We start from the raw sequence: 60,948 nt of genomic DNA on the forward strand, positions 1-60,948 counted from the left end.
TGCACCATGATTGGTGTGAAGACTTGGTTACATTTCTCAATTTGAAATGAAAATTCCAAGAAAACCTCATCAATTATCCTCAGAGAAATTGACGTCCCATTGTAAATGAAATAACAACCACACATTGTAATTTGTGATTAAAAAGTCAAACCCAAAATCTAAATACGAGGAAACAAAGTCAACATGCTCAATCAATCGTCTCTGGATAATTATATGAGCTCTCCAAAATAATTTTATGACATATTTTATTTCAAATTTTTTTTATAACATATTCAACTATCAACAAAATCTATGGCTTTTAAATTTTTTTTTTATGCGTGTGAGTAATATTATAATGATAATAAATCAGAAATATATACAAAATAATAATTCAATATCAAGAAAATATCCAATGTAATACAAAGGAATTTGAATACCTCGACGAACATACAAAAATTTAGTTTAATATAACAAAGTTAATTTTCAATAATTTTACAGAGTGAAATCCAGTGAACTTATGGATTCAAAAATCATGCCCACAATACTATGCAAACATTTTATAATGAAAATATTTAAAATTATATTTCTCGCTTATTTTGAATTATTTTACACAATTCCCTACTATTTTTAAAAATTTATAAATATGTTCCAACCGATGCCTTAGGATCGTGTTACAACACCTATCATTTTTTTTCTTTTTTTATATAAAAAATAGATTTGATCTCCTTTGAGACGAGTCGACCTGGTTCACACCTAGAGTAGTGAAAATAATACTTACGATATAAAAATTCTTAAATTTTCATAGATTGATTCAATAGAATATTTGTTTCACAAAATTAATCGTTTTCACGAAAATTATTATGAAAAAAAATTAATATTTGAATATTCCAATAAAGTATGTGGTACAACATTGAGTGCTTAGAAATAGTTGTCTCCTAAAAATTTGCGGTCTATCGAGGGGCCTCAACATATATTTGTTTCCTAACAAGTAAATAAATATTTTTATGAATTTAAAAAAATTTAAAATCTTTGACAAACGCAAAAAAATTACAATTTACTTTTTCTATAAAAGGCCCGCAATATAAAAATTAAAAATAAAAAAAAAATTAAAAAGAAGAAGTGCAGCCATTTGAGTTGGCTGGCTTTTTTTAAAAAAAAAAAAATTCAATCCACGATCCACCTTTATTGACGTCATTATCGGTTAAATTTTAATCGATTACTCTTCAAATGTAATAATAAATGATTGTTATTTTAATTTTTATATTAATTCATAGAATTAAATAAATCATCAGATTAACAGAAAGAAGTCATTTGTATATGACAAAAACTTGTGTGAGACGGTCTCACGGGTCGTATTTGTGAGACGGATCTCTTATTTGAATCATTCATGAAAAAGTATTATTTTTTATGCTAAGAGTATTACTTTTTATTGTGAATATGAGTAAGGTTGACTCGTCTCACAGATTAAGATCCGTGAGACGGTCTCACATGTGAGACTCACTCTTTGTATATATAGTTTGGGGTATTTTATATATACCATACAGCTGGTCTGAAGTAATTAATTAAACGGCCTGTAAACAAAACTGGGACATGAAATTCACCAGACAAATTTTTATCTTTTGTCAAATATATAGGCATCAACACAAAAAATTCACAGGCACACACATTTTACATTTATTTATAAATTTTTGGGGCGAGTGTAGTTTGTATGGATTCATTGAGCTGTTGGAGAAACAGCCGCTAACTATCCTTGGAAAAGAGACAATTTACCCTGTACTGTGTATTATACTGTACATATTATTGAGACACGATTACAACCGGCAAATCCAAATATCATCACGTCGAAAAATGATTAAAATTGAAAAGAAAAAAAAAACCATTTTTTTTCTTTCCAAATATATGTATTATACTCTCATTTTCCTAACAAACCTATAAAATTTTGTGTCATAAATGTGGAAGATTTAAATTTGATAGAGTAGAGGAATCAGCAACGTATCCCAAAGCCCATGTTGATGTCATTTTCTTTTATTAAGAACCTTTTCATTGCTCGGCAAGAAATGTCACTTTACTTGCACAGAATCAGTATGTGTCAACGTTTTCTTGGAAGAAGATAATATCTATAATGGGTGATGGAAGGATGATAATGCCATTGCTTTGGTCAGATAGATATCTGCAATCGACACTTCTGTGAAATTAAAGATTTATTGCATTTAATAATATGAATCTCGCTGGTTTTTATTTTAGTTGTGTGTGCTACTCAGGATTTAACTAAATTGGTGAAACATGGTATTTCAAAATTTTGATAAAGCTATTTACCATCAAAGAAAGAAAACTATATCATACATAAATCTATACATATATATATACACACACACACACACACACACATCGACATAGATTATCTGTATGTATAATCTATATTTTTTTTAAAATATTACAGTATGCATGTGTTTTGAGGGGTATTTTATATTAATATCAACATTGTAATAAAAATAAGTAAATCCAAATAAATAAAATATATGTATATGTATGTATGTATGTATAGGGAAGTAGCTAAGGCATAGCTAGGTAGGCTGCAATGGAAGTTGACATGTATCTAATCTAATCTGACGATCTGTCTCATGTAGTGTGCAAGACTGCACCAATGAATCAGTTGAAAACAATAGTTCACTGATGAAAACATTAAATCAGTGTTTCATTTTTTTCATGATAAATGTCGCAGATCGATGAGCACATTTCCATCTTTAATCATGTACCAATTATATATAATATAATCCAACCTAATTAAAAGATCATTTAAATTTTTTATCAAAAAAGGATTGTCAAAAATCATGTATTAGAAATGTTTTTTTTTAAAAAAAAAAATAACATAATGAACATGCATAGAAATTTTGGAATTTACGATTATTTAACTATATGTCTTTGTATTTTTCAAGTTTACTAATTCTAACAATCAATTGTAAAGTTTCTAGAATATATATGAAATTGTAATTTTGTAAGTAATATATAATTATTAACTAAAAAAATTATGACGATCTAGTACACAAATTTTGATTTGTTCATGTTTGTGCGTGTATGGGGACAAGCAGAAGCCAAAACATTACTCACTCCAAAGAAGATAACAAAAGTGGTAAAAAAAACAATACAAAACAATCCATCTTTAAACATATGATAATCATATATCTCTACTAAATGAAGAAATTCCAAAGAACAATCTTCAAAATAGTGTGCACTGTCACTTGTGTGTGTGTGTGTGTCTCATGTAATGAAAATAAATTTGCAAAATAATAAAAACTTCAACAAATATCTTAAGGTGAAAACTAACTGAAAAGTAATTTCCATAAAAATAATGAAGGAAGAAACGACCCGTAAGAGGGAAGAAACATATGGAGGCTCAGATATTTAAAACAAAGCACGCAGTTCAGATAAACACCGACAAAAGTGTGAATCTGTGTGTGTGAGGATGGAAGAGGAAACATTACTAGCTTGCTGGGTAGAGATGATCTTGTGAGAAACAATAATAGCAAGTGATGGTTGGGGGGAATGAAGCCTGGTCCGAGAATCATTTAGGGTTTGATTCCAAGAATGCATGTATAAATCACCTCCATGACCTCGAGCCAGACAACGTTCCACTCAACCTTAAAACTCACGAAGAGTCGAATCGAAGCCGAAAATTTTCCCTGAATCAAATAACCGCCTGATTTACGTATGCTATAAGGACTGTATGTATACATAATTAACAGAAAGAAACTCATATTTTGAGGGGAATGAAGCCTGGTCCGAAGCATTTCAGAGAATGAATGGATATCACTCTGAAGCAGCCTCGAGCCAGCCAACACTCCCCCCAACACCTTCTACTCTTTCACATAAAATCCTACAACCAACCCATCTCTTTATATGTAGAATCAAAGGGTAGGAATTAATTTGGCTTTATTTTTATTTTTATTTTTTTTGGGGGGGATAAAAAGAGAGCATAAATAAAATTCTAATATAGAAGACAAGTTTGACATTTTGTCATTGTATCATATTTACTTTACTGGTTCAATAAAGAAAAAATTGCTATATTTATGTTTTATATTTTTGTTTCGGTAGGTGACGTCTGTCACGATCCATTAAACATCATGTAGAAAGAAATGCTAACTTAATTTAAGCAAAAGTGACCCAATTATAATTAATCTTTCGTGTGTGTCTAGCCTTTTTCATGTAAGCATGCATGCAAACTATTGTTTTGTGAATCACAAATCTTGCTGATCATATGTCTAAATATGATTTTATTTGAAAAATAAAATTATCTCTCTCTTTGAAAATCTATATATAAATAGTATAAGGGTTTTTCGTTGTGTATCGAGCGTATACCTTGCGTAAATACTTCGCCTACATTTATTATGCCTGTTCTTTCATATCATGTGACATCTTGTGGTTAAACAACGCGTAGCTCATTGATATTTTGATTTGAATAACCTCCATTTTTCATCTATATATACTTATAAAACTCGAAAATCATATTAATTATATTTATCCGATTTTTGTATTTGAAAATAGCTAATATGTATAAAATAAAGACCTGTACACAAAGAATGTTTGGCTTGAATACATACATACATACTCCAAAGTTACTGTGTCGAAAGGAGGGGGGCAGTGCCATAATATGTCTTCACAAACAGTCTCAGAGACACACATGCCAACAGGAACTGACTCATCAATCTAATTGCAGTTATGATTCAAATGTTGATCCTTAAATTAATCTCTGCAAATGGGATTCCTTCTCTTTATTATTACTATTGATTTTACCCACCTAAATCCACGAAATCTTAGCCCAAGAAAAGGTTAAAAGAATTCCCGTAAAAACATCGAAGTTATTACCTAACTAACTGATTAAACTTTATTGCTTTCATTTCCGATGCAAGCTGGCTATATATATGACTTCTAAAAGACTCATCAGCATGACCTGCTCTTGTTTCCAGTCAACATAGCAAGCCTGTTTATTGCTCTATTTTACAATTTTGATCTGTAAATGAACACTACAGTCAAACACACAGAACAAGACAAAGAGATGGCAATATAAAAATGCGCTTTACACGAGAAAACAGAGGGGGGGGACTGATGTGTTATCAGAGAGACAGAAGCCTCTAATCTCATAAATGCGATTCTTTCATCATTACCTTATTATTTTTAGCTTCCTTTCTACACCTACTTTACAACTCCTTGTGTACTGTCAAATGCCCTACACTATTCAATGTGTTTACCCTTTCTATATTATTTTTATTTGTTGTTCAGCATTTTTGGTTTCTTGAAATGAAGAAGAGTGATTTCTATTATGCGTCAATCGGATAAAAAGAAGAAGATGTTGTCATGCTGCTTATCTTTCATCTAACTTGAGACCATGGAGCAAGCATAAAACGATATAATTAATATACTACTAACCTATTTTGACGTGACCTGAGGGATATATATAGCAAAACTATCTGTCAATTTTATTGTAAAAAAGTTAACGTAAAAACTTGTTTGATATCGTATTTTGTAAGATAGATATCTTATTTGGGTTATCGTATTATTTTTTATTGTAAATATCGATAGAGTTGACCCGTCTCATAGATAAAGATTCGTGAACCCGTATACCTACTCAAAAATTAAACCCTTTCAGGTGTGTTTGAAATACATTTGAAAAAGGTTATTTTTTCAAAATTTATTTTGATCAAAATTATTTTTCACAATTTTCCGGAATAAATTTTTATCATACATATTATTGCTGATATATAATAAAAAAAAAAGACAAAGAAATAAGATGAATGGGTTATTTGTGGGCAGCTGTGAGAGCAACAGTAGGCTTCCACGAAACACGTTTCGCAAAAAGACGGCGATTATGGAAGTCCTGATCTGGACCGTGTAAATCGCTTGATCCAACGGCTGATGCTTTCACTGTCAGCGGGAGCGGAGGATGGGGAACCGGTGAGAGAGTGCCCACCCAACGAGGAGAAGAAATGAAAACCAAAAAAAGAATTAAATTAAAATGATGACGTGGAATTAAATTTAATTTTCCATTGATGTCGTGACAGGTCTTTACCACTGCACCCGAGTCAAACTACAGAGCCTCGAAAAGGCATGCTCCTTTACTCATTGGGTAATATTTCGATTTCTTTCGACAAACAAAAACAAATCATTTTGTTTGAATGATTTCGAAAATATAAGCTAAAACAATAGTTTTTCAAAACAAAATATACGTATTTGTATTTGATGAATACATGTCAATTTACGATCTTAATTCGAATTAAACTTCTAAGTTCAAGCCACCGTATGATTACTACTCTCGTGTTTAGTTATATTAATACTATCAACATTAATATTTTCGTGTATTGAGACATGAACAATTGAACAGACGATTTAGGATAACGAGCATAGGTTTCAGGGTGGGGTCTTTGTTATTGTTTAAATTTAACAAATTATAATGATAATTATTAAACTTTATATGGCCTTTTTTTTTCAACCTACAAAATGTTGCAATAATGTATCAGTGTTATCCCAAAGATACACATAACGAAAAAAAGACAAGATAATAATAAATTATTGTCCAAATAAATTTCATTTTGCAAAAGTCATGCGTGCGACAACGAAATAGTAATAATAGTATAATATTAGAAGTGAAGGGAGATGGACGGGTGAGATCATCTCTTGATATCGTACGGTTGCAGGGTGCAGAGTACACGAGCACGTGATGACAATGAATGCAAATCTGACGACTGGTGAAGCGAGAGGGACAAGACTACAGGCATATGCTGGGTTACGTGTCATATTTTTATTGGGCGTTGACTCTGGAACAAATCATGTCACAATAATATAATAATAATAATAATCATCATCATCATATTATCATCATCACAGACAACAAATATTAGAATCCAATCTGTGTTTCTGCACAAATAGAAATACAATAAATTTCTTAGGTGGTCCAATCCCCCACTCTTTTACACACACACACACACACACAGATAGATATATATATATATATATATATATATATATATATTTGTTTTATCTAATGTTTGATTCACATTTAACAAAATAATTATATTGATTTATCATAAGTACTACGTCATACATCTTTATTTCACGAATCGAACATTGCCTAATAGTACATGCGGTATTGGTCAATTATTGCTTTTCTTGACGAGAAGACAAATTCAAAAGAATAAATTAGTGAGGCGATTATTATGATAATCGATGGCTTATTAAAAGTGCAAAAGTAATAATGAAAATGAAAGTTCACCTTAATTACTTATTCACTAAATTATATATGTAATATCAAATTGCTACCATTTATCTCATTTTATTCTGATCCACTCATAAGATTATTTGGAGAAGCATTCGATACTTCTGCAGATTTCCTTCAACGTCATAAAGAGCCAACCGATAGATTGGCAAACGTCTATTGATGTATTTATCGTTGATACGAAAACCATTCGCATACCAGTTAATTTCTGCATTGATCTATACTCAGATTTGTGTTCAAAATAAGGCAGTCATATGATTAAATCCACAAGAAACTTGTATTGCTTTTACATTTATTGTAAAAGTCGAGCAGAGTAGGCTCGATGTAGTAAACGTTGTCACTATGGCCCTATACACAAATGCCAATTGATTCAGTTGCAAACAGAGAATGCAGAAATGAACTTATAAACAAATACTCAACAAACGAAGATTTACTAGAGAAAGAAGGAAAAAACCACCCGATAGGCTCCATAGTCGATTGAAGCATGGAGAAGCCATGGCAGAAGCCAGTTTCAAGCGAAAATCAATGGACAATCCACAGGTCATCAATATAAAAAGTGATCTCCTAATCAGTTATGTCATGCCCAGGGTCAACGGATTCGTCAATGCAAAGCTATACATGATGGATTACACTAGCAGCTATATCTGCTTCCCTTAAATGATCGAGTCAAACTGATAGGGAATTCCATTATGTGGTGTTATAAATCTGATCATGCCTTTCTTACAAATCAATAAGAGACGAGTATTACAGGTTAACTCACCCTTTACTGGCCAAATGGTAAGGGGTGACAACATTGCAAAATTAGCGCCACACTTGGGATGACCCCGCTGTGCTTCAAGAATTTTGATCAAGTTACCTGGTTGACGGTGATTCAACACAGGAATAAGGTTGAATGTTAAGATGGCTCAACATACTCAATATCACACATATGAATATAAACAAAAACTATGCAGAACATAAGATAAGTTTAAGCTACCCAATTGTACGCTTGGCGAAGGTTCATCTTCTTTAAATGTTCATTTGAACCTCCCCGGCCCCATGTGTAAATATTGCCTACGGTATGTCATGTCACCCACAGTTAAATTGGAATAGAGACATGCAACGAAAAATGGGACATGTGGTGGTTAGGTAACAACGGAAATCTTCTATAAGATACACATGATACTATAATAGAATTATATAAATTGTTGATCAGAATCTTCAGCTTAGAAGATTACCAGAAATTGCTGCTGTGTGCTTCCAAGTTCTCCAACCACAGGATACCTGTTACAACTAACAGAAAAAGAGGGCATGAGATCAACGAGTCCTATAAGTAACATCTGGTTGTGTTATTGAGTTCAAGTTCCCCATAGTCACCATTATACATCCAAGCCCAACTTCACAGGTACTGTGTAAATTTATTGATTCAAGTGGGATTTGCTATTTAATTTCTAGGGAACAAGTTTAAAAGCAACTGAGCAAGAAACATTTTTTGCTACAAATCTAGTAATTAACTCTGAAATCATATTGTTATAAATATCTTTAATATGAATGATATTGATTTTCATCACCTAATCATGCAAATATTGTATTATAGTTGAAATCTCACACCCACTGCATTTCTACTATTTGAAAATTCAACAGTAGCCAAACAAATCTCCAAGAGAGTCAACAGGACAAACCTGAGCAGCAGGTTGCTTAAAAAATGGACCTTGGACTCTTTCAGGTGAATAAATTACATCTGTGCAGCAGATACATAATGTATGACCCAAATTACTGACATAATGTTTTCAACAATGAAACCGAGCAACTTTTTATTTACTCGGTTCAATACTAAATAACATGGATCGTACCCGATGCCGAGACAGCCATCTTCATATCTATTCAGGAAATTTGAAGCATCTAAGTTAGCTTAAATTCTCAGAGCTGTATTCCTGAACTCCGAAGCATCTAAGTTAAGAGTCCTACGCAAGTTTTAGTAATCCACCATATACATGAAACAAATTCAGAAGCTGAAAATTTTACAACACAAAAAGGCTCAATTTTCAGTGCCGTAAGTGAATGCAAAATCAACATCTAAGTTAATATGTGCAAGAACACAATAATTTCTTGGTCTAACCTCATCATTCCCTACGTAGAAAAAATAAATTAAAAAAATCAAATGATTTGCAGATAACCTGTGAGAAAAAGACTGTGAGCACCATCGCAAGCTACCTCTCTCAGACTCTGATCATCGAAAGCTGATGCAACAAGAGGCTTAGGCCTCCACTCAGACCGCAAATTCCCAAACCCCAGTCTGCCATAATCCCCGTTTCCCCACAGAGCAGCAAAACTTTCCCCTTTGCTCAACTCTTTAGCAATCTCATCAAGTTGGCGACTTTCAGCGGAACCCACCTTCTAAAACATTATGAGAAGGCTAATTTTGCTTTACTGTTCTTCAAATTCGAACAAGCTGCGAATTTTTTCACGCAAAAATAAGTTCTCGATATCGTCATTTGTTGGATTTGCGGGAGAATCCAGATGAGGTTCATGAGTTCGAAGTTCGTTGTTTCAATTGTCGACTATGGTTCTTCGAAAATCGTATAAACGAGAAACTCCAACTCGAAGGAGTTGAACTTGAGAAAATTTGATTTTTAGGTAACTATGGCTATATGAAATTAATTAACTTTTTTCCCCCCAAAACCCAATTAATCTAATTTTTTTAGGCCAAATAAGATATGGGCCTTAAACCCGACTCACAAATAATATTTGAAAGGAATTGGGCCTTTGACAACGTATTTTGCCCAACAAAAATGACCCAGTAAACCACTGTTCATAATTCATCATGTGAAAATGGGTCGAGAGAAATGGGCCATTAGAAGGTTGGATTGGGCTTTAGATGAAGGAATCACTCCACATCATGGAGAATCAAATCGACCATCTTTATTTTATTCAACAAAAATGCTTAATTTCGTCTTAGTTTCGGTCCTTCAATCATATTTATGGCTCACTTTTGTGAGAAAGAAATTTCAATTAATTTTTAGTGTCATATTTTAATATTCATTTGAGTTTTAAAATTTTATAGCATCCAATTATCAAAAAGGTTACAACAGCAGTTGAATCGAGAATTCACGTTGTTTGATATTTATAGAAATTAAATTTCCAGTAGTGTTGCGCAACACCTTGTGCAAAAAGTCGTATCACTAATCATTTGTCTTATTTGTTAATCATGATGATAAATACACACTTTCAAATTTTCCATCAAATGTCATTACATCATGATTAATTGGAGGATTTTAGATTCGACTTTGCTCGATCCATTAATTGGGTTAGTCTGTCTCACATATATAAAAATATGATATCATCTCACTGAATACCTTAAATTTATATGGTGGCTCCAACATGTTTTTCCACTTTCCAGCACGTAAGCTAAACACAATTTCAACTAAAATTTCAGCCACACACTACTTTAATGATTTGGATCGTGCAAAATAAAGGTGTGTGGATATTTTATCTGTCATTTTATTGAAATCTATGTCGTAAAGAAAACTCGGGATAGTGAAATGACTTTGTGAAATTAAAATTTTTAGTCTACTTTCTCCTATATTTTATTTAATTTAATCAAAATGAATTAACCTTTTGATTCTAAAACAACTTCTTCATCAAACAACCGAAAGTTTTGCCACACAAATTTATTCTGAAGAATCTAAGTTTAAGACGACTCGATTATAATAAACTGAGAGACACTAATGTCTTAAGTTTAAGACGACTCGATTATAATAAACTCCACCTCGTGGCCAAAAAATAAAAAAAAATACTCATCATATAATAACCATGCATGATAAATTATATGTGCCTGATAAATTAAGACAAATGTAAATATCATTAATTTGATGATTACTTGAAATATACAAGTGATTAATACAATTTATTTTTGACAATTGACATATTTTAATACTAGGGTTTACAAATTAAACTAACATACATATACATATCCAAACCGAAACAAAAGAGAAAAAGAAAAAAAAAATCTAAAAGGGAAACATATTTCATGCCACCACAGAAAAGAGAAAAAAAAAATAAAATAAAACCCTAAAGTTCTTTACAGCAATCATGCCTAACAAGAATGAAACGATAAAGCACCGTGGAAATAGCCGCCATGGTGATGGTGGTGGTGGAAATCTCTGTGGTGGTTACCGCTTTCCTTCTCAATACGCCACCGGAGATGGTGAAATTCATCGACCGAGCACGGGAGCTTGAGTGGCCCAGAGGCATCGTATCCGTAGGTATCATGAGCTTTTTCGAGGAGTCTTGTGAGCAATGGGTGATAAAGATAAGAAATAGGAATTGTCACTCTTTGGAACTCGTCGTCTTCTAACCCTACCCGAACCGCAAGCCACCCTTTCTTCACCTTCATCTTCTTGTTATCATGCACGATGTTCTCCATTTTTTTTATTTTTGGACTCAAAATTATGGGGAGAGATGGAAGAAGAACGAAAGGGAACAATTCCGATCCACTTGTTTAATTTGTGAACTGTGCGTCGAATCTTGTATACTTCAATACATGGTGAGTTAGGTGTATATATATATATATATAGACATATTGGTGGCTACTTTTGGCACTTTACAAGGTTGTGGGGACTTGTAGTACCATACGTACACTGTTAATTGTTATGGAATTAAAATTTGAAGAAAAAACGAAAGTGGTTGACCAAGAATTTGCTGGACAACATTTACATTAATAGTAATTTAAAAATTACTATTAAGATAGGAAATCTGGTCATCTTAATTTTTTTCTTTCAATCCCTTTTGAGATTCGCCTAAATGGCTAGGCCAAGAAATTAATATAGCAAGGAAAAATTAAAATTTTATTTCATATGTCTGTAAATAAAAAGTAGATCTTACTTAACTTTACAAGATTTTAAGGAGAAATTAGTCGAAAAATTTATTTTTGTCATTCCTCCCTTTCCACAATAACAAAAAATAGACAGATCAACATCTAACTTTGGTGAAAAAATATTCTGTTAGGCCCAATTGATTCTACTTTGGGAAAATTTTGATTAACTTAAAACAAAGTACGTACGATTAGCGGAAATCGTGGAAGTTTTATTGGTAATTAACTTTATCGACCTGTTGGGTTAAGCATGTATGAGTAGTAATTGAGATGAGTAACTTCTTGAGAAGTTCTCGTGCGTCGAGCTGCTGACGTTGCGTCGCTTGATCTTGTTGGCTACGTGGATCGTAAAATAGTGACGTCAGATTTTAATGGGTAATATTGTCCCTGCTAGTACATGGTCGACTGTAGGGAAAAAATAAGATTGATCTATAAGATATTTAATACAACACCAGCAGAGAGATACACCTCCCCAGGATCATGTGCCTAATACTCCGACCCAATGGCACTCAAGTAAGTACACTTTTTGCTACCACAAGTATAAGAAAATAAAGTTGCCTCTTAACTAATAGCTATAATTTTTGGCACAGTAGTAAGAGTTTGATCCTAATTTGGGATATGATGATTAGTGATATTTATTATTTCGATTATGCATAAGTTCTTAACTATATATTCTTAAATATTTTACGTGATATTTTTGACTAAAATAGTCTCACTTCAATCTAACGTTTGCAGGAGTACATCTTTCTGAAACAAGTTGAACTGGTTGACTATAAGTACTCGTTCTGCTTCAATTTGGGAAGGTCAATTTTCAAGGTAACTAATGGAAATCGATACTTTATTATGATGCGACTCGTGGGAAATCGTAAAAACACTAGCTATACTATTCATAAATAATATTCGATCAATAAACGAAGGAAATAAGAATAAGTAACTCGAAATAAAAAAAAAGAATAACGAGAGTGGGCATGATTTGAAACCTTTGATTCCCCACGTTAATTAAAGGGTTGGCACGTGTAAACAATAATGTTTGAGGATGTGGTCCGACTTTTCCATCCATGTTTTTGCCCTTTATTTTATATTTTATTATTTTATTTTTTTTGCTTCACTTTCACTTCTTTTATTGGGTCCAAATCGACTACTTTAAATATCTTCCGAATCTCTCTCAATCGATACACTACATTTACCACTACAAACGCAACATTATCAAAATCATTAAATTTGCGTCTTAAAAAATAATTCAACGAATTAAAATTATACATATATAAGAACAAATAAATAAAACCCCGACAAGTTAAATAACCGACCAAAATGAGAGTGATTAAACTGATGGAATTCCACTTAATCATTATTAAACTTTAATTTTTGTATATACGTACGAGGTGACGACGATGTAAAATTAAAGTTATTCAGATATTTAAACAGGAATTTTACGTTTGCTTTGTATAAATACAACATATAATTGATTTGATCATGTAGGGCGTTGTGTGTTTTCCCCCGTAACGAGGCTATCCAAACCACAAATTTGAAAATGATGCGTAGATTAAGAGCATATATATATATGCTTCACTAATTGTGGTTCTCCTTCTTTGTGCATTTGACTTAATTTTTTCCATATGTTGGGGTAGAGAGGCCAATCTGGCAAGTGATCAGTGTTAATTGAGGTGAATTAAGTGGCCAATGATTCGAGACAAAATAATGATTCCACCACTATAATTTTGATACGATATTTTCAAATAGTCTTTCGGTGTTCGTGAGACGGGTCAATCATGCTCATATCTACAATAATAAGTACTATTTTTTGCATAAAAAAAAAGTTTTTCATGAATGACCCAAAATTATTTTGCGAAACCATCTTACAAAAGGTTAAGTCAAAAACTTGTGTGAGACGCTCTCACGGGTCATATTTGTGAGACGGATCTTTTGTTTGGATCATCCATGAAAAAGTATTATTTTTCATGCTAAGAGTATTACTTTTTATTGTGAATATGGGTAGGGTTGACCCGTCTCACATATTAAGATCCGTGAGACGGTATCACATAAAACTCATTCAAAGGTTTTATGTTCCAAATAAGGATAAACACATCAGAATCAAATCAAAAACTATTTTCCGCTCTATCACCTTTCCTCGAAATCAAATATCTGATCTTATCTTATATTATTATTAATTATTATATATATACATATACCAATGCAAGTGTCGCATTCTAATCCAAAAATTTGAGTGCTTGGCCTTGGTGGGCAGTATTGATTTTGCATATTTCTTTCTGTTTCACCTATGCTTCAAGCTACTAGCTAAGTATATACTTAATATTTGAGCTAGTGATTTATCATTTACATAATATTAATTAATATTCAATATCAATTCATGTTAACTAAATCTGTCAAATATTTTTTCATATTAATTCCCACAGTATATATTAAGCTATCACATTTCTCCAAAAACATATACGGTTGAGCCATAATTCAAAGAATATGAAATGATAACGTTTGATTGTGATAAACATTAGCAGCATGAAAATGGTGGGAATTTAGAGATATATAGATAGACAAAGAATCTTGATTTCTTTATCTACTTTTAAGTTCTACCACGTGAAGCATATTAAACATTAGTCTTTGTTCAAACTCGTACTGGGATAGCATTTTTAGATTCTTCTGTTCATTTCTGCAACTGTGGTTGATTCGAGATTCAGAGGAATATATAAATACGTCGATATCTCTTTTTAAATAACAATTTATTTATATTTTATGCGTGTTTTTTGAGAAGAAAGATACAGAATAATTTTTCCCTCAGTTTGTAGAAGTTTATGTGAGATATCTTCGAATTAGCTTAGTCTAAGAAAAAGTAATAATAATTGCGCTTATAATGATAATTAGATGGTATGATTGTATACAGAATAGAGCCAGAAAATAGAGGTCGAGGGGCTAAAAAATTTAGGGTGACAAAGAGCAAATATTATGAGAGAAATTAAGTCAAAAAATATAATTATTTTTAGGTTATTTAGTCAATAAAATTTAAAAATTGACCACCGGAGTTCGGGTCATGCACCCAAAAAAACATCTCCCCCACATAATGTATTCTATTTATTTATTTATAAACATAAAAATATGGGTGCGTATATATATAATATTTAGTGTTTTCACAGACGAATGGACTAGTAAAATTAAGTATGTTAGGGTTGAGAAATTAAAATTTAAAATATATAATTTTCTTAAAAAATCAATAGTTTTTTTTTTTGTTTTTTTGTTGGGATTGATTTATCCAAATACGGAAGTGCTTATAGGAAAGGGCTTATAATTTTCTTAAAAAATCAATACTACCTGGACTGGGCTGGGCTGAAAGTTCATTGAGAAACTGATACTCAATCAACAAATGCAGCCAAGAACTGGTTGGGCATAGGAAGTTTTTTTTTGGAATTGTATTATGGATAATGCTAGATGTATAATGAGATATGCGTTCGGTTACAAATGTATTTGAAATTACAAAGCTATTATAAATGAATTTTCAAATAAAGTGCAAAAATAATTTTTAATTTCAAATGGACTTTGTAAACCCAATTTGTAACCTTCATTCTACATATATCATTTTCCATGTTTTATATTCCAAATCTGAAAATAAAAACAAAGGGGAAAAAAAGAAGAAAAAGCAAAAGAACCATGTTCCAATTCGGCTAAATTTTATTTTCATGTCTTGATGATGATGAAAGTCATGGCAACTGCAGCAGAAGCGTAGTGGTGGCAATAGTAGTAATATCTTAAAACAACGGAATTTAATTAAACGCAACTAGTAGAATTTTTTGTTTTTACTTCACTATTGGTTACTTCGGCGATTATTAACTATGAAGTAGTATAATTGGCTAAAGACTTCGCTAATTTCTTGGATACGGACTCTGGTTATAATACGAAATAAAATTGTATCCTATTACTTAGCTTCATTGAATATGAGAAGTAAATCAAGAAAATTCTATTAGTGCACTCACATCTTTTTGCCTTTTATGTGTCGAACAAACATTACATGCACAAGAGAATCCCAAACTTTTACAATGTTTCATAGCTGATCACAGTGCTTCGGCACAAACGACATTGTTTCTTTGACTAGGTCATGCACCACCAACAAATTCTGCTGCTGATAATTTCCAAATATGGACAAGCCATGGGAAGCCCCTATAGCCAAGCACATGATGCCACTCGAATCCGCAATGAAGTAATTCTCCCCTGGGAGCACCAAATCCGCCCCCTCGAAATGAAATACGAGTGTAGGCACCTCGATTTCTTGCGTGTTCGATGGAATAGTGAAGCATAGATTGAGTTGAGTTTCGCCTGATGCGTCCGCAACGGGGAACTTAATTTGAGAGACAAACTCTTTTTTCACTAGTTCGAATGCTTGTTTTTCAAGATATGTTATGGTAGTCCCGGAGTCGATGATCACACCCCCCGTCCCGTCTTTTTTTATTGCAAATGTAGAGCTCTTGATAGGTAGACGTGTGTCACCGACGGTGATCCCTTTAAGTGAAAGATAATAAAAAGAAGGTGATGATGGGTTCTTGATTAAAGGGGTAGTTTTTGTGTCGCGTGAAAGGTCAATATCGCTTGCCAGAGTCCCCATCAAAAGTTTGCTTATTTTGGTGGACTCTATTGAGGTTAAACAGTAAGAGAACTTGGGTTCGTCGAGTTGCGAAACGAGCGAGAGCGGCCCACGCCCTAGCCCCACGAGCCCTGCTCCTTGATCAAACCCTCCACCCTCATTGTCAAGGCCACAGCCGAATCCAATATTTGGGACCGAAACATTGTCAAAAGTGAACGTTTCAGCGGCCATAAAACCCTGAGTCGAAGAAGTGTCACCGTAGGTGTACAGATACTCGCAGTTTCCGTCGCTGCAAGATGACATAGGAAGTGCGGTACAAAGGTCGCTAGAGCATGGTAACTTAGAGAAAGACGACGATTTTTTCGGGTCAAATAGGGGGCTCGGCTGATTAAAACACTGTGTACAAGGTTTACACTGAGTCCATATCAGGTCACTACCGGTATCGAGAATGGCAGAATACGACACTGGTGGGGTGCCGATGGATACATCCATTAAAAACTCACCATTTCCTGCATGGATTGGTGCTTCTACTCTGACGTCCACCGTAGCAAGGACCATTGCATGGATCCTGTCGACTCTCTTCCTCCCACGTCCCATCGCACGTTTCAACAGCTCGAATTTCGTGAAGTTTCCACCTGAATCCACACGCTTCAAGGTCACCTGGAACCCGGTTTTCAAATCGGAGCGACCCATTAACCTCGATGTCGAAACAGTAGGCGGAACAAATGAAGATGTCAGAGCCGCAAGAACCAGAATCAATGCCATTGAATACAAAGAAAAATGAAACGACGCCATTCTTTAATATATTCTTGGGAACGATTAATTAATTGGTTACATGCACATCTGAATAAGCGTGAAAGGAAATGAATAGAGAAGGAAATTCATGAATCAAAGATCCAAAAACGGAGGGATCATAGAGAACTAATAATTAGAAGGGGAAAATTGTTGAATATGTAGAAAAAATGGCCGTGATAATATTGAATGGATAATATATGCTCTGAAAATTTTCTACATCAAAGTAATTAAGGTTGCGTTTTGCGTCAGTGGTGGTTGAAACAATCGGTAGTGAATTTGAGCTAAAAATTCAATAGTAGTAAAAGATATATATTATTTAAGTCTCACGTATCATGCACATATATATGATAGACATACAGAACATGGCATGCATTTTGAATCAAAATTTCATGAAAATCAGTGAAGTTGAGACATAATAAATTGTTCAAATTAAGATTAATCTCAAATATTTCCTCATCATATATATAAATATAAAACCTAAAAATTATATTAAATTTGAGAAACTGAGAAATGAATTAAACTTCAGGTTTTTTAGTGCACGCGTTTCAAATATAATGATACAAAAACAATCTATATGGTTTGGTGGGCTACTCGCTCCTTTTGTACTAATTATGAATCACAAAGACTACGTTATTCTGTTGATTAGGTTTGAAGCGATAGAGCGATATAATTATGCTTAATATTAATTATTATTTTTTTTCAAGTGGTTGGAAAAGGTTCTAAGTCGTGAGGTTGCTCCTCTACAATCAAATTAGATTCCTTCACGGCAATAGTCCGAGGTTTACCCGTCCATATCAAAAGATAGCGATTACGGATCCTCGCGTCTAAAAAAAAATAGATTACTTCAGTTAAGAGTGAATCCATCGCCATATCAATGAGAAGGTAAATTAACATTGCCTCGTTTTTTCTCGGTTACAACGAGAATATGGTTTTTGCATTAACGTGCAAGTGAACTCACACCTCTCTTTGGGGAGATGTTTGTGCCACACTAGCTAGGATGTTGACACCTCAATTTTTTAATTACAACATTGGTGTCGGGCAGATATTTTTCACTTTCACGTGGGTTCGAACCAATGTCTCTTTTTGAAAATAGTTAATTTTATGTCATTTCATCCAAGTACAATTAAGTAATGACATTTTGCCTCATTTTATGTAAAATAAATTGTTTTGATTAATTTGTTCAAAAATAAATCCCCGTTATATAAATTATTTCTATGGGATTAATGTTTCATTCCCTTTCACTCGGTCAAATTGTCGATTCAGACATGGTATATGTATTGATATTGGACAGTACGGAGCTTTTAAAATATATGAAATGTTTCATTTTCATTGTTAATAAACAACTTTTTCTTGTTGACTTGATTATTAGTCCTATGTTCATGAATATCGTGGTAATATAAGTTGTAGCTAGATCGGGATAGGCGAGTAGTCAGAAGAAAAAGGTTGCAATCATATCCCGACTAAGAAACCTATAATTGAGTGGATTCATAAATAGCTACCATATATTATGGTGAACAGTTTAACGTGAACAATATGGTTTTACAGTCCTATTTTAGTAGTTAAATTGTTCACTGAAAGAATATTGATGAAAACACGACGAGAGCTAGATTTGATCTACATTAAGCTCGAGTAAGCTTAAATCTTCATCAAAATTTTCGAGTTTGAGACTTCTTTACATTGTTTTCATATTATGTTGGCGTTCACAGATTAGTGGAATTATTAGATTAATATAACTATTTTTTCATGACCTTTTTACCATTAATTCTATATAAATTTTAGGGTTTGACCTTCATTAACTCTAGAGACTAAAAAGTGTATATACCTACTTCTCTTGTGCATTTATTGATTGGTTTTCTTGTGTATTCTTGTGCCTGCATATTCTCATTCTGAACTTGTTCAAAATAGTGGACCTTGAAATGATAATGTCCTGAACGTTCTATGAATGCAATAAAATTCATTCATATATATATATATATATATATATATATATATATATATATATATATATATATATATATCAATGGTCCATGCTTATCAATCCATGGCCTGGACATTCTCTGTTCTTGATCGAAGACCCATGCCCTAACAAGTGGCACCGTCTGTGGGAAACAACCGCGACAATAGGGTCTAGAAGATTCGGTATGAAAAATTTTACAAAGGGTGATGATTTCAGTATTTGGATGATAAAAAATGAAGGATCTCGTTCAGCATGGATTGCAAGATGTAATTAATCAAGAAATTATGTCTGCCATGATAGATTCAAAGAAGGCTTCGAGTAAAGTGCAATTTTTTTGAGTTTGGGTGATGAAGTATTAACGTTGAGTTGCAGAAAAAGAAATAGCAGTGGCTTTGTGGCGTAAACTTGAGAATCTATATCTCAAGAAATCATTTTCCAATAGGTTGTATCTTAAGAAATCATTGTATACAATTTATTTGGAGGGAAAAATGGCCATTTGAAGAAAGATTGCCCAAAAAGGAAGAAGAAGTATCTAAATCATGAAAAGACCGAAAAAATAGAGATGCAATAGTAACGAGCGACGAGTATAATTCTTTCGATGTTCTTCTGGCTTCTGCATCATATATAAATGGAGGTTGGTTCTTGGATTCAGGGCTGTTTTGTCCATATGTGCCCTAATAAGGGTGACAAAATACAACACGATCCGTCAATCTGACACGATCCAACACGAAAAAAATAGGTTCGGGTTGGATGGATTCGGGTTAGTGTCAGGTTAGGCGGGTTTCGGGTTGGGTCGCGGGTTGACCTGAAAACCTTTTTTTTTTTTTTTTGAAAATATTACTTATATTTTTATATATTGTATGTTTGAACAAAATTTATTGTATATTTATATGATAAATTTTCATCATTTAATATTTATTTTACATATTTTTTATTTTTTAATAATTGTTTATTTAATTTAGTAAATATATTTTTAATTTTCGACAATTAAACTTTTAAATTTAAATCGAAAATTTTGTTATTATTTGTTTAAATTAAAACATTATTATTTTTTATTTTTTTGCGAATGTTTTTCATTAATTTTTTTTAAAATAAATAAAATTCGGGTTAGACGGGTTGAATCGGGTTAGACGGATTCGTGTTCAGGTTGGGGATTTTCGGATTGTTTCGGGTTCGGGTTGAAAAAATTCACGGGTTAACCCGAAACCCGACCCAACCGACTTGATTGACACCCCCAATGCCCCAATAGAGAATGATTTCCTGGTCAAATTGAAAATGAAGCTAGTTTGGGAACAACAAAACATGCAAAGTCATGGGAATGTGCAATATTAAATTGAATATAGCCAATAGACGTGAAAGAGTGATTACTTCAGTATGATATACATATTCCAGATTTGAAGCGAAGCCTATTATCTGTAGGAACTGATCTCGATGCAAATGGATTTAAAGTGAAGATTGTGGATGTAGTACAAATGAAAATATTAAAGGAATCCTTGACAATAATGAAAGGTGTTAATTAAGAAAAATGGATCGTACATCCTCGAGGGAAAGAAGATTTCTGGTTTTCCAAACTTATCTACAATAGGACAGACGACGGACAGTACTCGAAAATGGCACCAAAGACTTGGCCGTGTGAGTGAATAAAATTGGGCAAGAGAAACTCTCAAAGAAAGAAGTCGAATTTATATTATGTGGTGATAAAATAAATGGATTTGATATCTGTGAAAATTGTGTCAAGGGTTACAAAGTATGAAATTTAGAAACAACAAGTCCAAGGTGTTTTGTAACAAGGGGTGTAATCTTTGATGAAACAAAGATGACAGACACACAGAGAATTGATAACATGAATGATCATGAGTCTCCTAAGTCTAACTCGCAAATTGAGATGGAACAATCTGCAGATAATGACTCTTAGGAAGTTATAGGTCAAAACCAACCGCATGAAGCAAATTGTAAGGATCAAACTCGAGCAGATCATGGTACTAGATCATACAAACTTGCTAGAGATTGGGAAAGAAGGATTATAAAAGCTCCAGATAGGTTTGGACAAGATGGTATGATCTATAATGCATTGACTGTCAGTAATATTTAGTGGATATCATGTTTGGGTGGTTCCCTCGATGTGATTCACACTCGAGGAATCGGAACCAAATGCCACTATGACATGGCTACACAACCAAAATACACCTTTTGAGTACTTAATTATTTTTTCTGCCATATCTTTGAACCCACGCACATCCACCTTCAAGTGCTGCCATTTGACTCCATATACTTCAATTTATATTTACAATATTGTGATTTTACAAAATACATATTACAAAATTCTGCCATGACCTTCCATTGCCATGCAATATCATACGTAATCACCATATCATACAATCGATGTCCCAAGCTACTTGATCAGCTCTCTCTGTCTATATATATATATATATATATATAAAGTAAGAAACGTGAGATGATCATTATCTGATGAAGAAAAACATTTAATTTAAGTGCTGTAAATATGGAATATAATCAAGCAAAAAGAACCTACTTTATTCACTGATTGCTCCTAAGCATCTTTCTTATCTTGAATATGGATGTCCATATCAAGATAAAAATGTTCTTGTTTAAATGCAGAATAACTTTGTTTATTAACGATATTTTATCCACCATAATCTTTTAAATAATTGTTTATATAGAACTAGAGGATGTTTTACTTTTACATATATATATATATATATATATATATATATATATATATATATATATTTTAAATTAAAGTTGACGTCGAAGAACAAAAAATAAAATTTTGTGCGTGTGTTTTTAAAAGAAAAGCTACTAAATTTTACGTAATAATACGAAGATTATTAAAAACCTTCCCAACTTTCAAAACATTATGTAAAAGTAGGTTTTTTTCCTTCAAAAAATTAATGTTTAAAAAATAGTACACTTGTAATAATAGTGGGATTCTCATTCACTCATATTTCACGTAAACCCCACATACCAATTCTTTTCAATTCCCACATACCAATTCTTTTCAATTCCAATTCAAATTCATATCCCTTTTCTTTTCTTTTCTTGTTTTTGGAAAAAAAGCTCCTTTTTCCACACTACTACAAGGTGTTTTACGTTATATGTGATAGTGTTGTGTGTGTGTGTGTGTGTGTGTGTGTGTATATATATATATATATTCATTATTTTAACAATTTATAAATTTGACTTAGAAGAATCGAAAAGCCAATTTTTTTTTTCCTTTTTTAGAAGAGTTGATTGATAATTTCTACGTAATAAGTCTCCTAAAAGCTCACCAAGCTTCAAAACATTATGTAAAAGTGTTTTTTTTTTAAAATAAAAAAATCATATATATATGTAAACAAGTTTTAAAAAAAGACTAGACTTGCAATAATACTGGGATTCTCATAACCCCACTCGTATTTCATGTAAACCCCACCAACCAAATGGCAAGCCCAGAATTTTCATTTTCAATATCAATTCCTCTCCTTTTCTTTTTCTTGTTTTTGGAAAAAAGCTCCTTTTACCACTCTCCCTACTTTATGAATGCTCTATGGGTCCTAACGCTTGGGCATCGGCTATTTTATAGGCTACAACAATTTCAACCAGTTGACGATTGTCGTACGCTTCTTTGTATTTCTTGATGGAACTTTCTGTGATTTTGCTCAATTGGGTCAGCTCATTTCCTTATATATGTTGTGTTTATGAAAACAATCGTGTTTAATTCTGGATTTGATTGTAATTTTCTTCTGGGCACCTGTAATTAGTGGCCTTATTTTGATATGCCTAACAGTACTTGCATAAACTAGTTGTATGTGCTATGATATTAAAGCTATGGACTTCATGATTGTGTGTTACGCACTTTCTTGATTTGCAGAACATTATTTGGAAGTTAATTAACATATGATCATAGTGATCGAATTTTTTTTTAAAAACAAATCTTTCCATCACTAAGCAGCTAGCTAAGTCCCGGGTTCTTGATCACTTGACAGTGCTTGTGTCATTGCTAGATTATGTAGTGTGCGTATTGTTATACTAAATTATTACTTTACCAAGTAATTGCTAAGTTTAGTAACTGGTACAAAGCTAAAAAATGAACAGGAGGTTGGATCATGATTTTGTAAAATTTAGCACTTTTGAGTGAAGTGCTTGAGCACTTGATCATTTAGCCTTTACTTTTTAGACTACCTGTAGTACGGCGTGCTCATAGCTCTTTAAAAGGCAATTCAAGGTCCTAATAAGTCGTCAAGTTCTTAAGTTCAAATAGAAACCTTACTTTATGATAGATTATGAAACTATATTTGTATCTAGCGTGTTTGTTAACTTGAAGTTGCTGCTAATTACATGACAAATCATGTATGTATATATATATATATACATATGTTGTCGTCTCTTCGGTATTGTTTGTGCTTCATGCTATCATTCTTTTCTTGCCTTAGGTCCATCTTCCTGGAATCACCTAAAACACGCAAGAAGTGTGAACAATTGGACTCTCTTGCTACGCAATATAGTGAAAGCACATGGCTGAAGCCTTTTTCATCATGCATCTTTCTTTGACGCCATATATTTATTTCGTTCTGCTCTTTTTCATGTTTATCAGCTGTTTTGCCACCAATAAGCCTGATGTTGAAGGTACATCATACGCTGTGGTCTTTTCAAAAGGCTATGTAACATGCTAATCATGTTTATTGACTACTCAATATATGTTTCATGCTTTTATTTATTTATTTTCTCTTTTTTCGAATTTACAAAACTTATGTTCGGGAAAACCAACAGCTCTACCCCTGGGCTGTTTGGTTGGCCATGCGTTAGGTCATCGCTTCCACTCATAAAGATTCTCACGTTGCACTGCAACTCAAAGCTATATCAGATGGAAATCGCAAATTCTAGTTAATTAACGTGATTCAAATTTTTGGTTGGCATAATCTGACGTATATCTTGTATTTTTGGTGATATTTCAGGCTGAAGCTTTAGTGGAGTTTCTAACAGCTCTGAATGACTCCAACAATAGAATTATAGATTGGAACAATTTCTTTGTCAGCCCTTGTTTCAGTTGGTCTCATGTTACATGTACAAATGGAAACGTCGTGTCACTGTAAGCACAGTGTTTACTTTGTGAAGTTCTTTTGAATTGGATACAATATAGTTTCTGACATATTAATGTACGAATGGCTCAACTTGCAGGAGCTTGGCTTCTAATGGTTTTTCTGGAACTCTTTCACCTTCAATTACCAAATTAAAGTTTTTGGTTAGCTTGTAAGTGCTAGATTCTGTCATACTCATGCTGCATAACATTTTGAAAGCTTTCTTTTTCGAGGCGTAACATGTAGTTTTTTTGTTTGAGATATGATGATTTTCGTTTATTTTTGCAGGGATTTACAAAACAACAATCTATCTGGTCTCATACCCGATTTTCTTAGCGGCATGTCACGACTGCAGAATTTGAATCTAGCGCATAATAGCTTCAGTGGCTCTATCCCAGAGTCTTGGGGTGAACTTTCCAACCTGAAACATCTGTAAGTCAGTCAATGCGTGGAACCTCAGTCACAGTAGCCCATCTCTTATATTATCTGACATCCAACATATTACATTCTCTAGGCTCATTCTTGATTCAAAGTTTTGGTTTCTCTCTGAATTTCCACTGTCAGGGTATTGAGAGAAAACAACTTAAGTGGATCTATTCCCGAATCACTAGTAAAAATTACTGGCTTAAAGGAAGTGTAAGAAGTCTTTGTTCAGCCTTAATGTTATTTCATCTACGCTCTTTCACCATTGTTCTAACAGACGGATCCATAAGAAATTATTTGATTGCAGGGATGTTTCATGGAACAATTTGACAGGAAGGATTCCTAAAGAGTTGTTTTCAATTCCAATCTTCAAGTACGACTGATTTCCTCTTGGAAAGTTATTTTCTTGAATCACTGTATGGTTATATTAATCAATTCCATTTACATGACAAAATGCCATATTGCCATTCTCCTGCTCCATGTGTCAATGAAAAGAAATCTTTGTTCTCTATTAATGTTGTCAAATATGAGACACCGATTAATAGGATTTTGCATGTTTTATCTGTATCTAATTTGCGTCCACTGGTGCATGATTAAGTAACTTCCACCATTATTATCTTTCGTTCTGTTGTCTTATGCATCAGTTTCACGTCCACTCATCTAACGTGTGGAAATAACTTCCATCAACCTTGTGTGTCAAGTTCATCAGTCCCAGGTTTGTTTTGTTTTCCCTAAGTTTTTTTCGGAGACATACCTTGCTATTGTTTAAAAAATGATTCTTGTACTGGAATAAAATAAAAGATGAAACTGAGCTTCTCGAAAATATCAATGCAGCATCTAACAAAAGATCAAAAGTTCAGATTGTCATCACAGTTGTAAGCATTGGCGCATTTGCCCTCTTTATACTCGGGACTGTAGTTATATGTCGATTGCAACAAGCACATAAACTCGAGGATGATATATTTGTTGATGTGGCTGGTACATTTTTCTTCTCCTTCCTCTTTTCTGCCTTTTTCTTGGTCTTTGATGGTTCAATCTTTGATTTCATGATTATCACATTTCATATAATTTGATATTTATGGAAAAAATTTCACTTGTAATCTTATAATCACAGTGATGCAGTATTTCTCGTCATTTAATCCTGTAAGTTCCACGACTATTTGTGGTTTTTACACAAATATTTCCCAATTCAGGGCATCTCAGCAAGAATATTCATTGAAATTGATGTGTCGTGTGAATAATTAAAATTCTGATCGATTTTAATTATTTATGACGAAATGGCTGAAATAAAAAGACTTGGTGATAAATCAGAACATTTTTACTAGAATGGTCAAAATTGATGACTAGACAATAGTCACATCATGAAAATTAATAATCATATAAATGAAATTCTAAATTTGACGATCCTCACATTTCTAAAAAAATACCGAATTCAGTTGAACTCTGTAATAACATGTAACCACCTGCTCTTACATATGGTTATTGCGCAGGTGAAGATGAGCGTAAAATCTCCTTTGGGCAGCTCAAAAGGTTTTCCTTACGTGAAATGCAGCTTGCTACTGATAATTTCAGCGAAAGTCATATAATCGGACAAGGGGGCTTTGGGAGAGTGTACAGAGGAATCCTTGTGGATAATACCAGAGTCGCTGTAAAACGTCTCATGAATCATCATAGTCCGGGTGGAGAGGCTGCATTTCTGAGGGAGGTTCATCTGATAAGCGTTGCAGTACACAAGAACTTGCTTCGCTTGATTGGATTTTGTACAACTTACACGGAGAGAATTCTTGTTTATCCATTTATGCAAAACCTGAGTGTGGCTTATCGCTTGAGAGGTAATAGGAGAAAAACCAGAATTTGATTTAGGGGAGACCGTGAATTATTTAATGTATAATACCTAAGGAAAATAAAAATATGGCACATTTTTTGATGACTCAACACCTTTTTTCCTTGAATTTGCTAGATCTAAAGCCCGGAGAGAAAGGTCTGGACTGGCCAACAAGAAAACAAATAGCTTTTGGTACTGCTCATGGCCTTGAGTACCTTCACGAGCATTGCAATCCAAGGATTATTCATCGTGACGTAAAGGCTGCAAATATTCTGCTTGATGATGACTTTGAAGCTGTCCTTGGAGATTTTGGGTTGGCTAAATTAGTGGACGCGAAACTCACACACATGACTACTCGAGTACGCGGGACAATGGGACATATTGCCCCTGAGTATTTGTCCACTGGAAAGTCTTCCGGAAAGACCGATGTTTTTGGCTATGGTATTACTCTTCTTGAGCTTGTAACTGGCCAGCGTGCTATAGATTTTTCTCGACTCGAAGAAGATGAGGATGTTCTCCTGCTGGATCATGTAAGCTTATTCTCTCCTCTATTTCTTGGCACTTCGCCCGCTTATATAGGCTTTGATGTGTTGTCTTGTCCATCTCTCCTAATTCTCTAATCTGACGTAATCAAGATAAAAAAACTACTACGAGAAAAACGGCTGGAGGACATTGTGGACGAGAACTTGAACAGCTTCGAGCCCAAAGAAGTCGAGACTGTCCTTCAAGTGGCAATGCTCTGCACGCAAGGTTCACCAGAAGATCGCCCGACGATGGCACAAGTTGTATGTATGTTGCAAGGAGTAGGCTTGGCTGAGAGATGGGCAGAGTGGGAGCAACTCGAGGAATCGAGAAATCAAGACTTTTCACTCATGTCTCACAAACTCATTTGGGCTGAGGATTCTACTCAAGACCAAGAAGCTATACAATTGTCACAAGCAAGATAGAAAGCGTGTCTGAAAGAGACCTTTTTCTGTAAAAGCCAGGCTTGAAATTAAGAGAGTGGTGATACTTCATATTATAGAAAGCACATCATATGTACATGCATAATTTTTGTTTTAGATTTTGCTAATGTTGATGATATTGTTAGGGATTTTTATGTGTTTACTGAGATGAGAGAATGACGTTCATACACGCCTTTTGCTATATTGTTGATATTGCTAGAAATGATCAACTGATCACTTTTGAAATTTGGATTCATATAATTATAACAAAAAATTCTATATTCATTCATCAAATATATTTATTTGGTACAATTCAATATATTCAAGTTTGTTTTTCATTCAAGGAGTTGGTGGTGGCACTAGTTTTAAGATAATTTAAGTGTCTTCTTGCATTTATGTTCCATCTACATTTTTCCTTCATGTTTTTTTCTTTCGAAATCAAATATAACTTGTGATCATGGGTAATAACTACAGTACAACTCAAATGTCCTTGCACTTACACCTTACCTGAAACTCAAATGTCCTTGCACTTACACCTTACCTGACCAAACCTAGTGCACATCTGACATACTATTAACATTGCTGGGAATGAACCTCTGGTACCATTTCATCATGTGCAATGCAAATGGGTTAAGGATCAGAAAAGTAAGTATCTCCACTACGTATTCTGTCCAAATCTATTTTGCATCATAATCACTAATTAATCTTACTATTTCAAGCTTCTCAACTCTGCGGATAAGCTTTCTCCTCAATTGATGTGAGATACTTGTGCTAAATAAATCCATAACGTTTTGAGATTTTATAGAAACAACTTTCATGTTTAACTATTGTAACTAGTCTAACTGTCTTCATCACACATGTGGAACGAAGGAAGAAATTCATCAGGTAGATCCAAAATAATTTTCATGAAAGAAATCAGGTGAGTACATTGACATTCATTTTGAGATCATCTGCAACTTTTCTCTCTCTTACATTGTTGATTTGTTCCATGAAATATATTTGATAAATGATCTGCACAACATGTTATCGTGTTTTTTCACAGAAAGTAAAAAAAAAAAAAAAAACTATCGCCCCCCGCCAAAAAATAAAGTGTCTGAAGCTTGTAGGGCGCAAAATTTGAAGACAGCTTTGCTAGACAATAAGATGTGACTGCTGGAAATTATTTGAAGTTTCTCAAAGGTGCAACTTTTGTAGTCGACGCATTTGATATTCCTGCTCTGCATGCATAGCCCTTCATCACATTCTTTCATAATCTAGCTTATCTGACTGCAGGTAGCCACAATCATTCATCACAAAGAGCAACAAGAAGATTTATGTTATGAACTTTTCTAGGTCGTGATCATTCAACACTAAAGAAATGAAGGTTGTAAATGGAAGGCCAGAACAAATTGAAAAACCAGGGACCTTAATAAGCATGTCTGTTGGGAGCCAAGCAGGTGCAGTTGTTATTCCGACCCATGCAATCTGTAGACACAAGGAAGATTTAGAAAGGAGCAGGTGTTCAGCGTAACAGATTTGGATCCAGAATAAATACGGATCACTTTCTGTTACAGACATTGTTGAAAGCCGTAAGCAAATGTTTCGACAGCTAAACAATCAGGTATCACAGTCACATGTACCGAGGAGTTGAAAATGTTATATTTCTTATATTGTGTGCTACTCTTTGTATTTTATATGCCTCTCGAGTTACAGAAATCAGCAATGATCCATGTTGCAACTCCGGGACTACCTTCCACACCAATTTTGGTAGACTGTCATATATCAATGAGATAGCACATTCATGCACATTGAAGTGAGAGATATGAATTGTACTTACTAGTGCATATTCACCGGTTTCAAAAATGCGCAGGTCCAGCACCTAATACAAGATTATCTGGTATTAATATTGAAGGCCTAGTGAACTAATTAGATATACGGACATGCACTAGTACTGAAAATGCATAGCTTAAAACAGTCTAAAAAACGGTACCTCTCCCCTGTCTTCATATATATAGTCCAGTCCTTTGTAATAAGGTGGGTGTCCCACAGATAAATACTGAAAGAAACAAAGAATTGTTTACGTTACACTCTTTTCCCATCCATATGCATTTAATGATGATCGACATGTGAAATTGTCTTGCTCACATTGATACTATTGAGATATTTCTCTTTGTCCACTCTCACAATCTGCCCTTTATTCACTATCAAAACCAAATGAAACAAATTATTTGTATAAAATTGATCGATTCTTTTCCATCGGAATAAAACAGGTTTATTAACAAGGAGATATTTACTGGAGTAAACAGTTTTCTTGGACTTGGGAGCTGCTTTGATTGTGGACTGATCATCGGAGGGAGATGTTTCCTCTATCTTTTCATTCTGTGGTGGCTCTGAGGATTTTACGGCTTTGATTACATATGGTAATCGACGTGGGATTTTTCTTGGATTTATAAAGAACGTTGATATCGTGGCTAAGGAGCTTTGAGAGAGAGCTGCAGTGGATGCCATGGATAATAGAGGAAGTACTTCACTTGAGCGTCGAACGCTTTTTTCTAGATAAGGTTTTACCGTCTGAGCTTGATTTTTCGCTTTCTCAAGTAGCCAGATGTTAAAGGCCACAAAATTCACGAGGATTATTACAGTTGAATATTGTGGGACATGTTTACAATAATATTTGAGATATGTTCGTAATTTTTTTTTAAAAAAAAAGGAAAAAAATTGATAAGTATATATTTATTGGAAGGTTAAATGTTGTTTTGCAGATGACCTGCAGACTAGACGTTCATGTCAAATGGTCCCCTTGAGATCTACTGTGGCGGGCATCGACCTGGAATTTTGTGGGATGGTTCTTGGCAAACCTGTGAAGCCGCCATAGGTCTGGCTCGGGTTAATATTTATGTTTCAATTTTTTTAATTTTTTTAGAAATTGTCTTTTGTTATTAATTTTTTAACATTGAATTCTTATTGGGACGACTAAATCCTTGAGTACAAAAAAATACCTGAGAATGGCGCTCGTAAATTGCCCATGTTTCATTGCTTTGACAGTTTATAATTTTATTATAGGCGGAGATTTCTCCTCTCCGTGGATCTACTTCGGACAGAGAGCTTCAAAAGATGGAATCTTGATTCGCATGCAAAATATATGCAACTTTCCTTGCTTATCTTTAAGAAACTTGAGAGGTTGGCATTGGTGGTATATCCATGACACTGGTATATCAGAGAATGGGACCCCCCAAGAGTGCCATCTTATTTGCCAATGGGAATTAGGAAATCTCACCTTATCCACACTCCCACCACCCTTAATTCCAACTCTCTGATCTCACCTATAATTAGTTCCACATCACTATTAAATTTTAATCACCTCTTAGTTAGATCGATTACCTTTTTCATATGTAGTGGGTCACACTTTCTTGGGTCTAGAACGCAGGAAGATGTGAATCATAGGATCCAACAATCCAGCACAAACTTCTCCTCTAAATTGCTTAAATATATACTCGTCTGAAAATGTAGTAACTGAATGACAAGAAGAGGTTAGCCACCAGCAGCGCTAACTTCGCACGGGCATACACTGTTCCATTTGGTACATGCAATTTCCCTGAGAACTTCACTGGCTGCCAAGATCTTGCTAAACAAAAGATAACGACGCCCTCGTTGTTATACAGTGATGCATGTTGATTACTGGGCTTTTAAAATAAGTGTGTTACTGTGCTTTAAAATTGTTTATGGCAGAAAGTACCATTCCTGAGTGATGATTTGGAGTTATCACAATTTTTTTATATTATAGATTGAAATAGAAAATTGTGTGAAGGGAAAGACACGTACAATTGTGAGTCAAACGTGTTCTGGAAATGGTGATCAACTTGTGTTTAGTGTAGCATAGCTTGACTGCATGTATGTAATTTTTTCCCATTCAAGAAATTATTAATTCCATCTTATGAACTCGTACCATGTAATTTTCTTGCCATTTTTGTTGGTTTTTTTTTTTTAAAACCATAATAAGTAACGGTAATTGGCCAGTTTGATCAGTATATATATATAATTTGTTCCATTCTGTCATTTGCTGTTCCATCGTACATGTATGGATACGTGGAAACTCCAGTCCATGCAAACCGATGTGCATGTATATCCACCTGCCCATATTCCAAAGCATCTCCATTTTTATGTTCATATACCAATAGCCACGTATTTAACCTGCATGCAAATTAAACCCCGGTGAACTATGCTATAGCCTATATATGTATATATATATATACCCAGCTAAGTAATATCCATCACCATCAAGATTTCACTTAAATGGCCAGCTTGTTTCTCATGGTCACTTTGCTGGTTCTTCTGGCGACGCCGACGGTCACTTTCTACCGTGCAGCGGCCACCATTACGACGGTGGAAATCGATAATCCAGGAGAGCCGAGGTGGTGCGGCCAGAAAATTGAGAGCCAGCGGCTGAGTTCATGCCGGAAGTACCTTATAGATGGCAGCCGATTTGTGCCTGAAAATTACAAGGGAAGAGGCCACGGAGGCAGCTGGAGGGAGGAGTTTCCACGATGTTGTGATGAGCTTGAACGGATCAATGAGCGGTGTAGGTGCGAGGCTATCCAAAAGGTGTTACATTTAACTTAAGAATGCTGGCAATATATTCTATGATCTAAAATGCGATATAAATCGAATAACATTGAACGTGTGTGTGTGTGTGTATATATATATATTGATAGGTGGCTGGAGAACAACAAGAGACAGGGGAATTGCAGAGAAGAGAGATGCGAGAGATGAAGCTGACCGCACAAAGCTTACCGGGATTATGTCGCATTTCGCCACAATACTGTGACCTCGAAAACGCTTTCACGTTTTAATTCAATGTATGATGGATAGATATATCATGCATGTATAAATAAAGCCTAGCTAGTGCATCGTTCAGAGCGTTATTAAAGGTTGAGTTTATATGTTAGTAAGTAATTACCCCCCCCCCCCCCCCCTTACATTTTAAGCACCATATGTTCATATGCAGAGATATCAATTTTCTCTCGTGGGAAAAATCCGAAATGGGACGAGAATCTCTAATTTTTTCAGGTTTGAGTCTGGGCTTGGGTTCAGGGATTTTACTGAATTTTTTCAGGCATGGGTTTAAGTTCGGGGATTTTTTTAAAATTTTCGAAGGACGAATATGAGATTATTCTACTCAATCTCTAATTTTGCTTCGAAATTAATATTAATAATAAAATAATAATATTATTAGGATTAATAGTATAATATTATTATTTTTTAAAATAATAATAATAATAATAATAATAATAATAATAATAAATTTTGATTTGAGAAAATCTCCAAATTTGTTTTCGTCTTGTCTAATAAATATTTTTTAAATTAATATTTTTTAAACGAATAGGAGAATTTGATCTCCACAGTTTTTGGTTCGAGGAAAAAGCGGGGATCGAGATGTGGATATGGATGTGGATGAAATTTAGAAGTTGAGACGAGAATGGGGATGACAAATCCGTACTAACAATCCCCGAATTCAAAAAAACGGATATCGGAGCAGGGTATGAGGTGATATGAAATTCGGAAATAGAGATGGCAAACTCGGCCACATCTCGCCCAGCCTTGTTCCCATCTCTATTCATCTTATTGTTTTGTACTAAAACGGATCCGGATCGCCTGCTGTGCACAGCTTGAATTTTTTTTATTTGTTTTTTAATTTTTCTTTTTTTTTCTCTTTTTTTCCTCTCTTATTCTATATTGTTTTCCTTCTATTTTCATCCATTTTTTTTCCATCTTCCACAGACATTGGACAATTTTATATGAAATAATATAAACATTTTAATTTTTTTATGTTAAATTAATAATTTTGCAATTAAAAATTACTATATTAAATGTTTACATGTGAAAAATCGTATCATTTTTTCGAATTTGATGAGTATTATTAATTTTTTTCCAATGAACAAAATTTTTAACAATATAAAACTATTAACATGTTAATGCTTAAATTAAAATTTAGAGCATTTCCATCATACAATATCAAAAACTAAAATTCAACACCACATTTCCATCAAAAATAAATAATTCATACATTTTTAAACTTAATTTCAACTAACAATGTTAATCGGCTATTCTTTAAATAAAAAACTACTCAAGAGCATTATTGGATATATCTCCATTGAAATCCATGGCTTCAAGAGAATGGTGAGGATGATCAAATTGTGCCTACATTAAATAAGAATAAATATTATAAAATCAATTTTACCATATAAGAATTAATATTTTTTTGGCTTAAAATTTTTACCAATTAAAAAATTTCTAAATATCATTAAAGTTCATACCATTAATAATTTAGTGAAATTGAATTGACCTCCAGTTGTTTGAAGACATGCATGAGGTACCGGATGTGCTGAACAAGATACGGGTAATTCATCATGTGTTCCGATGTCCTACAATGATTGTAAAAATAAGAAATCTAGATAATTTTTATTTCAAAAAAATATTAATATTAGTTAATTTATCTCGACTCTCAAATTTGTTTTTCTTCGTTTTGCTTGAAGTTCTACCCAACTCTTCAACCTTCTTGACTTTTTCACACCATTTCTTTTCTTGAATCCTTTTGCTTGTATCATAGAAGGTCCTATCGATGATGTCCTGACACCACTATTATTGTCTTGGCTCACTTCAGTCAAACGCATTTCCATGACTTGCTTGGTTAGATCACATACCGAATTATGCACCAAAGAGAAAGTTGATTGGTGGACGGAGGCTTCGGTTGCCAGTCTTACGAGCATCATACAAAGTTTTCTATATCGTTCTGTACTTTCTCGTTTGGGATCTTCTTCGACTTCATTGCCCATACAATCGTGTACCACTCCACTCCTAGCTTTTCTCGTCCATCTATTCAAGATATAATGCTCTGACAGTTTTTTTACGTCCTGCACATCATATACTTTCACAGCATGACAACACAATAATCCAGTCATCTCGAATTTTCGGCAACTACATGAATCATCTTTGTGCTAGGATTAAATGTCACCCTCCATTCTCCTTCTTTATCAATTCGCCCGACAACATATTCAAATAATGGTTGAGTTTCATTTTTATATTTTATGTAAGCAGCTGCGAACAAAACAAACTCTACTTGAAATAGATGAAAGATAGTGAGGGTATAAATTTCAGAAAGTTGACGCAACATAGGAGAACTCTCTAGCTTTAATCTCGGTAATTTTTGACGTGTCTCAAATTCACATCTTAGCTCATTGTACCGCTTTTCCTCCAAGACCTGTTCGAAGTGCTTAAAAAATTGCATTATATCTAAGTCGGGTTTCATACAACTCTTGACATCAGAATTGACACTTTCACTGAGTTGTGTGCTTCTCATACCAAGTGTGAAAGCCTTGTTCATGTAACAAGATGCCTATTTCTTCTTTATATTGTAAGTGGATTGCAGCCATGTGTTTTCTTGATATTATATTGTACTAGTAGAACACTCCAAGCCTCCTCGAATCGGGTCTCATCGTCAATGTCATACATACATCTCTTAAAATCAGTTAAGAAATGAGAACCATCTTTCATCAAGTTTCCCAAGTGTTTGATGCCATTTTGCATCAAATGCCATGTGCACAATCCATGAAATACCTCAGGCATCACCTCCTGTATGGCCTTTGCCATAGCTTGATCCTGATCAGTGAAGATAGTGAGAGGCTTTTTTTGCTTGTGTGCCTCTAAAAAAGTTTCGAACAACCATTTAAATGATGTAGCAGTCTCATCATACAAAAGTGCTGCACCAAAAATCACTGCTCCTCTATGATGATTGAAACCTGAGAAGATAGCAAGTGGTCGGTATGCACGGTTCGTACAATACGTGGTATCTAGTGACACAACATCACCAAAATACTCATAGTCGATTAGCATTCTCGCATCAGCCCAAAAAACATTTGTTATCTGTTCCTCCACATCCATCTGATTAGCATGGTAAAATGATGGATTTTTAGATAATTGTTGTTGAAAATATCGCATCAGACAACCAACTTCCCCATATACCATACTTCTTTGTCTTTTGGATCGAATATAATTTTTAGCATCCAACCTTGTATAACCAAGACCATCTATTCCCCCTGCATGCTTACTCATCAACTGAAAATTTGATTTTTGTTTAAGCCCAACATCCTCTGCCAAATCAATCTCATAGGCTTGAACTTCTGTAATTTTACGTTGGGAAGACAACATATGAACTGTTTCTTGAATATGGAGTGAGTGATTATGCTCTTCGATAAACTCATTAACTTTATATTTACTATCCACAAATGTGACACCCATTCTTACTTTACAATTTGTTCGAGTCTCAAGCCGAGGATTGAGTGTCGATGATTCTCTTTTGTCATTTTTACGAACACCCTCCTTGCAACAAACATATTTATACGAAGTTATAAATCCGGTGTTCTTGTTCTTGTTAAAATAATGCTTCCTAACTCCAAATCCAGTTTTCCCACCATATTCAACCCAAAACTTCCAAGACTCGTCTAGACTATCAAATTCCATACCAATCTTAGGCTTGAATTCGATATTTGAATTATAATCCATCAAGAATCTGAAACTATCAATAAAATTTTTGGCTTGTTTCAGATCAATAGCAACATAAAAAATGAAACCAATAAAATCAAATAAAAAAATCGATAGCTAAACAATTAGAAAAAAAATTAGACATTTAAAAGAAGAAAAAATCGAACCTGGTATGTTATAGTATTTCTTGCAAAAAAATAATAATAAAATTGAGTGAGAGGAAAAACGAGAAAAAGAAGAAAATGGACAAAAGAAGACGAGATGAAAACAAATGTTTATACTATTTTCATATAAAAGTGTGTGAATAATGTTTGTGGAAGAGAGAAAAATGGAGGGAAAAAAAGTAGAAAAAGAGAGGGAAAAAAAGAGAAAAGAAAAACGAAAAATTAAAAAAAAAATAAAAAAATCAATTTGATGCTGTGCACAGCAGGGGATCGGGTTCCGTACTAAAACAGAGAGAATGTTGTTGAAAATTAATATTTAAATCTGTATATTGAATATTTGAATGTTGAATATTTGAATCTTGAAAATATCAATTGTAAATATTGAAATTAGTGTATGATGATGTATGTAATGATGAATTTGTTTTTCGGATTATTTGTAAAGAAATTCTATAAATAGATCTCTCTCATTTGTGAAGAAAATCACAATTGAGTAAAGAAAAAATTTTATAAAGCATGCAGTTTGGTAAATTTTGAGAGTTTATATTTTTATTTTTTATCATAAATTTTTATTTTTTCGTAACAAATAACAATATTTTCCAATATAAAAAATAGAGTGTTAAACATAGAGTGACTCTCAATCATTGAATTAAATGTTAGTGGAGAAAAACATTTATAGACGCGCAAGACACACGCTGAATTGACTGCTTCCTTCCAAAAGGAAACACAGCAGAACCTTCATTTAAATTTGAAATGGTCAAAATGATCATAAAAATAAATTCACGTCCATCCAATCTTTGCTTAATCGCAAAACATTTTGATTACTATTTCTTTTGTTTTAAATTCGCAAAACATTTGATTTACTATTTATTTTGTTTTAAATTAATATTTTTGGTCGAAAAATATTTGTAGAGGATAAATTAAAATAACAATGACAAAAATGTAAATTCAAAGAATGTGTACAAGTCCAGAAAAATCCCAACTAATCTGGTCAAAGTCTTCCCTCCGTGAGATCCACAAGTTGAAGCTCTCCATCTATATTGCGCCAATTCCTCTCGAACCAAAAACCCATTTCACCAGATTTTGCACACAAAAAAATTAAAAAGAATCCATGGACAGAGAACAAGAAGAAATCCAGTTTCTTGGATTCTTCGGCATACTTCAAGAATCATACAACATAGTTATATCATGGAGGAAGATTTTCAGCCAAGTCATGCTAGCTTTGATTCTACCTCTTTCCTTCATCTACTTAGCTCAAATCCAGATTACCCAACTCCTTATCGCCAAGATCTCGACCAACGAGGAAACCCTCGAAAGAACCCAGGTGGGCACTCGTTCCTACGACAGAATCTCCAGCATCATATCATCCGAATGGATTGAGATTCTCTTGTTCAAGATTGGGTATTTACTGTTTTTCTTGATTCTCGCGCTTCTCTCTACATCAGCAGTAGTTTACACCATCGCATGTATCTACACGGCCAAAGAGATCACGTTTAAGAAAGTGATGAGTGTCGTTCCGAAGGTCTGGAAGAGGCTAATGGTGACTTTCTTATGCAATTTCGTCATAGTCTTTGCATACAATATTGTAGCTGTAGTTATAGCTGTCTTTGCGATTCTTGTATTGCAACCCAGTAAAAGTGTTGGGGGGATATTACTCCTCTTTTACTTGATCATATATTCTGTCGGGTTGTTTTATATTAACATGATATGGCAGCTAGCAAGTGTGGTCTCAGTTTTGGAAGAAAGTTATGGCCTAAATGCAATGGCGAAAAGCCGATCTTTGATCAAGGGGAAAATGGGTGTCTGTGTGGCGATTTTCTTTGTATTAGGTCTATGCCTTGTTGGAGTTGAGGCAGTATTCAAGATTTTTGTGGTGATGGCTTACGAAAAAGGGCTCGGATATAGAGTTGGACTGGGGATTGGTTGCTTGAGTTTGATGTCGATTCTGATGCTGTTTGCTCTCGTTATGCAGACGATTATATATTTTGTTTGTAAATCATCTCATCACGAAAATATCGATAAATCCGCCTTAGCGAATCATCTTGGTGAGTATCTTGGGGAGTATGTTCCTTTGAAGTCCAGGGATGTTCAGATGGAGCAATATGAAGTTTGATCGGTCAATTTTTTACATCACTCCTTTGGTGTCTCTGTGATCTTGTATTATGTAATGTTTTGGCCTATGGGATCATGGTACTCTTGTGTCGCAAAATTCTTTATTCTAAACGAACATATGAGTTCATATCTCATGATATTCTTCTCGTTGGATTGGAGTCCATGTATACATTCGAATTGCGTCGCAAATAATAATGTATGATTGTGTTATCAATTCAAAATGCGCAGAAAGCCAAGAAAAGAGATTTTGATATCCCTAAAATGTAAAGTTACAGGTCATCTCACTTGTGGTGCATTGACATTAGATAAAAATTTGTGTGAAACAGTCTTACGAGTTGTATTTTGTGAGATGAATCTCTTATTTGGGTCATCCATGAAGAAATATTACTTTTAATGATAAAAGAATTAGTTTTTATTGTGAATATTAGTAAGATTGATCCGTCTCAGATATAAAGATTCGTGACATCGTCTCAATATATATCTACTCTTGACATAAAACTCTTATAATCCGAAAGTTAGTTCGGGTTCTTATCTGATGTGCAAGATCAGATTTGTCGTAGCACAATTTTGTATATAGAAAATTTAATGTCGGATATATGAACCCATTCAAACTAATTAATGCGAATGGTTGAGATGAACAACAAGCAGAATATATTAGTTGATATCATTGCAACTGGATTCAGAAAATCTATCGAGGGGAGGGATCGAAGGGGGCAGGGCATGAATAGGGTCGGACCTTTATGAGGCCATTGCCTCGAGGTCCGATCTTGATGGGGCTCAACATCTATATTTTGAGTTGGTGACATACCGAAATTAAAAAAATAATAATTATCCAATATCAAATAAAATAGATTAATTTGAATATTTTTTGTTTATAACTGATCAAACTCGATATTTTCTCCAAGTTCTGCTTGAACAATTTAAACAATATTAATAGACTTTGGGGTATTTGTTGAGTTTGAAGAAGTTAAAGAGTTAGTCATTTAATTAGCTTGTGCAGTATTGTATAGAATTTCAATAATCTTTTAATATGTTACAATGTTTGAAAAAACTGAATAATTTATTTTCAAATAATTGTATTGCCTATAAGATATTTTTTAATCATACCAACAACAGTTGTTTAAGCCTAAATAAACTTATTGAAGTTGAAGCTAATAAAAATTTATCTTCGATTAATAATATCACAAAATATATTAAATAAGCTAGTTATATTTTTTATTGACAAAAAAATTGTCCGAAAACTATATATATATATATAAAAGAGTTAGATCACTATCATGTAATTATTTCATAGTATATATATACACACTATAAAAGAGTTAGATCACTATCATGTAATTATTTCAAATAATTATTGACTTATTTTTTATGTAATATATTGTTTCTTGTGTATTTATATATTATTTATTGTATTTATTATTTTCTAACTGAATTTTTGCATTATTTATCATAACAAAAAGACCCGTTTTAAAATTTTTGCTTCATGCCTAATCGAACACAGGTACGGAGGGAAGTCTAAATACATGGTTCAAAATTATATACACAAAATAAAAATAATAATTCAGATTTTGTATTACTTTTTTAACGGTAAGCTAATACAGATTTCAAAATATTCAAAAGTAAGTATTGTGATGTTAATCCACATAAATCCCTTGTATAAATCACTAGAATTTAGGGATTCTTATTAGTGGGAAAAATTACTTAAAACCAAGAATATTTTTAATATCCAAAAAATACTGTCGATGTTTTTCTTATCTTAAAAAGACATTCTACAATTAATCTTTCATTCATAAACCCAAAAAATATCGAATGTTTATTTGGTTTTGTTACCAAAATTTCATACCTTATGTATGATTTTATTTTTGGCATATTAATCAATGAATTTTTTTTATGAACAATCTAGATAAAAGTAAATCTAATTTTTTTTAATAAATAAACTAGATAGACATAAATCTATTATTGTTATTGCGTTTACTAGTTAATTATATAGATTTGATTTTGCACTTTTGTACACAATTATCTATTTATTTTGATAAAATTTATTTTTATAAATTTAAATTTAAACTTTGTTTAAAACATTAGCAAATCCGAGAAAGTTTCCTTGTTGGGGTAGAAGCAAAGCTCAAGAATTAGAGATATATTAGAATAAAATCCATATCTATAATCCAATTAGGATAGGGACACTAAGATTTATTACCTATATATATGTGTGCGGATGCACCTACTTCTCGTCATTGTTTTCACGTACTGAACAAAACTCAGGCAACTAGCGAGCCAAGATATTTAAGTAAATTTCGATCTTTAATTTTTCTTGTGATCATAAGCACGTCAATGGCACCAGCAATCACACCTATTCAGAACGGTGGCGGCGATGTCAACCACCCGGCCAAGCTCACCAAACAGGTGGTTGTCTGTTCCATCATCGCTGCCTTTGGAGGTCTCATGTTTGGTTATGATATCGGCATATCTGGTATGTAATAAATACAAGACGCCTGACAGAATCTTGATCGAAAATAAACTATACATGTTGTTTAACAATTTAACTGCATGCAGGAGGAGTGACGTCCATGGATGATTTCTTGTTGAAGTTCTTCCCAGTTGTTTACGAAAAGAAGCATAGAGTTAAAGAAGACAACTACTGCAAATATAATAACCAGACGCTTCAACTCTTCACGTCTTCTTTATACTTGGCAGCTGTGGTTTGCAGTTTCTTCGCATCTTTTTGTTGCAAGAAGTTTGGCCGCAAACGCACCATGCAGATGGCCGCCGCCTTCTTCTTCGTCGGAGTTATTCTCAACACCGCTGCTCTGAATCTTCCTATGCTTATAATCGGCCGACTTTGTTTGGGTGCTGGTGTTGGGTTCGGCAACCAGGTACACACACAGATATATATAATATATAAAGTCAGATCCAATCAAAGTAACACATGATATAAGTTTTAGTTTATTAAAAATGTTTTTGATTGCAGGCAGTGCCGCTGTTTATATCGGAAATCGCTCCGGCAAAATACAGGGGAGGACTAAACATATGCTTTCAGATGCTGATCACCGTAGGCATCTTGATTGCTAATTTAGTCAACTATATCACAACAAATATCCATCCTTATGGCTGGAGAATATCTCTGGGCGGTGCTGCACTGCCGGCCATTTTCCTCGGTTTAGGCTCCCTCCTCATTGTTGAAACACCCGCTAGCCTGATCGAGCGTGACCATACGGAGGAAGGCTTAAGGGTTCTCAAGAAAATCCGAGGCGTAGAAGATGTCGAAAAAGAGTACGGTGAAATTCTGCAAGCCACAGAAACTGCGAAGAAGATCAAGCACCCTTTTAAGAACCTGATGAAACGGTCCAGTTTTCCACAACTCTTCTGCGGCACGATTCTGCAAGTATTCCAACAATTTACAGGGATTAATGTGATCATGTTTTATGCTCCCGTCCTCTTTCAGACTATGGGGATTTCGGGAGATGCATCTTTGCTGTCAGCTGTTGTCACGGGTTCAATCAATTGTCTTTCGACTTTGGTTGCAATATTTGGAGTCGACAGAGTTGGAAGAAGATTTTTGCTTATTGAAGCCGCCATCCAAATGCTTATTTCTCAGGTAAATTCTTAATAATCTGAGAACACGTATACAGCTGAATAATAATCCCTTATTAATGCATAAAGAAATTTATATGCAGGGTTTGACCGGAGCAATTCTCGCAACCCAATTGCACTCAACAAACGCCATTCCTAAGCTATATGCCATTATAGTCGTGCTCTTAATCTGCGTCTTTGTCTCGGGTTTCGCCTGGTCGTGGGGTCCTCTCGGTTGGTTGATTCCAAGTGAGATATTCCCATTGGAAACACGAACATCGGGCTTCTTCTTTGCGGTGAGCATGAACATGATATGCACATTCATCATAGCTCAAGCCTTTCTGACGATGCTGTGCCGCATGAGGTCGGGCATATTCTTCTTCTTTGTTGCATGGATTGTTGTCATGGGAATCTTTGCTGCGTTCTTGCTGCCAGAGACCAAGGGAATTCCCATAGATGAGATGAATGAAAGAGTTTGGAAGAAACACTGGTTCTGGCGTAGATTTTTCGATGATGGAGTTGAATCACAAGTATAGACTATATTTTAAGTTAGCGAAGATAATTTACGAGATTTAGTTATCTACTTAATTGCTTTAGTAGAGTAGTTTTCGGTCTTTATATTTACTATTACGAGTCAGGTCTTGACGTTTTAATTTTTTGGCATGTTTAATTTTTACGTCTTGGATTTTCTTTTAGTTTTCAGGCTTTCTATGTTGACAATCTTTCATTTAAATAATATAATATAGATATAAGGATTTTCTGCTCGTATTAGTTTCACTCGAATGATCATTATCTCACTCAATTATATTATTTACATTTCATTTCCCAAAAAAGTTGCTACAATATTTTATTTTTTCCTAAAATATCCTTATTCTAAAAATTATTGTTTTAATTTTTACACAGATATTAATCTATATGACAATCCAATAACATAAAAATCCTTCTTTACAAAAATATTCAATATGAATGTACGAAAGATGTGCTTTGAGCAACTAGTATGATAGAAACAAAGGAATAGCATTCAAGAAGATTCAATTATATCCATGCAAGAGATAATCTATCCATGTGACAACAAATCTGGAGTAACTATATTTTTTTGCTATTCTTAAGTGATACATGTAAAGAAAAGAAAATTCTATACATATTTCGTAAAGACATTAAATTTTATGCAACAGCAACGAACATAGATACCTCAGAATCTAAGAACCTGTTCTGTTCCGGCTTTTTCTGTTCCGCACCTGCGTCGAACTCATCAATCACGAGATCACATCCTGAGAGCTACATTGTCTTATCACCATGCATCTCTCCCTCTTTTGCGACTGCCTCGTATCTTTGACCATGAAAATATGCAATTGATGACCTATTTCAATCCAACCGCAGCCAGGTTCCTTGACAACACCATGCTCTCTCACAAGTTTCTGAACTCTTGTAGCATCTCTCCATCTCCCAAGCTCGGCATACATGTTTGAGAGCAGAACAAAAGGGGCCGATTTTTCTGGATCAATCTCTAAAAGTTTTTTAGCCAAAAAAATCCCCAAGACAATTTCATGCTGTACTTTACAAGCTGCAAGCAAAGATCCCCATATAACACTGTCAGGAGGTACAAGCATTGAAATTCTTTGCTTCAATAAGCCGACCAGCACGACCCAGTATATCAACCATGCACGAATAATGGTCTTTCAGAGGTTTCAAACCATAATCTTTGATTACTGAATAAAAATATTGACGCCCTTCCTCAAACAAACATGCATTGCTTATAGGCATGCTATCAAAAATCCACCTTGCTTCATTTATCATAATACACTTAGCATATATGTCAACCAGCGCATTAGATAATACAATCCGTGCCATTCCATTCACAGTAGATTATAGAGCTCAATGGGCATGTCTCTTTTCATCTGTGCTCGGATTTTAGCATTCGGCACTTGCACATTGCATGAGTTTACATAAGAGTTAATGGAGCTTCTAGGTGGAGAGTCGACGTCGTTTTCTGAACGAGGAGGACAGTACAGCTGAGTCCTGCTGCCTAGATTCTTGGGGCACATTTGATGTGTCTTTTTCCGGTGGACAATAAAAAGGAAAATTTGAGGTCTATCTTTGACATCAAAAGGCAAATAACAGCCCATGCATGATTTTGGTTATTTTAAAAGGGAAATAAACTACACAAGACCGACTACCACCACACATCAGAGATTCAGAAGTCAGTACTCTCCATATATCAAAACAGATACCCACCTGCTGACCTCAACTTGAATTTTTGTCCAAGCTAAGAGAATTCAGAATCAAATTATTCATGTCACATTTTCATTTATTATACTAAAAGAAAGACAGGATTCTAACAATTCGTACAAACTGTTAAAAACAAACAGACAAGCACCACAATTCACAAGAAAGGGCGTAATGCAACTCGAATACACTCTAAATCTTACATGTCACGAAATCATGCCCTCCCTATTGCCGTACTTACGCATAATTGAATCTGTACAGCGTTTCTTTTCTCATTCCATTAATGAATGAAGGACAATTGTTATGAGAAAGGCAAGCTGACGATTTTCATGCATCCAGCCACACATTGTGAACATGGAGTCAATATCCTTCTCAATTTTTTCAATCATCTTCAGTGTCCTTCAGAATAGCACCTCTTACTTTAGATCTGCCAAAAAATCAAGGTCATTAAATAAATTTGAATACTTGCACTTCAAACAAAAATCTATTCGTCAGTAACCTGCGGTGTGCAGGAACGACTCGGTTTGCGGCCTTGGTTGAACTTGGGCTATGAGCAGCTTGCTTATCTGCAAGCAGAGATATGACATATTACAATTTGAAAAGGTCAAATATGGCGATTAAGTAAAAGAACTACAGGTTAAAAAGGGTGGGGGTGATTTTCTTTATCAATCAATAGTATTAACGCTAGTATAGACCCAGGTTGCAAACCCATTGAGCCAGCTTAACAAACTTTTTAACATGCTTGAATACAATCTAATCCATGTTTAAATTCATCAATCTTGTCCTAACCTCAAACAAAATCGAATATATTTCAAGTGGAATTTGAGTCCAAGTTATTGTGATAGATAGCTTTCAAACTGTAGTAAACTTGTTGATATTGCATAAACATATTTATAATAGTTTAGTAAACAAACATATTAAAAATATACATGCTTGCAAGCTCAAGTCATTATGTGAATTTTTGGTTCATAGAGGTAAATGATGGGTTCCAACCAAGCGAAATGGCTCAAATTTGAACTCTCGAGCCAAAATCGCTTATCTTTCAAGTTTCAAGTAGATTTTTTGTGGTTAAAAAGGTTAATGTTTGAGATTATATATGAAATTTGGTAATATTTGGATCCATCCATTTCATTAGTACTGCCCATTTACAACTATGCACAAAAAAATGGTTTGTAAAGTAAATAAATAAAAAAGAATTGATCGATACCTGGAGAGTCTTGTGACACCGTAACATGGTTATCCAAGCCGACTCTATCATTTATTTTCTGAGATTTGTGTTTTTTAGAATACAATATCAAGTCCAACTGCTTTTGCACTGCGTTGTTCTTTTCCTGACAATCATATTGAGAAATAGTTTTGAAAAAAAGCAAATACTAAATAATCAGAAAGATATAGCCAGTAGAATTCTAATAATTACATAAATCCAATGCAGAGACCATTTCTAGAAATATTTTAGCTTCCAAGTCGATCAAAACCAATTACACTCAATATTCTAAATAGCGGTCGAGGCGATCGCATAGACGATAGGCGGCCCTCGACTGCCCCGTCTTTGTCTAAGGCGATCTCTATAGGCAGTCTGAGGCTATCCAACGGCGGAGGCGGGTGAGCAGGCTGCGTAGGCGGCCAAGCCGATCAATGATTTTAAAATCTTAGTCAACTGTTAAAGTTGAATAAAAAGTCAATCATTTTAAAAAAAACCTTAGATATGATAAAAACACCTCTCTCTTTTGTATTAACTTTTATTTTGTATTTACTTTGGTTTCAAGTGTCCTCTACCATCAACTACCACCTGCTTCAAACTGTCTCCAGCCGCCGCCATCAGTCACCACCTTAATTATCTTGTTAGTTTTCATTTATATGTTTATTTATATTTTGTCTAGATTGTATTATTTTGTATTAAGCTTTTTTTATGCATAAACATAATTTAATTACATATATTACATAAAAAATTATGACTACATATAATTACCTATAAAAAATTGCTAAAAAATTCAACAACCTAAGTGGGGAGGCCACCGCCCACTGCCCACCGCTTCCCGCCATTTACAACCTTTATTACAGTAGCTTTAAACTCATAGATAAGCAAATGAAAAAGAGAGAATATAAATAAGTTCTTGACAAGGAACATAAACAAGTTTTGGTGAAATATCGATGGAAAGAGAATTCATATTCTAACGATAAAAAAAATTACAACATTCAACTCATGTAAAGGATGACCAATCCAAAAACACCGATCTGGTTGCATCTGGCATAGAAATATAGAAATTCTACTCAAAAAACGACGAATATATTTTTTCATTAAGAAAAAAAGAATGACTTCGATATGTCTCAGTTGTATGTAAAGTTAATTGAGACCGACCAGGCGTTGCCTAGTTGGATTTGTCTAAGGTTACCCAACCGGAAAAGGGGGGGGGGGGGTTTTAGACACTTTGATAAGTGATATATACTGAGCCGGGCTTGATTCAGACTCATAGTTGGGCCGCTTAGCTTGTATACATTTATATCAAGAAAATAGGATAGTGCACCCAAACAAGATTCAAAAATCTCAATAGCAACTACTTCACATGGGCCTCATTTTGTAAAAAATAAGCAACTCAAATTGCCAGAAAAGTGTGTGACATCTAATATCTCGCAAATTGAATTGAGACACCGCAAATATTTCTACCACAAAAAATTATGTGTTACATACTGTTAATAAGATTTGTCAAAAATGTTGAAATTAAGTTTCATGCATCTAGACGCAAAATTAGGCCATACACATAAAAAATCATGCATTTCTAAATTTTTTAACACCAACTTTCATCAAGTAATTGAGCTAAGTTCAGTATCAAAGCAGCAACCGACAACGGGTAAGACAGATCCTGCACTAACTCAAGTACCAGCACTATTAACTAGTAAAAGTGTGATATCATAGGGAAGAGGGGTCACCTGTTCATCGGCCACAGTTTTGATCAATCGGTTATTTTGCTCTTTCTCTACACAAACACAGATAAAAAATATTATCAAATGTAAGAGGAAGAAAAATTTTTAGGTGACATACTGCAGATATTTTTAGGTGACATACTGCAGATTGATGTAATGATATGAATTCAGTGGCTCATATATGATACAGTCTCCATCTATGATAACAGTTGGTAGTAGTCATTGAGAATGTGAATTATTAACTTAATTTGCATAACACAAAGATTAAATTTTCCTGCACCAGAATTACTCAAATCGCATATTGGTTAAGTAGACTATTTGAGGTGCAAATGCGCAATCAAATTTCATCTCAATTTGTCCTGCCCTTGCACCCAAAGGAAAATCATTATCCACATTGCCCTCAAAATCAGTATGCATTACAAATTATCAAAGAACAGAAACAAAATTCATAGCTATATTAGCGAAAATAGATGTTCATTTTCTTGCTTAATTGCTGATTCACTATTTCCACATTGAATTGTGTGCTTAGAAGGGCTTGAGCCTTTACAGAGCACCAAATGTTGGGGCTTATGGTTAAGGCTCGGGCTTCATTGAAGGATTGTGTATTACCTTCAGTCGTGACGGAAAGGCAAAGCTTTCATGAATCATGAGTCTTAAGTCTAGGCGCATGCCTTCGGTATGATGCAAACATAGAATTTAATCCTACTTTCACAGAAACCTTAGTATAGAACATTAGAATTTCATAATTTAAAAAAAAAAAAAAACTGATACAACAAACAAAAATATGCTTGCATAAAGATCAAATTTGCAAGTAAGTTTTGATGCTTTTCCATTCACCTATGTTTTTCTTTCAATCAGTTTAACTTCCATTTATATTTTTGGAACTGCCTCCGACATCGTGAATTCAACTCAAGAGATCAAATTTGATGACTAAGTACTTTTTATTTGTGCACTAGGGTGTTTAGCTAAACTTATTTAAAAGAGCTTACAAGCTCTTATGTTTTATATACTGTATGATCATATTTTTTAAATATGTTGTTTGGAAGAGTTTATTTTAATAATTTAAAGATGTTGATGTGTTTTATCTTACAAATCTTTTATTGTCAAAACTACCAAAAATAGTATAGTACTATGTTAACGTAAGTAGTTATATATGTTAAAGCTATATTAAAAAATATTTTATATTTATAATTTAGAAAAATTGATATTCTTTGGAAAAAATTTAAAAAAATAAATATCTAATATTATCTTTAATTTGTTCAAGTAAATTTGATATAAAAAATAATAATTGTGGAGGACACGGTGAGGATTTAAGAGAATATGCAAGGATATTTTGGAGAAATAAAATATTTAAATAAGATCTTTGGAAAAAAAAAAGTGGTTTTGTTAATACAACAACTTATTTTGACAGCTTATAAGTTATTTTAATTACAAACGGATTTTGAGGTTTATAAGCTCTCTAAACTTGTAAAACACCCTCTTTATTATCAAATTGTGTTTTAACATCAAAATAATATGAACATAGTGGATAATTAAAAAAGACAGAGAAAAACAAGAAACAGATTCTGCATTCTTTTTTTTGACATGACAAAATTGAAGGTTTGTTTCCTGATTTAAGCAGAAGGACATAAAACATGGACCATAAAATATAAGAATAGTTTGCCAGCCTCTACGTGATTGTCAAAAATGTCATCTGCAGACTGGTTTGAAATAAATAAATAATACTTGCTAGCTAATAGTGACCTTCAATAAGTGAATTATGCGCCACTCTGTATTCTGCATAGAGCTCCCGCGAGAGACTTCCCATCACCTTACAAGCAGCGCCATCGACAAGTTTACCAAGGGAAATCGAGACTCGTGGCATTCCTTTTGATTTATGCGCAATTAATTTTGCATGCAAAGCACCTGGAAAAATAAGAAAAATGCAATCGAATTTATATCCATTCCACAGTAGACGATGCTACATGTGCTCCGTAAACATTTTAATGATCAATGTAGCATCACCCAATCAGTCATAACGTGCATAGATAAACGTCCGTTCACAAACATCAATAATTGATTCATGCCTTTCAAAAGGTTAAGCGTTTAACTTTTCATGGGAAATATGGATCTCAGTAACAAATAATTATTAAAGAATCAACTCGTCATAGTATTAGTTGTCTCACATCACTTAGATAAAATATCTGAGAGTTGCATATATGGAATTGGACAATCTTCCCAACTAGCTTTTGGAATTGAGTTAGGTTCAAGTTTCTTAACATGGTATCTGAGCTCAGGTTATACCGTTGTGTGTTGGATTGCCCATAGTTGGAACACCTGTTTTGCCCATAATTGAGTCATTTGTAAATTTCACGCTCCAGATATTCATTCCTAGCCGTGATAGAGGTGTGTTAGTCTTGAGTTAGCTTTTTGGGTTGAGTTGTGTCCAAACTCCAAATTCCAATCTTAACGTATAGGATCAAAGAGATGCAAGTAAATGTACTAATAAAAGTGTGTATCAAAGATTGATCCCACCAAATCTTATAATTAATTAGCCATGCTCCTGTTCAATGAATGAGACAACAGTATTGAATTAAATGAACCTTTTAACTTATCATACTATTTTCATATTATTTTTATGTTAAAACACAATGTGATGTATTATGGTACACATTAAAAGAATTTGGTTATTAAATTTGATCTCTTGAGTTGAATTCATGATGTCAGAAGCAGTGTTGAAAAGAAGAGGTTGATAAATTACCTCCTAACTCAGATGATCCCTCCATGACAAGCTTCACATCTTCCGATTTCAGGGAAGCTGTGACATAATCTACAAATTCGGACCAAAAACCACCAATTCCAATCGCATCTCTCTGTATAAAAGTGAGATAATTCATTTATGTCACCAGGCAATTGCTGTATTTCAATTTAATCTCGCCACCCCGAATTAACGCTAGATAAGAAAGAAAATGCACCTAGAACTGTACATTAACATTGCGTTGGCAGTATAATATTTTCAATTAACCTAAAATTTTATAATACATTTATTTTTTAAAAAAAAACCAATCGACCCAGTAATCATCGTTTTTATTCATTTAACCTTAAACAACTGAAAAAACAATGAAGAAGATGAAAGCTGACCAAGTCCTCTAGCTGAAGACTGGACTTGACGGCCTGAAAGGTGTTGGATTGGAAATCAGTAACAGTGATTTGTAGAGAACCTGAATCATTCTGTAGGGGACGCACATGAAACAGAAAAGGATCAAGTGGGGTGCTGTGTGGCTCTGACCAATCCGCCGAGACTTGCCCGAAGATTTGGCCTAGTCCTGCGAAGCTCATGGTGCCATGGAAGGAAGAGAAGCTCGAGGAAGACCACTAGTTGAGTAGCATTTTTCATTGTTAATAAGTAATATTTATTTCCTTACGTTTGGGCCGCTTCTTTTATACAATTTGGGCCTCTTTAATAAAACAAAGACATCTACTAGTTCCATTTGGTCCAGGTCCAATCTTATCTTTAAAAGCCTCATTCCTGGCCCATTAAAATTGACGGGTTGAAAAAACACAGTTCTTTACACACAGAATGATTCTAGCCCGCATCATCTCTAAATTTTTTCATAATAATTTTCTTTAAATTTAATTTATTCCCTCCAATATAAATCCAAAAAATATAAACTAGAAATTAATATTTAAGACAAATATTCAAATCAAACAAAGTAATTCCCTCCAACACAATTATTATAAGAACTCATTTTAATAAATTCTGAAAATAATTAAATAATGTATTAATCATAATTAATAGCTTAACTATTTTTAAATATAAATAAGGGTGATTGTGTTAATAATAAAGTCTTAAAAGAGGGGTTATATTTGGCTTAATGTCCAAATATACATTTTCTAAAAGTACAAATTTTAACTTATATTATGTATTTTGATTTAATTTAGGTACACTTAAACGGTAGAATTTGAAACTATAAATTTCAAATTCATTCATTTTAAATTGAATTGATCGTTTGAACTGATTTATGTCGACTAATTTCAAATTCATCTCGTGTTAATATATATAGATGCAATGACAATCATAATTGATATAAAATATATCCAAAATAAATATTATTTTAAATCTCTCAAATCAAATCCTTTAATTTTAACACAACCCAAGAAAATCGCTATTGGGTAACATGTTGTTTGCTTTTAATTAATTATTACATCCAAACAAAACATGAACCCTTTCGTAACAAAATAAATCTTATAAACATTTGATTAGTTTGTTTAAATGAAGAAAAAAAATCGTTGTTCGAACATTAAATTAAATAGTAAAAATATAACACTCACCTCTTAAAATATATGATCTCACTATCTTAATTCGGCAGTAATTGTCGCATATTCATCAAAATTTCATAACACCATGCAATAGAGCCCTATGACACGGCTATCTATATCTACAGCAAGATCAAGAGATTATAAGGTGCCGACTAAAACGTAACCATCCAAGTCCCGAGCAACCTTCTTCGTCGCCCCAGTGGCCCAAGTCTTTCAATGAAACAAACGACTCTTGCCCGCTTTACATGCCCATGCATGCACAAGCTGATGAAACTTTAAACAAGGGGGAGGATTAAGATTTATCAACGTGTTTGGAATTCTGAAGTATGGTCCTTGTCGAGGTTCTTCTAGCAGGTGCTTCAGCTCTCAATCTAGGGATTTCAGACCATGGATCGAATGTGCTTCTTGAGCTCAGTCTGAGAGGATGTACTGAGTTGTTGATATGAGTAGGAGTGTTTTTCCTTGCTGTATAAGAAGGATGTGGAGGAGAAAGGAAAACCTTATTGTAAGCTGATGCATCACGCCTTAATGGGCTCGAGGGGGGAGATACTGGCAATGACGATGCTATTGTTCGTGCGTTATCCCTGCAAACATAAGAAAGTTACTATTACTTCAGGACCACGGTGAACAACAGTAACAGCAGCCAAAGTTTCACATGAGAAGTGTGAAATCATAAATTCATATTTTTTACATTTAAGAAAATTATATACACCTCATTGAAAATTTTAATTGGCGAGCAACCAGCACTCATGTTAATCTCTTTTTGTCTTACTCAGGAGACTCTCTCGCGCGCCTGCACAGGAGGTGCAAGTCAAGGACCTCATTTGCACTGGAAAAGGACTTGTGTGCAAGCATCACCTAGGTGTGACTACTATTTATTTTATTTTCCAATCCAGATGAGACCCCTTCCACATGCCCTGGCCAAACCTCCAGGATGAGACCTTTCATCTGACCGTTTGTTGGTGCTTTGGATGACAGACTTTTGGTGCTTCGAAATCCCATCTTGTGACTGTCTGCATATATCTCTTGCACCTATAAATAGAGGTGTCCGGAGTCCTCGAAACACACAACAACAAATAAACCATTTCTTCTTCTCGTTTACCTCAGCTACCCCAGTTTCCGTGACAAAGGTAAGGTACTTCTTCAGTTCGCCGATGTACCTTTGTACTAAGTTACTACAGGTGATTACTACAGGTTTAGCCGGCGTATCCTGAGAAACAGTTGTCCTTTTTGACTCTCGGAGGACCACCGGAGATGACAAATGAAACTGTACTTGTTGCATGCCTCGGTTTGATTTTCAGTTTTCATTCCGTTTTATCTACTCAAGATTGATATATTATTCTCTGTGCTATTTAATCGTTATATCACATTTTCTTTAGTGTCTACATTTTGTCTAACAAATTAAAATATATGGACTAAGTAGATTTCAAGAAGAGAGTACCTTGGACTTGTAGATGAACTCGGTCCTGCGAATCTTGATGCATCATCCTGATCCAAAGAATTGTTCGTTCTGCTGGACTGCATCTCCAGGACAGTCTTTAAACAAGTAAACAAAGACTTCTTACTAACGATTCCAAAAAAATGACACTATTTTGACAACCCTTTTAAATGAAGCAAGAAAGTGAATCAATAATATTTAAAAGTTCTGCAGATATTAAATACCTGAGTGCGACTTCCATCAAACGCACGAGGAAACGCTTCTCGAGTTAGCTTTACATTGGTTGCTCTAAGTGTAGCTTGGTTTCTGACAAAAGGGTGACCTAGTAATTGGGATGCTGTGGGCCGTGCAGATGGTTCCCGTTGCAAACACAGCCGTATAAAACTTTTGGCATCAGCAGATAGGTGATCTGGAATCTCGGGAGGGTCTCTGCTATTCACAATCTTAAATATAGCAGCTACCTGTTAATGAACACATGAGAAGATTTTAACATGAAAGCAACTTCAAGTTGATATCGATTCCCCCAAAAGAAGAGACTAACCCACCCATTCATATTGACTCCAAGGAGGTTTTGATGTTGCCATTTCGAGAACCGTGCATCCTAAACTCCATATATCCACTGGAAGACTATACCCATTTGTATTCATTACAACCTAAGGAGAAAAATCATGGTCGTAAGAAATTACATGGAGCCACAGTCTTATAATCGATATGTATCTTCATTTATAAGAGGTGAGAGAAAATGAATGAGACCAACCTCAGGTGCCATCCAGAAAGGGCTTCCTTTGAAGGATAGCGTTGAAGAACGGGTAGTTATCTGTACAATGACAAGAACTACATAAGAGAGTGGAAGGTAATCCTAGATACCAAACTAATTTTCAAATTTTCCTTCAATCTAGAACTAATCAAGACGATGCATACATGTTTGGCCATGCCAAAGTCGGCCAGTTTTATTTCACCATTGGGATCTACCAAAATGTTTGCTCCTTTAATATCTCTGCAGAAAAAGGACGAACTTTTTTAAAATCCAGGATTTTCCACGAAGAAAACAAACAAAGTCATCACCAAATGAGAGCCAGTTGTACCTATGCACAGTATTTCGTCCATGTAAGTAAGCAAGACCAGAAAGAATCTGCCTAGTGTAATTTTGTATAACTGGTTCCCCAAAGGCTCCATATTCTTGCAGCAATTTGTGGATGGAACCTCCAGAAACAAACTCCAAATAAACTGATAATCTTTCCTCATTCTGGAAAAGATAAGAGCAAAATTATGAGGGGCTGCGAGTCTCATATTTGTCTGACCACTAGTTCAAGGCTTGACAAAGTTAAAAACGGTAGAAGATACGATACAGCTGATGAAACCAGACTGAAAACAAATTAAAAGAAAATCTTACCAGGTCACTTCCGTAGTATTGAACAATGTTTGGGTGTGAAAGCTGACTTAGCAAAGCTATTTCCTGTTGAAATGCCAAAAATGTCAAAAAGAGAATACCAATAACTAGCCATTGAAGTCTAATGTTTGAGAGTAAAGCAACAACACAGAAAATTATATTTTCTTCAGGAGATGAGCGCTATTGTAAATCTAAAAACTATCAAAGGATGACCTGGTTCAGTTGCTTTACGTTCTCCCTTGATGATTGTTCACCCGAGATGACTTTAACTTCTTTTATAGCGCACATCTGCCCATTCTCACTGCCAAGACAAACAATATATTATAATATATAGCTGAAAAAAGGTTATACCAAAAGAAGTAAAGTTATAAACAGGGCAGGGCCACTGCCAACTAATTGCAGATCCGGTAAAAGGGTGTAGAGGTCCAACAAGAAAATTTTGAAATTTGTCAGTGCTTAAATGCTATGAAAAAGTAATGAAATAATTATTTTCATCAAATTTCCTACTTAGTAAAACCGACATCAGAATCATCAGTACCTACTAAAACCGAGATAAACATGACCAAATGCGCCTCTTCCAAGAAGCTTTCCTTTCCTCCATTTTGAAGAAATACCACCACGGCTTGGGCTTTCAGGTGTTCCGGGACTTCTTGGAGTCGATAATGCGGAAGGGCTAACTGGAGAACCAGGTGGAAGGGGCAACTTATGAAATTCATTCCTTCCATCTTCAAGTTTCCCATTCGAAGAGTCCAAAGTAATCCCATTAATTCGAGCATGGATAGGTGAAGTGGCAGTTGTAATACACCTCGATCCTCGACCAGGGCTTCGTGACAGTGGACTTAATACTCTGTTTTCAACATGTCCTCTGCCATTAGACATAAATTTTACATCAGTAAGATTAACTGCTGAGATTGAAGTTCATTCTGAAACTTGAACTTAAACCAATACCTATAATTTCTTGTCAATTTTCATATTGTCTGAGATATATTGGAATCATTCTGCAATAATTCTGATCAATTTCACACTGCCTAATAAAATCGACGGTTTAAGTAGAGAGCATGTGTGAACACAAAAAATGGATACATGCAAATTTCAAAAACAATCAGCAGATTTCTAATTGTATTTACTTGGTTAGCATATTCAACGAAATTTAATATTTGTAACCCAAACTTTGAAGAAACACACGAGAAGTTGTTCTGAAGTAAAAATGACAAAATATTCCGTCAACCATTATAGATCCGACCAAGTAACAAATTAAAACTCACAAAATCTGTAACATCACAAACTCCAAGACTTCAATCATCGGGAAAAAAGAAATCACGAACTTCCAACCGAAAATCTAGCCAACCTGAAACCATTTTGATCCGCAAAATGAGCCGGATCGTCGGACGATCCAAACGAGCTGACGCTTGAAACAGAGCCCCACCCGGGTCCCAGACCAACGGCATGAAAATGGCCCGGCTGCTCCGATGGTGGTTCTAGAGGCAAAGGCAAGGGGTGCCCCCAATTCCATGATGAAGCCGAATCAAATCCAGAAAACCCAGAAGACCTTCCCAAAGCAGAAAAATCCCAGCTATTTCTTGGCGAATTTCTCGACTGAGGCAGTACCGAAACCTCCTCAAAGCTCTTCACTTTACCATTTTTGGTACTGCCGTTTTCTTTGCCTCTCTTCTTTTCATTCTTCAGCGATGAACCCTCCACGGAATCCTCGGACTTAGTTTCCGAAACTTTGCCCCGACCAGATATTTTATCCCACCAAGCTGGCATTTTTCCTCAGTAAAATCGAATAAAACCCAGAGAAAGATACTTAACTAGGCGTCTCCGGACACACACTCACGTTTTCAAGAATGCATCCCCAACGTGAGAGGAGAAAAAGGTTTGGAAATTTATACGAGGAAGCACAGTGGGAGACGCCAAGTGGAAGAAGAAAAGACTAATATCTACCGACAATAAATATGATCATCAACACTAGCTAAGGTATTATGCTTTGTTTTGTATTCTTGTAAGAGAATGGGTGGGCCGCATGGGGCATGCATGGCAAAAACGAAACCAGTGGGAAAGGACGAGAGCCAAATGGAAAGGGGAAGGTAGCCTCCTCTTCCATGACGTAGCCTCTTTTTTCCTAGAATCTATTTTATTATTTGATTTTCAGTAAATAAAAAAAAACTAATGTATGAAAAATAATATTTCTGAAAACCTCTCGATAATGATGGATTTTATATCGATAAATCATATTTCTAAAAATATTTTCTTCACTGACAAAAAAATAAAAATAAATTATAAGTACCAAAATATATGTGACATCTGTCATAATCTGTAATGCATTTATTAAGAAACAAAAGAGACAAATAGATAAAACTAGATTTTCAAAAATTTATCATTAAAAATTATTTTTAAAAAAAATTTAACATTAAATAAAATATTTAATTTTAAAACTTCCCATTAACCAATAAATTTTGTCTTTTTGCATTTTAACTCACCGAAACATCTAGATTTTATTTAAAAGTAACAATTTTTTTTAGATGTACTCAAACACATTTTAAATAATCATGAAATATTATTATTATTGTACTAAAAAATAATAATATTCCATCTAATAACACTATTTTCTTCTAACACAAAATCCAGATAGATAAATAGTCACAGAATAAAATTCAAGCATCCGAGGCCCTAGCTACCAATTTAATCATATAAATTATAAAAAAAAATAAAATTACGAAAAGACAAATAAACATAGCCGACAAAAATTACAGTTTTCCAAATAAGACATCCCACGCTTGATGTGTCGAAAATATTGAAATAAATGTGACTTGGATCGTTTCATATATAACTTACATATTAATATTAATTTTTCAAAAACATGAAACCACTCAGAAAAACAATTATTTGTAACTATTTAACACAAAAAAAAACGCAAAGCAGGATTGAATTAATACTTACTCAAACAGATAAAAAAACTTCCATTGATAATATGATCTACGCATTATTCAATCTCAAAGCACAAAAACTAACTCTTTCAGGAACAAAACACAAAACAACACTACAAGTTGCTAGCAGCTGCAATTCACCTATATTCAATAGCTGAGGTTCTGGAGCCCTTGACGAACGATCTTCGCCACCAGATTTCAAATGCTTTACTAAGATTCGGGCACTCAGTACCGTTTTTCGTAAAACTCGGAAGCCATTCCATAAAAAGTGTGTACTGCTCCTTCAAGGGAAGAGTCAGAATCATTTGACCCATTGCTTCTTCCAATTCCTTCATGTCAAGCCCCTTTCTGCACCTCTGCAGCCACCCAAAATCTGATAGGATTGGCCTAAACCACATTTTAAGAAATTCTAATCTTGTTTCTGGCCGACAATGCAGCTTCCTGGCACCCATTGCGATAAAAAGCATAGCAGAGACACGGCTAAGTTCGAATCTAATCAACGGAGACGTGGTATAGTGCATTTTGAGCAGTTCACGTTGATTTGTCCAAAGATCCACGAATTCCTCAGCCATCTGGTGCTCGAGTAGGATATCAAGAAGCCAATTTAAGTTGTTTACCTGTAGTGAGATTTGCTCTAACAAAGGTCTTTGTTTTGCCCTTTTTCTCAACTTTTGACCCATATCAGTATCCGAGGCCTCCTCGAGCAGAGTCGTGAGTGACCCCATGCATGACTCACAAATGGTAAATATGTCGTTCTTATTCAAATCCGGAGCGTTCTTTTTGTAGACCGAGCTTTTGGAAAGGAGACCTTTCACCAAAGATTTTAGATCGTTTCGGGCATTGGTATCAGTACAGGTGGTTATAGACCAAATAAGCTGTTTCGTCATGGTTTGTTGGGTGTCGATACAATTAATGCCAACGATCCTTTCAGAAATTTCTTTTGCTGCTATGTCATCAATATTTAGTTTAGAACATAAATGCCTCAGCTTCTCCTCTTCTTCTTCCGCCCACGGTACTGCCTCGAGGTATTTCAAGCATGAAGAAACACCCCTGGTAAACTTGATCCCTGCTGACACCTGCCAATAAGGTCGGAAAAGATTCTCAGATTTCAAGATCGACGGACAGTTAGCAGATAAAATTGACTAAGAACATATTCTGATGCATAAACTTTTTTTTAGAAAAATAGGAGGCCAGGCAAAGCCGCACAAGGAAAAAACCTTTCTCAGCTCCATTCATATAATCATATCCAGCTTAGACTACATAGAATACAAGAAAATAATAAATTTAATAGCAATTATTTCGGTGATGGCAATAACATGCGACAATATCTCATAATAATTTTTCTTCATGAAAGAATACAAAACAAACAAAAGAAGGAAACAAAGTTCAGTAAACCCCATCTCCGAAGTCTGGAGCTTTTCCTTGAAGTCTGACATGCATTACCACCTCAACATGAACAAAGTTGGTTTTTCACCGTCCATGAAGGATTAAATTACATTCAACAGCAAATATCTTATGCTTCATAAACACCTAAAACCACAAATAACTGCTGCCTCAGTTGCTTCTTGCTTAAATCCAGCGAAGGTGTGAAACAACTTGAACAACAAACAGAAGCACAATGAGAAATGCCACAACAAATTTGAAAGGCATTAGTCACGAAACTTTGAAAATATTGCATAACAACTCAATAAATTTTAAGTAACCATCAACGACATCTTCTCAAACATAGACCTTAAGTTCTACAGCTGTACCAAACAGCAAACAAAATAATAGATTGTTCACATCCTATTTTCTGGTTAGCCCCAAAATTTTAAAAGAAAATATTGATAAAAAGAGATGTTAATTTTCTCGTCGCACTTCTAAAATTTAATGGATATTCAGAAAACAAATATTCCATGATCACTCAATGAGACTCACTATCTAAGTGGCATTGGCACGTGTAATCGGAGGTATACTAAAGTCATGCAGACTTCACAACGTATTCCATGATCCACAACAGATCGAATGAGACCTGGCAAAAAATAAGGGAAGAACAAGATCCATCTCTGATTAATACAAACTACTCTCCAGGTCTTCCTTACCTTTAGGATGGAACGCTCCTTTGATGGTGTTGCAATGGCGCTCTATTCGTAACAATGATATAAAAAGAATGCTCAAGATGTATGCAATGAAATGAAAGATTGTAATAAATCTTTATTACATGAAAATAGATCATCGATAGGTATGCATAATAAAACTCCACCGCAAAAACCTCATCATAAACATATAGTTCAAATTCAATTCATGATAAAATTTCCAAAGAAATATTGATCCCAAAATAAATGTGGCATTGCCATTTTCTATCTGGAATTTAAACAACAGGTATAAATAAAAACAAGCAAGAACTATCACCGAAAAGTGCTGTATACCGTCCGAACGAAAGAAACGAAGAAATATTTTCATTAGTAAAGCAAGAATGATGATTATAATAATACCTCCAGTATATGAATGGCACGAAAAACACCGACATTGAGGAGTTTCTTTTGAATATCATCCTCAAACATGAGTTCAATAGTCTCGCGAAACACGTTCAAATTCTCCACATCCGGCACCTCAATCCTACACAATCCACTCTGATTCTTGCGATAATCGGATATCAAATCGGCAAAAACGGGGCTGTTAGCGACCAAAACCTCAGAACCCAGCTCGAGAATCAAGGATCCGCCATTTTTCCCCTTCAGATTCAACCTCACATCAAAAGTTTCCGAATTGACCTCATCCCTCGAAACGGTTTCAGAATGCGTTCGCGGCAGCGGCACTTTGAGGGAATTATTTCGAGTAAGAGGTTTTTGAGGGGTGGAAGAACTCACCGGGTTGTCAGAAATAGGGGACACCCTACCCGGAGACAAAATCCAACGAGAAAGAGGAAGCTTTTGCTGTTGGGTCTGTGGGGAATTGTAAGGTATCTCTATCTTTTTACCACACGATGAAGAAGAATATGAGCGTGAAAATTTGGGTTTTTCGGGGCTAAGGGGTGGTGTGACGAAGGAACAACACCAGTGTCGACCCCTATTCGACGGCGGTTGGCGGCCGCGGGGACTCTGAGCCGTGGAATCAGGCATTTTGGTTGGGAAGTGGCAACAGTAGTGTGGTTTTCAGTGTGAAATCATTGTACAAATAGAATGCCAGGCAAGCAGTGGACTGAGAGTAATCGAGTCCATCTTTGGGTAGGAAACAAAGTGAATGGCGAATTCAAGGAATACAAAAGAAAGAAAGAAATGTCAATTGCTTCTTTCTGTCCTTTTGTTTTTATTACTCTTGTTTTTCTTGCAACGGAATCACCAATGTTTTCACGGAAACACCAATGTTTTTTTTTTCTTTAAAAGAAATTTATATATCATGAAAATGTAATGTATGGTCGGACGGGTAATAGTAGTTAGTTTTGGTTGAGCAAGTGTGACCGCCATAACTATATATATATATATATATATATATATATATATCTATATATATATATATATATATATATATATTATATAATATACATGTGGAAACACGTGATTCCCTTCTCGATTTTCATAAAATCGTCCAAGAAAATAATAATAATAAAATAGCACGACATTTCACGTGTCCGATTCCTTCATGCACAATGTTCCACGTACTTTGAATATTTTACAATAAATCGACTAGTTATCTTATTTA

At 34.4% G+C, this 60,948-nt stretch overlaps 11 protein-coding genes and 1 long non-coding RNA gene across 24 annotated transcripts; 4 read left to right on the forward strand and 8 right to left on the reverse strand.

The window, feature by feature from the left end:
- Positions 1–7,475: 7,475 nt before the first annotated feature.
- LOC140836434 (uncharacterized) lies at positions 7,476–9,867 on the reverse strand. Of its 9 annotated transcripts, none has more exons than XM_073201950.1 (5): positions 9,403–9,867; positions 9,079–9,175; positions 8,908–8,966; positions 8,464–8,509; positions 7,476–8,102 (listed from the first exon to the last, which is right to left on the reverse strand). In XM_073201950.1, the coding sequence occupies exons 2-5, from the start codon at positions 9,101–9,103 to the stop codon at positions 7,900–7,902; spliced, it is 333 nt and encodes a 110-aa protein (XP_073058051.1). In that variant the 5' UTR covers positions 9,104–9,175; positions 9,403–9,867; the 3' UTR covers positions 7,476–7,899. The 9 variants fall into 9 exon arrangements, 4 of the variants coding, with proteins under 4 accessions (XP_073058051.1, XP_073058050.1, XP_073058053.1 ...); XM_073201949.1 differs by having other exon boundaries at positions 9,079–9,189; XM_073201952.1 differs by having other exon boundaries at positions 7,476–7,594; positions 8,007–8,102; positions 9,079–9,867.
- A 1,454-nt stretch (positions 9,868–11,321) lies between these two features.
- Positions 11,322–11,651, reverse strand: LOC140837337 (auxin-responsive protein SAUR32-like). Its single transcript, XM_073203469.1, has one exon. The coding sequence runs from the start codon at positions 11,649–11,651 to the stop codon at positions 11,322–11,324; it is 330 nt and encodes a 109-aa protein (XP_073059570.1).
- A 4,426-nt stretch (positions 11,652–16,077) lies between these two features.
- Positions 16,078–17,739, reverse strand: LOC140835957 (aspartic proteinase nepenthesin-1-like). The gene has a single exon (XM_073201369.1). The coding sequence runs from the start codon at positions 17,476–17,478 to the stop codon at positions 16,147–16,149; it is 1,332 nt and encodes a 443-aa protein (XP_073057470.1). The 5' UTR covers positions 17,479–17,739; the 3' UTR covers positions 16,078–16,146.
- A 5,112-nt stretch (positions 17,740–22,851) lies between these two features.
- Positions 22,852–27,895, forward strand: LOC140836435 (probable LRR receptor-like serine/threonine-protein kinase At5g63710). 2 transcript variants are annotated; one of them, XM_073201954.1, is made up of 12 exons: positions 22,852–23,102; positions 23,869–24,062; positions 24,393–24,524; positions 24,614–24,685; positions 24,802–24,945; positions 25,078–25,149; positions 25,244–25,309; positions 25,581–25,651; positions 25,771–25,914; positions 26,427–26,768; positions 26,897–27,291; positions 27,397–27,895. In XM_073201954.1, exons 2-12 carry the CDS (start codon positions 23,950–23,952, stop codon positions 27,706–27,708), a joined length of 1,863 nt encoding a protein of 620 aa, XP_073058055.1. In that variant the 5' UTR covers positions 22,852–23,102; positions 23,869–23,949; the 3' UTR covers positions 27,709–27,895. The 2 variants fall into 2 exon arrangements, with proteins under 2 accessions (XP_073058055.1, XP_073058056.1); XM_073201955.1 differs by having other exon boundaries at positions 22,870–23,050.
- A 681-nt stretch (positions 27,896–28,576) lies between these two features.
- Positions 28,577–30,358, reverse strand: LOC140836436 (NAD(P)H-quinone oxidoreductase subunit O, chloroplastic-like). Its single transcript, XM_073201957.1, has 6 exons — positions 29,979–30,358; positions 29,830–29,885; positions 29,675–29,740; positions 29,522–29,563; positions 29,110–29,169; positions 28,577–28,971 (listed from the first exon to the last, which is right to left on the reverse strand). The coding sequence occupies exons 1-6, from the start codon at positions 30,190–30,192 to the stop codon at positions 28,942–28,944; spliced, it is 468 nt and encodes a 155-aa protein (XP_073058058.1). The 5' UTR covers positions 30,193–30,358; the 3' UTR covers positions 28,577–28,941.
- On the forward strand, positions 30,076–31,665 carry LOC140836437 (uncharacterized). 2 transcript variants are annotated; one of them, XR_012119095.1, is made up of 3 exons: positions 30,076–30,253; positions 30,458–30,559; positions 30,748–31,665. It is a non-coding gene; the product is annotated as an uncharacterized lncRNA (long non-coding RNA). The 2 variants fall into 2 exon arrangements; XR_012119094.1 differs by having other exon boundaries at positions 30,105–30,245; positions 30,447–30,559.
- A 3,423-nt stretch (positions 31,666–35,088) lies between these two features.
- LOC140837338 (protein FAR1-RELATED SEQUENCE 5-like) lies at positions 35,089–36,243 on the reverse strand. Its single transcript, XM_073203470.1, has one exon. The coding sequence runs from the start codon at positions 36,241–36,243 to the stop codon at positions 35,089–35,091; it is 1,155 nt and encodes a 384-aa protein (XP_073059571.1).
- A 1,079-nt stretch (positions 36,244–37,322) lies between these two features.
- Positions 37,323–38,627, forward strand: LOC140836438 (uncharacterized). Its single transcript, XM_073201958.1, has one exon. It carries the CDS (start codon positions 37,495–37,497, stop codon positions 38,494–38,496), a length of 1,002 nt encoding a protein of 333 aa, XP_073058059.1. The 5' UTR covers positions 37,323–37,494; the 3' UTR covers positions 38,497–38,627.
- A 2,514-nt stretch (positions 38,628–41,141) lies between these two features.
- LOC140835958 (sugar transport protein 8-like) lies at positions 41,142–42,734 on the forward strand. Its single transcript, XM_073201370.1, has 3 exons — positions 41,142–41,368; positions 41,464–42,090; positions 42,170–42,734. The coding sequence occupies exons 1-3, from the start codon at positions 41,249–41,251 to the stop codon at positions 42,599–42,601; spliced, it is 1,179 nt and encodes a 392-aa protein (XP_073057471.1). The 5' UTR covers positions 41,142–41,248; the 3' UTR covers positions 42,602–42,734.
- A 1,606-nt stretch (positions 42,735–44,340) lies between these two features.
- Positions 44,341–50,584, reverse strand: LOC140836439 (uncharacterized). The gene is made up of 7 exons (XM_073201959.1): positions 50,334–50,584; positions 49,954–50,065; positions 48,957–49,118; positions 47,220–47,266; positions 45,499–45,622; positions 44,791–44,857; positions 44,341–44,718 (listed from the first exon to the last, which is right to left on the reverse strand). The coding sequence occupies exons 1-7, from the start codon at positions 50,529–50,531 to the stop codon at positions 44,673–44,675; spliced, it is 756 nt and encodes a 251-aa protein (XP_073058060.1). The 5' UTR covers positions 50,532–50,584; the 3' UTR covers positions 44,341–44,672.
- A 703-nt stretch (positions 50,585–51,287) lies between these two features.
- Positions 51,288–56,319, reverse strand: LOC140836440 (mitogen-activated protein kinase kinase kinase 3-like). Of its 3 annotated transcripts, none has more exons than XM_073201960.1 (11): positions 55,689–56,318; positions 54,879–55,205; positions 54,554–54,641; positions 54,344–54,406; positions 54,036–54,196; positions 53,872–53,947; positions 53,708–53,767; positions 53,496–53,603; positions 53,175–53,411; positions 52,954–53,048; positions 51,288–52,096 (listed from the first exon to the last, which is right to left on the reverse strand). In XM_073201960.1, the coding sequence occupies exons 1-11, from the start codon at positions 56,105–56,107 to the stop codon at positions 51,805–51,807; spliced, it is 1,926 nt and encodes a 641-aa protein (XP_073058061.1). In that variant the 5' UTR covers positions 56,108–56,318; the 3' UTR covers positions 51,288–51,804. The 3 variants fall into 3 exon arrangements, with proteins under 3 accessions (XP_073058061.1, XP_073058062.1, XP_073058063.1); XM_073201961.1 differs by lacking the exon at positions 51,288–52,096 and adding an exon at positions 52,226–52,779 and having other exon boundaries at positions 55,689–56,319; XM_073201962.1 differs by lacking the exon at positions 51,288–52,096 and adding an exon at positions 52,226–52,830.
- A 964-nt stretch (positions 56,320–57,283) lies between these two features.
- Positions 57,284–60,531, reverse strand: LOC140836441 (BTB/POZ domain-containing protein At2g13690-like). Its single transcript, XM_073201964.1, has 2 exons — positions 59,742–60,531; positions 57,284–58,343 (listed from the first exon to the last, which is right to left on the reverse strand). Exons 1-2 carry the CDS (start codon positions 60,366–60,368, stop codon positions 57,405–57,407), a joined length of 1,566 nt encoding a protein of 521 aa, XP_073058065.1. The 5' UTR covers positions 60,369–60,531; the 3' UTR covers positions 57,284–57,404.
- Positions 60,532–60,948: the final 417 nt, after the last annotated feature.

The sequence above is a fragment of the Primulina eburnea genome, chromosome 7 (genome assembly GCF_022965805.1).
Source record: "Primulina eburnea isolate SZY01 chromosome 7, ASM2296580v1, whole genome shotgun sequence".
Lineage (NCBI taxonomy): Eukaryota > Viridiplantae > Streptophyta > Magnoliopsida > Lamiales > Gesneriaceae > Primulina > Primulina eburnea.

Excerpts from the sequence above, each read along its gene's own strand:
- LOC140836434 (XM_073201950.1), bottom strand. The coding sequence starts at position 9,103 with ATGAAGATGGCTGTCTCGGCATCGG. Across the intron at positions 8,967-9,078 it reads GATGGCTGTCTCGGCATCGG|ATGTAATTTATTCACCTGAA; the intron begins GTACGATCCATG and ends TCTGCTGCACAG. Across the intron at positions 8,510-8,907 it reads TTAAGCAACCTGCTGCTCAG|GTATCCTGTGGTTGGAGAAC; the intron begins GTTTGTCCTGTT and ends TAGTTGTAACAG.
- LOC140837337 (XM_073203469.1), bottom strand. The coding sequence starts at position 11,651 with ATGGAGAACATCGTGCATGATAACAAGAAGATGAAGGTGAAGAAAGGG.
- LOC140835957 (XM_073201369.1), bottom strand. The coding sequence starts at position 17,478 with ATGGCGTCGTTTCATTTTTCTTTGTATTCAATGGCATTGATTCTGGTT.
- LOC140836435 (XM_073201954.1), top strand. The coding sequence starts at position 23,950 with ATGGCTGAAGCCTTTTTCATCATGCATCTTTCTTTGACGCCATATATT. Across the intron at positions 24,063-24,392 it reads AATAAGCCTGATGTTGAAGG|TGAAGCTTTAGTGGAGTTTC; the intron begins TACATCATACGC and ends GATATTTCAGGC. Across the intron at positions 25,150-25,243 it reads ATTACTGGCTTAAAGGAAGT|GGATGTTTCATGGAACAATT; the intron begins GTAAGAAGTCTT and ends ATTTGATTGCAG.
- LOC140836436 (XM_073201957.1), bottom strand. The coding sequence starts at position 30,192 with ATGGCATCCACTGCAGCTCTCTCTCAAAGCTCCTTAGCCACGATATCA. Across the intron at positions 29,886-29,978 it reads CAAGAAAACTGTTTACTCCA|TGAATAAAGGGCAGATTGTG; the intron begins GTAAATATCTCC and ends TGGTTTTGATAG. Across the intron at positions 29,170-29,521 it reads AAACCGGTGAATATGCACTA|ATTGCATGGGTCGGAATAAC; the intron begins GTAAGTACAATT and ends TTGTGTCTACAG.
- LOC140837338 (XM_073203470.1), bottom strand. The coding sequence starts at position 36,243 with ATGGATTATAATTCAAATATCGAATTCAAGCCTAAGATTGGTATGGAA.
- LOC140836438 (XM_073201958.1), top strand. The coding sequence starts at position 37,495 with ATGGACAGAGAACAAGAAGAAATCCAGTTTCTTGGATTCTTCGGCATA.
- LOC140835958 (XM_073201370.1), top strand. The coding sequence starts at position 41,249 with ATGCAGATGGCCGCCGCCTTCTTCTTCGTCGGAGTTATTCTCAACACC. Across the intron at positions 41,369-41,463 it reads GTGTTGGGTTCGGCAACCAG|GCAGTGCCGCTGTTTATATC; the intron begins GTACACACACAG and ends TTTTGATTGCAG. Across the intron at positions 42,091-42,169 it reads TCCAAATGCTTATTTCTCAG|GGTTTGACCGGAGCAATTCT; the intron begins GTAAATTCTTAA and ends ATTTATATGCAG.
- LOC140836439 (XM_073201959.1), bottom strand. The coding sequence starts at position 50,531 with ATGAGCTTCGCAGGACTAGGCCAAATCTTCGGGCAAGTCTCGGCGGAT. Across the intron at positions 49,119-49,953 it reads GGGATCATCTGAGTTAGGAG|GTGCTTTGCATGCAAAATTA; the intron begins GTAATTTATCAA and ends TTATTTTTCCAG. Across the intron at positions 47,267-48,956 it reads GCATAATTCACTTATTGAAG|AGAAAGAGCAAAATAACCGA; the intron begins GTCACTATTAGC and ends GTGTTTGTGTAG.
- LOC140836440 (XM_073201960.1), bottom strand. The coding sequence starts at position 56,107 with ATGCCAGCTTGGTGGGATAAAATATCTGGTCGGGGCAAAGTTTCGGAA. Across the intron at positions 54,407-54,553 it reads ACGTAAAGCAACTGAACCAG|GAAATAGCTTTGCTAAGTCA; the intron begins GTCATCCTTTGA and ends GCATTTCAACAG. Across the intron at positions 52,097-52,953 it reads AGTTCATCTACAAGTCCAAG|GGATAACGCACGAACAATAG; the intron begins GTACTCTCTTCT and ends TTATGTTTGCAG.
- LOC140836441 (XM_073201964.1), bottom strand. The coding sequence starts at position 60,368 with ATGCCTGATTCCACGGCTCAGAGTCCCCGCGGCCGCCAACCGCCGTCG. Across the intron at positions 58,344-59,741 it reads GTGCCATTCATATACTGGAG|GTGTCAGCAGGGATCAAGTT; the intron begins GTATTATTATAA and ends CCTTATTGGCAG.